At 28.6% G+C, this 72,089-nt stretch overlaps 3 protein-coding genes across 3 annotated transcripts; all 3 read right to left on the reverse strand.

Annotated features, from left to right (window-relative positions):
- Positions 1-35,775: 35,775 nt before the first annotated feature.
- Positions 35,776-36,255, reverse strand: LOC149152388 (uncharacterized). The gene has a single exon (XM_089443459.1). It carries the CDS (start codon positions 36,253-36,255, stop codon positions 35,776-35,778), a length of 480 nt encoding a protein of 159 aa, XP_089299585.1.
- Positions 36,256-36,396: 141 nt separating this feature from the next.
- Positions 36,397-36,846, reverse strand: LOC149152389 (uncharacterized). The gene has a single exon (XM_089443460.1). The coding sequence runs from the start codon at positions 36,844-36,846 to the stop codon at positions 36,397-36,399; it is 450 nt and encodes a 149-aa protein (XP_089299586.1).
- Positions 36,847-37,701: 855 nt separating this feature from the next.
- LOC149152390 (uncharacterized) lies at positions 37,702-38,754 on the reverse strand. The gene has a single exon (XM_089443461.1). It carries the CDS (start codon positions 38,752-38,754, stop codon positions 37,702-37,704), a length of 1,053 nt encoding a protein of 350 aa, XP_089299587.1.
- Between the last annotated feature and the right edge of the window lie 33,335 nt (positions 38,755-72,089).

Raw genomic sequence — 72,089 nt, forward strand, 5'->3', positions numbered from 1 at the left:
AGTATAGTGCAACGTCATAGACTACTATCATCTCTTATGTTGCCTGCTATAGTGAGACTAATGGTGTCGGGGATCAAGGGATCTGCCTCGATGCGCGCCCCCCGGTAAAGTCCTCATGAGCGACCCAACTTTGGGACCTGCCCTCATGGCATCATGATCTTCAAGGCGAAGGTGTTTCAACCCTTCCAACCCAAGTCATGGCGAGAGTGCTAGTGGGTGAGATCAAGGACTCTGTCCCACCCCTCCCATGTAATTCCATCCACCTGTACAACCCCATCACCCATATGTGGGTCATTCGGTCAAGCAACTAGTCTGTGCCTGCAACCATTAACATATCATCAGAATATAGTTAAACATATATGGCAGATTTCAAGATCGACTTAGACTTTAAAAGATAAAATAATATGAATTTTGATCAAACCAAGTGTCATCGACATGTCATATGCGAGTGCCTCTGATGGTTTCCCGCCATACTCAATAATCATCAGTAACAAGGTTTCTCAATGTTAGTCATTATCATAATAGCATCATTAACAATTCTTGGTCATTCACATCATTGTCCATTGTAAGTCTGAACTAAAGGAAGTAGGTAACATAGGGAACACATCCCTCATGGCTATCATCAATAATCATCAATGGAAACATACATATTCATTAAGCTATCAACATCGTAACATCGTAGAAATATACCTATCCATCAATTTATCATCATTATGCTTTTAGTAGAGCGCATACATATTCTTTACTACCCTCATCATAAATTCAAATAGAGACCAACTTAACTATTTAATGTTGCAATCATCAAAATACTGATAGATACGATACATAACCATTCATGCTATCATAATATCAATGGAAAGCATTCATAAACATCACAACAATGAATATCTCAATCGCTAATAATAGTGTCATGTGTCCAAATCCTCAATCTGAGGTCCTCAAAGAATAAAGTGACTAAGATAATATCATATTGAGGTCAGGAAACTAGAGTGGGCACTACAGTTTGTTTTATGTTTTATGTTTTACTATTTTGTAATACGATTTTGTAACACTATTATACTAATCATTATCATTATTTAGTTCATGTTATTAGTATATTAATAATTTTAATTGATGTCGTTACTATATTGTTTGTTTGTTTTATGTTTGACTTTATACTATTTTGTAACACTATTATACTAAACATTATCATTCTTTAGTTCATCTTATTACTATATTAATAATTACAATTCATGTTATTACTATATTGTACGTTTGTTTTACTATATTGTAAAACTATTATACTAATCAATATCATTATTTAATTCATGTTATTACTATATTGTAAGTTTGTTTTATGTTTTATGTTTTACTATTTTGTAATACTACTATACTAATCATTATCATTGTTTAATTCATGTTATTACTATATTAATAATTTTAATTTATGTTATTATTATATCAATAATTTTAATTCATGATATTACAATTTTTTTTTATGTTTTACAGTTTAGTATATTGTAAGACTATTTTGTAACACTATTATACTAATCATTATCATTATTTAATTCATGTTATTAATGTATTTTTTGTTTGTTTTATGTTTTATGTTTTACTGTTTTGTAAAACTATTTTGTAAAAATATTATACTAAACATTAACATTATTTAACTCATGTTATTACTATATTGTTTGTTTGTTTTATGTTTTATGCTTTACTATATTGTAACACTATTTTGTAACACTATTGTACTAATCATTATTATTATTTAATTCATGTTATTACTATATTAATAATTTTAATTCTGGTTATTACTATATTGTTTGTTTCCTTTATGTTTTATGTTTTACTACAATGTAACACTATTATACTAATCAATATAATTATTTAATTCATGTTATTACTGTCTTGTTCATTTGTTTTAAATTTTATGTTTTACTATTTTTGTAACAATATTATACTAACCATTATCATTATTTATTTAATGTTATTACTATATTAATAATTTTAATTCGTGTTATTACAATATTGTTTATTTGTTTTATGTTTTACTATATTGTAACACTATTTTGCAACACTATTATACTAATCATTATCATTATATAACTCATGTTATTACTATATTATTAATTTTAATTCATGTTATTACTATATTCCTTGTTTGTTTTATTCTTTTTCTAACACTATTCTGTAACACTATTATACTAATCATTATCATTATTTAATTCATGTTATTATTATATTGTTTGTTTGTTTTATGTTTTATTTTTTACTATTTTATAACACTATTTTGTAACACTATTATACTAATCTTATCATTATTTAATTCATGTTATTACTATTATTTTTTTTCGTTTTATGTTTTATGTTTTACTATATTGTAACACTATTATAATAATAATTGTAATTATTTAATTCATGTTATTAATATATTGTTTGTTTGTTTTATGTTTTATGTTTTACTATTTTGTAACACTATTATACTAATCATTATCATTATTTAGTTCATGTTATTAGTATATTAATAATTTTAATTGATGTAGTTACTATATTGTTTGTTTGTTTTATGTTTTACTTTATACTATTTTGTAACACTATTATACTAAACGTTATCATTCTTTAGTTCATGTTATTACTATATGAATAATTATAATTCATGTTATAACTATATTGTAAGTTTGTTTTATGTTTTATGTTTTACTATTTTGTAATAGTAATATACTAATCATTATCATTATTTAATTCATGTTATTAGCATATTGTTTGTTTGTTTTATGTTATACTATTTTGCAACAGTATTTTGTAACACTACTATACTAATCATTATCATCATTTAATTCATGTTATTACTATATTGTTTGTTTGTGTTATGTTTTATGTTTTACTATTTTATAACACTATTTTGTAATAGTATTATACTAATCATTTTAATTATTTAATTCATGTTATTACTATATTAATAATTTTAATTCATGTTATTACTATATTGTTTGTTTGCTTTATGTTTTATATTTTACAATTTTATAACACCATTTGTTAGCAGTATTTTGTAGCACTATGATACTCATCATGATCATTATTTAATTCATGTTATTACTATATTAATAATTTTAATTTATGTTATTATCATATGAGTCATTTTAATTCATGATATTACAATTTTTGTTTAAGTTTTACAGTTTAGTATATTGTAAGACTATTTTGTAACACTATTATACTAATCATTATTATTATTTAATTCATGTTATTACTATATGAATAACTTTAATTCTGGTTATTACTATATTGTTTGTTTCCTTTATGTTTTATGTTTTACTATAATGTAACACTATTATACTAATCAATATAATTATTTAATTCATGTTATTACTGTCTTGTTCATTTGTTTTATATTTTATGTTTTACTATTTTGTAACAATATTATACTAATCATTATCATTATTTATTTCATGTTATTACTATATTAATAATTTTAATTCATGTTATTACAATATTGTTTATTTGTTTTATGTTTTACTATATTGTAACACTATTTTGCAACACTATTATACTAATCATTATCATTATTTAACTCATGTTATTACTATATTAATAGTTTTAATTCATGTTATTACTACATTCCTTGTTTGTTTTATTCTTTTTCTAACACTATTTTGTAACACTATTATACTAATCATTATCATTATTTAATTCATGTTATTATTATATTTTTTTTTTGTTTTATGTTTTACTATATTGTAACACTATTATAATAATAATTATAATTATTTAATTCATGTTATTAATATATTGTTTGTTTGTTTTATGTTTTATCTTTCACTATTTTGTAACACTATTATACTAATCATTATCATTATTTAGTTCATGTTATTAGTATATTAATAATTTTAATTGATGTCGTTACTATATTGTTTGTTTGTTTTATGTTTTATTATTTTGTAACACTATTTTACTAATCATTATCATTATTTATTTCATGTTATTACTATATTAATAATTCTAATTCATGTTATTACTATATTGTTTGTTCGTTTTATGTTTTATGTTTTACAATACTGGAGCACTATTATACTAATCAATATCATTATTTAATTCATGTTATTACTATATTTTTTATTTGTTTTATATTTTGTGTTTAAATATTCTGTAACATTATTATACTAATCATTATCATTATTTATTTCATGTTATTACTATATTGATATTTTTAATTCATGTTATTACTATATTAATAATTTTAATTCATGTTAATACTATATTGTTTGTTTGGTCTATTTTTTATGTTTTACTAATTTGTAATAGTATTATATTAATCATTTTCATTATTTAATTCATGTTATTACTATACTGTTTGTTCGTTTTATGTTTTACGTTTGACTACATTGTAACACTATTTCGTAACATTATTATACTAATCATTATACTTATTTAATTCATGTTATTACTATATTAATAATTTTAATTCATGTTATTACTATATGGTTTGTTTGTTTTCTGTTTTATGTTTTACTATTTTGTAACACTATTATACTAATGATTGTCATTATTTAGTCAATGTTTTTTTTTTCTCAATCTGTCTACTTCTATTATTATATAAAAAGATTCAAAATGTTACAGCAAGGCCGTAGCCTTGAAAATCTTGCCATGAGATTGACAATTAGCACAGTTGAACACCTTCCAAAAATGGTGGACTTCCATCTGTTACATCTTCTCCTAAGACTCTAAATATTGCGAAACAGACAAGCTGATACAAACAACTATTACACTGGTTTGCAGCGCTGAACAAGGACAAATAGACATAGATCCAAACAGTCGACACAGAGACATATAGACACATACTATGACCTGACACAGGCACAATTTCGAGTTCCAAAAATAGAGTAATGCGCCTACTTCTTAGGCTACCGAGAGCAGAGTGTCATCCGAGATCAGTTGTCATCCGTAGCATAGGGTTCCTCCACTACCCTGCACCCAAATTGCAAAGAGTCTTCCGAGTCTGAGCGAAGGACCACCGAGCCAGTTGGGACTCCCGGAGTAGGCTTGCTTGGACCATCAGGGGCAGCTTGAGTCGCCAAGGAGGAACTTCCCGTGACCGGGCGTTAAGTGTCAATTCGAGGCACTATCCCTTGTTCTGGCGCAATTGCCTGATGAGCTGCTGCTTGGTCACTGAAATTTGCACAATTTTCAATAGTAACAGAGACTAAGAAAGTGGAATTGGCAAGAGTGCAGGGGATACGATAGCGGACTGTTGGATGTGCTGCATGCTCACATTCAACCAGCCTTCCACGCCCGTGACCTCTGCCTCTTCCAGCTCTGGAAACTTGAGGGCAATTTTGCTTAGGTGCCACCTGAACCAAGGAGGAGGGAGAGATGGGGGCAGACCTCTTTGAGGTGGCGCGTCAATGGGAGCCTCCGCGTGTGCTACCCATTCTTGGACGCTCTCTCGGCATTGCAGTATACAGTGTATTGACCAGCGCACAAATACACGGAGGGGAGCAACTAACCAGAACGTGAGCTCGTTGAACTGGAGCTAAATTCCTGTGAAACACTCTCGAGTCCGAGACGGAGATGGACTTGGGCACAGAGAGTGAATGCCCCTGAGCTACCAACAGGACCGTAGAGGAGTGCGAAGTGGCAGCAGAGGGATGCGAAGAGGCCACCGAGGAATGCCAAGAAACCACAGAGGAATGCGAGGAGGCCGCAGGAGCACAAACATTTTGAAGCGCCATTGCACAATTTACCAGGAGGTAGATGGAGGAGAAAATGAACCACATTAATAACCCTGCGTGAGACCAACTCACTTGATCTGCACGGTTCCTCGTGGCGTGCATGGGCTGACACCTGCCCATGTGAAGCGCCACCTTCGTACCCTTACGCTGATTGAACACCCGCATCCGGGACATTATTTAGTCAATGTTACTACTATATTAATTATTTATTTCATGTTATTACTATATTGTTTATTTTTTTTATGTTTTACTATATTGTAGCACTATTTTGGAATGCCATTATGCTAATCGTCGTTATTTAATTCATGTTATTACTATATTGTTTGATTGTTTTATATTTTATGTTTAACTATTTGTAACAGTATTTTGTAACACTATTATACTAATCATTAACATTATTTATTACATCTTATTACTATATCAAAAATTTAATCCATGTTATTACTGTATTGTTTGTTTTATGTTTTATGTTTTACTATTATGTAACATTGTTATACTAATCATTATCATTATTTAATTCATGTTATTACTATATAAATAATTTTAATTCATTTCTTACAATATTGTTTGTTTGTTTTATGTTTTACTATATTGTAGCACTATTCTATAACACTATTATTCTAATCAATATAATTATTTAATTCATGTTATTAATATATTAACAATTTTAATCCATGTTATTACTATATTGTTTGTTTGTTTTATGTTTTATGTTTTACTATTTTGTAACACTATTATACTAATCATTATCATTATTTAATTCATGTTGTTACTATATTAATAATTTTAATTCATGTTATTACTATATTGTTTGTTTGTTTTATATTTTATGTTTTACTATTTTGCAACAGTATTTTGTAACACTACTATACCAATCATTATCAATATTCAATTCATGTTATTACTATACTAATAATTTTAATTCATGTTATTATTATATTGTGTGTTTGTTTTATGTTTTATGTTTTACTATATTGTAACACTATTGTAGTAATCATTAACATTGTTTAATTCATTTTATTAATTTTAATTCATGTTATTACTATATTAATAATTTCACTTCATGTTATTACTATATTGTTTGTTTGTTTTATGTTTTATAATTTATTATATTGTAACACTATTATACTAATCATTATCATTATTTAATTCATGTTATAACTATATTGTTTGTTTGTTTTATATTTTATGTTTTACTATTTTGTAAAACTATTTTTTAAGACTATTATACTAATCATAAGCATTACTTAATTCATGTTATTACTATATTGTCTATTTGTCTTATGTTTTATGTTTTACTATATTGTAGCACTGTTTTGTAACACTATTATATTAATCATTATAATTATTTAATTCATGTTATTACTATATTGTTTGTTTGTTTTATGTTTTATGTTTTATGTTTTACTATTTTGTAACACTATCATATTAACCAATATCATGATTTGATTCATCTTATTACTATATTGTTTGTTTGTTCAATGTTTTATGTTTTACTATTTTGTAACACTATTATACTAATACTTATAATTATTTAATTCATGTTATTAGTAACTTAATAATTTTAATTCATGTTACTATTGTATTGTTTGTTTGTTTTATGTTTTATGTTTTACTATATTGTAACAATAATTTGTAACAGTATTATACTAATCATTATAATTATTTAATTCATGTTATTACTATATTGTTTCTTTGTTTTATGTTTTATGTTTTACTATATTGTAGCACTATTTTGTAACATTATTATAATAATCAATATCATTATTTAATTCATGTTATTACTATATTAATAATTTTAAGCCATGTTATTATGATATTGTTTGTTTGTTTTATGTTTTATTTTTTACTATTTTATAACACTATTTTGTAACATTATTATACTAATCTTATCATTATTTCATTCATGTTATTACTATATAAATAATTTTAATTCACGTTTTTACTATATTGTCTGTTTGTTTTATGTTTTATGTTTTACTATATTGTAACACTATTATACTAATCACTATCATTGTTTAATTCATGTTACTACTATATTGTAACACTATTATCACTATATTGTTTGTTTGTTTTATGTTTTAAGTTTTACTATTTTGTAACAGTATTATACTAATCATTATAATTATTTAATTAATTTTATTACTATATTATTTGTTTGTTTTATGTTTTATATTTTACAATTTTGTAACACTATTTTGTAGCACTATTTTGTAACACTATTATACTCATCATTATCATTATTTAATTCTTGTTATTAATATATTAATAATTTTATTTCATTTTATCACTATATTGTATTTTTTATGTTTTATGTTTTACAATATTGGAACACTATTTTGAAACATTATTATCCTAATCATTATCATTATGTAATTCATGTTATTACTATATTGTTCGTTTGTTTTATGTTTTATGTTTTACTATTTTGTAGCACTAATATACTAATAATTATCATTACTTAATTCTTGTTATTAGCATATTGTTTGTTTGTTTTATGTTTCATGTTTTACTATTTTGCAACACTATTTTGTAACACTACTATACTAATCATAATCATTATTTAATTCATGTTATTACTATATTGTTTGTTTGTTTTATGTTTTACGTTTTACTATTTTGTAACACTATTATACTAATCAATATCATTATTTAATCCATGTTATTACTATATTGTTTGTTTGTTTTATATTTTATGTTTTACTATTTTGTAACATCATTTTGTAACACTATTATACTAATCATTATCATTATTTAATTCATGTTATTACTATATTGTTTGTTTGTTTTATGTTTTACATTTTACTATATTTTAAAATTATTTTGTAACACTATTATACTAAGCATTATCATTATTTAATTCATGTTATAGCTATATTGTTTATTTGTTTTATGTTTTCTGTTTTACTATTTTGTAAAACTATTTTGTAACACTATTATACCAATCATTAATATTATTTAATTCATGTTATTAATATATTAATAATTTTAAGCCATGTTATTACGATATTGTTTGTTTGTTTTATGTTTTATTTTTTACTATTTTCTAACACTATTATACTAATCTTATCATTATTTAATTCATGTTATTACTATATTAATAATTTTAATTCATGTTATTACTATATCGTCTATTTGCTTTATGTTTTCTGTTTTAGGTTTTACTATATTGTAACACTATTATACAAATCATTACAATTATTTAATTCGTGTTATTACTATATTAATAATTTGAATTCATGTTCTTACTATATTGTTTGTTTGTTTTATGTTTTACTATATTGTAGCACTATTTTGTAACACTATTATACTAATCATTATAGTTATTTATTTCATGTTATTACTATATTGTTTGTTTATTTTATGTTTTATTATTTTGTAACGCTATTATACTATTCAATATCATTATTTAATTCATGTTATTACTATATTGTTTATTTCTTTTATATTTTATTTTTTACTATTTTATAACAATATTATACTAATCATTATCATTATTTATTTCTTGTTATTACTATATTAATAATTTATTTCATGTTATTACTATATTCTTTGTTTGTTTTATTCTTTTTCTAACACTATTTTGTAACACTATTATACTAAATTCATGTTATTACTATATTGTTTGTTTGTTTTATATTTTATGTTTTACTATTTTGTAACAGTATTATACTAATCATTATAATTATTTAATTCATGTTATTACTATATTGTTTTTTTGTTTTATGTTTTATATTTTACAATTTTGTAACACTATTTTGTAGCACTATTTTGTAACACCATTTTGTAACACTATTATACTAATCATTATCATTATTTAATTAATGTTATTACTATATTGTTTGTTTGTTTTATGTTTTACTATATTGTAACACTATTATACTAATCATTATCATCATTTAATTCATGTTATAGCTATATTGTTTATTTGTTTTATGTTTTATGTTTTACTATTTTGTAAAACTATTTTGTAACACTATTATACCAATCATTAATATTATTTAATTCATGTTATTAATATATTAATAATTTTAAGCCATGTTATTACGATATTGTTTGTTTGTTTTATTTTTTACTATTTTCTAATACTATTATACTAATCTTATCATTATTTAATTCATGTTATTACTATATCGTCTATATGTTTTCTATTTTAGGTTTTACTATATTGTAACACTATTATACAAATCATTACAATTATTTAATTCGTGTTATTACTATATTAATAATTTATTTCATGTTATTACTATATTCTTTGTTTGTTTTATTCTTTTTCTAACACTATTCTGTAAAACTATTATACTAATCATTATCATTATTTAATTCATGTTATTACTATATTGTTTGTTTGTTTTATGTTTTATTTTTTACTATTTTATAACACTATTTTGTAACACTATTGTACTAATATTATGTTAATTAATTCATGTTATTACTATATTGTTTGTTTGTTTTATGTTTTATGTTTTACTATTTTGTAAAACTATTATACTAAGCATTATCATTATTTAGTTAATGTGATTAGTATATTAATAATTTTAATTCATGTCGCTACTATATTGTTTGCTTGTTTTATGTTTTACTATTTTATATCACTATTATACTAATCATTATCATTATTTATTTCATGTTATTACTATATTGTTTGTTTGTTTTATGTTTTACTATATTGTAACTGTATTATACTCATCATTATCATTAATTAATTCATGTTATTACTATCTTGTTTGTTTATTTTATGTTTCATGTTTTACTATATTGTAAGTCTATTTTGTAACACTTTTAAACTAATCATTATAACTATTTAATTCATGTGATTACTATATTAATAATTTTAATTCATGTTATTAGTATGTTGTGTGTTTGTTTTATGTTTTATTTTTTACTATTTTGTAACACTATTATACTAAATTCATGTTATTACTATATTGTTTGCTTGTTTTATATTTTATGTTTTACTATTTTTAACACTATGTTGTAACACTATTATACTAATAATTATGATTATTTAATGAATGTTATTACTATATTTTTTGTTTTTTTTATGTTTTATGTTTTACTATATTGGAACATTATTTTTTTAACACTATTATACTAATCATTATAATTATTTGATTCATGTTATTACTATATTGTTTGATTGTTTTATGTTTTATGTTTTACTATTTTGTAACACTATTATGCTAATCATTATCATTATTTGGTTCATGTTATTGCTATATTGTTTGTTTGTTTTATGTTTTTTGTAACCCTATTTTGTAACACTATTATGCTAATGATTATCATTATTTAATTCATGTTATTACTATATTGTTTGTTTGTTTTATGTTTTGTGTTTTACTATTTTGTAACACTATGATACTAATCATTGACATAATTTAATTCATGTTATTACTATATTAGATATTTTAATTCATTTTATTCCTATATATTTTTTTTTGTTTTGTGTTTTACGTTTTACTATATCGTAACAGTATTTTGTAACACTATTATACTAATCATTATCATTATTTAATTCATATTATCATTATTTAATTCATGTTATTACTATATTGTTGTTTGTTTTATGTTTCATGTTTTAATATATTGTAACACTATTATACCAATCATTATAATTATTTAATTCATGTTATTACTATATTGCTTGTTTGTTTTATGTTTTATGTTTTACTACTATAATGTAGCACTATTTTGTAACACTATTATACTAAGCAATATCATTATTTAATTCATGTCATTACTATATTGTTCGTTTGTTTAATATTTTATGTTTTACTATTTTGTAACACTATTATACTAATCATTATCATTATTCATTTCATGTTATTAATATATTAATAATTTTAATTCATGTTATTACTATATTGTTTGTTTTATGTTTTATGTTTTACTATTTTGTAACACTATTATACTAATCATTATCATTAGTTAATTCATGTTATTACTACATTAATAATTTTAATTCATGTTATTACTATATTAATAATTTCAATTCATGTTATTACTATATTGTTTGCTTGTTTTATGTTTTACTATATTGTAACACTATTATACTAATCATTATCTTTATTTAATTCATGTTATAACTATATTGTTTATTTGTTTTGTGTTTTATGTTTTACTATTTTGTAAAACTATTTTGTAACGCTATTATACCAATCATTAACATTATTTAATTCATGTTATTAATATATTAATAATTTTAAGCCATGTTATTATGATATTGTTTGTTTGCTTTTTGTTTTATTTTTTACTATTTTATAATACTATTATACTAATCTTATCATTGTTTCATTCATGTTATTACTATATTGTCTATATGTTTAATCCATGTTTTATGTTTTACTATATTGTATGTTTTACTATATTGTAGCACTATTTTGTAACACTATTATACTAATCATTATCATTATTTAATTCATGTTATTACTATATTGTTAATTTGTTTTATAATTTAGTTTTTACTATTTTATAACAATATTATACTAATCATTATCATTATTTATCTCATGTTATTACTATATTAATAACATTAATTCATGTCATCACTATATTGTTTGTCTGTTTCATGTTTTATTTTTTACTATTTTATAACACTATTTTGTAACATTATTATACTAATCTTATCATTATTTCATTCATGTTATTACTATATTGTTTGTTTGTTTTATGTTTTACTATATTGTAACACTATTATACTAATCATTATCATTATTTAATTCAGGTTATAACTATATTGTTTATTTGTTTTATGTTTTATGTTTTACTATTTTGTAAAACTATTTTGTAACACTATTATACCAATCATTAACATTATTTAATTCATGTTATTAATATATTAATAATTTTAAGCCATGTTATTATGAAATTGTTTGTTTTCTTTTTGTTTTATTTTTTACTATTTTATAACACTATTATACTAATCTTATCGTCATTTAATTCATGTTATTAATATATTAATAATTTTAATTCATGTTATTACGATATTGTCTATTTTTTTTTGTTTTATGTTTTACTATATTGTAACACCATTATACTAATCATTATAATTATTTAATTCATGTCATTACTATATTAATAATTTCAATTCATCTTCTTACTATAATGTAACACTATTAAACTAATCAATATAATTATTTAATTCATGTTATTACTGTCTTGTTCATTTGTTTTATATTTTATGTTTTACTATATTTGTAGCAATATTATACTAACCATTATCATTATTTATTTCATGTTATTACTATATTAATAATTTTAATTCATGTTATTACAATATTGTTTATTTGTTTTATGTTTTACTATATTGTAACACTATTTTAACTCATGTTATTAATATATTAATAATTTTAATTCATGTTATTACTATATTCCTTGTTTGTTTTATTCTTTTTCTAACACTATTCTGTAACACTATTATACTAATCATTATCATTATTTAATTCAGGTTATTATTATATTGTTTGTTTGTTTTATGTTTTATTTTTTACTTTTTTTACTATTTGTAACACTATTATACTAATCTTATGATTATTCAATTCATGTTATTACTATATATTTTTTTTGTTTTATGTTTTATGTTTTACTATATTGTATCACTATTATAATAATAATTATAATTATTTAATTCATGTTATTAATATATTGTTTGTTTGTTTTATGTTTTATGTTTTACTATTTTGTAACACTATTATACTAATCATTATGATTATTTAGTTCAAGTTATTAGTATATTAATAATTTTGATTGATGTCATTACTATATTGTTTGTTTGTTTTATGTTTTACTTTATGCTATTTTGTAACACTATTATATAAACATTATCATTCTTTAGTTCATGTTATTACTATATGAATAATTATAATTCATGTTATTACTATATTGTACGTTTGTTTTACTATATTGTAACACTATTATACTAATCAATATCATTATTTAATTCATGTTATTACTATATTGTAATTTTGTTTTATGTTTTATGTTTTACTATTTTGTAACACTACTATACTAATCATTATCATCATTTAATTCATGTTATTACTATATTGTTTGTTTGTGTTATGTTTTATGTTTTAACACTATTTTGTAACAGTATTATACTAATCATTTTAATTATTTAATTCATGTTATTACTATATTAATAATTTAATTTCATGTTATTACTATATTGTTTGTTTGCTTTATGTTTTATATTTTACAATTTTGTAACACCATTTGTTAGCAGTATTTTGTAACACTATGATACTCATCATGATCATTATTTAATTCATGTTATTACTATATTAATAATTTTAATTTATGTTATTATCATATCAATAATTTTAATTCATGATATTACAATTTTTTTTTTATGTTTTACAGTTTAGTATATTGTAAGACTATTTTTTAACACTATTATACTAATCATTATCATTATTTAATTCATGTTAATAATGTATTTTTTTTGTTTGTTTTAAGTTTTATGTTTTACTGTTTTGTAAAACTATTATACTAAACATTAACATTATTTAACTCATGTTTTTACTACATTGTTTGTTTGTTTTATGTTTTATGTTTTACTATATTATAACACTATTTTGTAACACTATTATACTAATCATTATTATTATTTAATTCATGTTATTACTATATTAATAATTTTAATTATGGTTATTACTATATTGTTTGTTACCTTTATGTTTTATGTTTTACTATAATGTAACACTATTATACTAATCAATATAATTATTTAATTCATGTTATTACTGTCTTGTTCATTTGTTTTATATTTTATGTTTTACTATTTTGTAACAATATTATACTAATCATTATCATTATTTATTTCATGTTATTACTATATTAATAATTTTAATTCATGTTATTACAATATTGTTTATTTGTTTTATGTTTTACTATATTGTAACACTATTTTGCAACACTATTATACTAATCATTATCATTATTTAACTCATGTTATTACTATATTAATAGTTTTAATTCATGTTATTACTACATTCCTTGTTTGTTTTATTTTTTTCTAACACTATTATACTAATCATTATCATTATTTAATTCATGTTATTACTGTATTTTTTGTTTTGTTTTATGTTTTATGTTTTACTATATTGTAACACTATTATAATAATAATTATAATTATTTAATTCATGTTATTAATATATTGTTTGTTTGTTTTATGTTTTATGTTTCACTATTTTGTAATATGATTTTGTAACACTATTATACTAATCATTATCATTATTTATTTCATGTTATTACTATATTAATAATTCTAATTCATGTTATTACTATATTGTTTGTTTGTTTTATGTTTTATGTTTTACAATACTGTAGCACTATTATACTAATCAATATCATTATTTAATTCATGTTATTACTATATTGTTTATTTGTTTTATATTTTGTGTTTAAATATTCTGTAACATTATTATACTAATCATTATCATTATTTATTTCATGTTATTACTATATTGATATTTTTAATTCAGGTTATTACTATATTAATAATTTTAATTCATGTTAATACTATATTGTTTGTTTGGTCTATGTTTTATGTTTTACTAGTTTGTAACAGTATTATATTAATCATTATAATTATCTAATTCGTGTTATTACTATATTAATGATTTTAATTCATGTTATTACTATATTGTTTGTTTGTTTTATGTTTTATTTTTTGTTGTTTTTCCACACTATTTTATAACACTATTATACTAATCATTTTCATTATTTAATTCATGTTATTACTATACTGTTTCCTCGTTTTATGTTTTAGGTTTGACTACATTGTAACACTATTTCGTAACATTATTATACTAATCATTATAATTATTTAATTCATGTTATTACTATATTAATAATTTTAATTCATGTTATTACTATATGGTTTGTTTGTTTTCTGTTTTATGTTTTACTATTTTGTAACACTATTATACTAATCATTGTCATTATTTACTCAATGTCTTTTTTTTCTCAATCTGTCTACTTCTATTATTATACAAAAAGATTCAAAATGTTATAGCAAGGCCGTAGCCTTGAAACTCGTGCCATGAGATTGACAATTAGCACAGCTGAACACCTTCCAAAAATGGTGGACTTCCATCTGTTACATCTTCTCCTAAGACTCTAAATATTGTGAAACAGACAAGCTGATACAAACAACTATTGCACTGGTTTGTAGCGCTGAACAAGGACAAATAGACATAGATCCAAACAGTCGACACAGAGACATATAGACACATACTATGACCTGACACAGGCACAATTGCGAGTTCCAAAAACAGAGTAATGCGCCTACTTCTTAGGCTGCCGAGAGCAGAGTGCCATCCGAGATCAGTCGTCATCTGTAGTGTAGGGTTCCTCCACTACCCTGCACCCAAATTGCAAAGAGTCTTCCGAGTCTGAGCGAAGGACCACCGAGCCGGTTGGGACTCCCGGAGCAGGCTCGCTTGGACCATCAGGGGCGGCTTGAGTCTCCAAGGAGGAACTTCCCGTGACCGGGCGGTGAGTGTCAATTGGAGGCGCTGTCCTTTGTTCTCGCGGAATTGCCTGATGAGCTGCTGCTTGGCCACTGAGATTTGCACAATTTTCAATAGCAACAGAGACTAAGAAAGTGAAATTGGCAAGAGTGCAGGGGATACGATAGCAGACTGTTGGATGCGCTGCATGCTCACATTCAACCAGCCTTCCGCGCCCGTGACCTCTACCTCTTCCAGCTCTGGAAACTTGAGGGCGATTTTGCTCAGGTGCCACCTGAACCAAGGAGGAGGGAGAGATGGGAGCAGACCTCTCTGAGGTGGCGCGTCCATGGGAGCCTCCACGTCTGCTACCCATTCTTGGACGCTCTCTCAGCATTGCAGTATACAGTGTATTGACCAGCGCACTAATACACGGACGAGAGCAACTAACCAGAACGTGAGCGCGTTGAACTAGAGCTAAATTCCTGTGAAACACTCTTGAGTCTGAGACGGAGATGGACTTGGGCACAGAGAGTGAATGCCCCTGAGCTACCAATAGGACCGCAGAGGAGTGCGAAGTGGCAGCAGAGGGATGCGAAGAGGCCGCCGAGGAATGCCAAGAAACCGTAGAGGAATGCGAGGAGGCCGCAGGAGCACAAACATTTTGAAGCGCCATTGCACAATTTACCAGGAGGTAGATGGAGGAGTAAACGAACCACATTAATAACCCTGCGTGAGACCAGCTCACTTGATCTGCACGGTTCCTCGTGGCGCGCATGGGCTGACACCTGCCCATGTGAAGCGCCACCTTCGTACCCTTACGTTGATTGAACACCCGCATCTGAGACATTATTTCGTCAATATTACTACTATATTAAATATTTTATTTCATGTTATTACTATATTGTTTGTTTGTTTTATGTTTTACTATATTGTAGCACTATTTTGGAACGCCATTATACTAATCAATATCGTTATTTAATCCATGTTATTACTGTATTGTTTGCTTTATGTTTTATGTCTTACTATTATGTAACATTGTTATACTGATCATTATCATTATTTAATTCATGTTATTACTATATAAATAATTTTAATTCATTTCTTACAATATTGTTTGTTTGTTTTATGTTTTACTATATTGTAGCACTATTCTATAACACTATTATTCTAATCAATATAATTATTTAATTCATGTTATTACTATATTAACAATTTTAATTCATGTTATTACTATATTGTTTGTTTGTTTTATGTTTTACTATTTTGTAACACTATTATACTAATCATTATCATTATTTAATTCATGTTGTTACTATATTAATAATTTTAATTCATGTTATTACTATATTGTTTGTTTGTTTTATGTTTTATGTTTTACTATTTTGCAACAGTATTTTGTAACACTATTATACCAATCATTATCAATATTCAATTCATGTTATTACTATACTAATAATTTTAATTCATGTTATTATTATGTTGTGTGTTTGTTTTATGTTTTATGTTTTACTATATTGTAACACTATTGTACTAATCATTAACATTGTTTAATTCATTTTATTAATATATTATTAATTTTCATTCACGTTATTACTATATTAATAATTTCACTTCATGTTATTACTATATTGTTTGTTTGTTTTATGTTTTATAATTTATTATATTGTAACACTATTATACTAATCATTATCATTATTTAATTCATGTTATAACTATATTGTTTTTTTGTTTTATATTTTATGTTTTACTATTTTGTAAAACTATTTTTTAAGACTATTATACTAATCATCAGCATTACTTAATTCATGTTATTACTATATTGTCTATTTGTTTTATGTTTTATGTTCTACTATATTGTAGCACTGTTTTGTAACACTATTATATTAATCATTATAATTATTTAATTCATGTTATTACTATATTGTTTGTTTGTTTTATGTTTTATGTTTTACTATTTTGTAACACTATTATACTAATAATTATAATTATTTAATTCATGTTATTACTAACTTAATAATTTTAATTCATGTTACTACTGTATTGTTTGTTTGTTTTATGTTTTATGTTTTACTATATTGTAACAATAATTTGTAACAGTATTATACTAATCATTATAATTATTTAATTCATGTTATTACTATATTGTCTCTTTGTTTTATGTTTTATGTTTTACTATATTGTAGCACTATTTTGTAACATTATTATAATAATCAATATCATTATTTAATTCATGTTATTACTATATTGTTCGTTTGTTTTTTATTTTATGTTTTGCTATTTTGTAACACCATTTTCTAACACTATTATACTAATCATTATCATTATTTATTTCATGTTATTACTATATTAGCAATTTTAATTCATGTTATTACTATATTGTTTATTTTATGTTTTATGTTTTACTATGTTGTAACACTATTATACTAATAATTATCATTATTTAATTCATGTTATTACTATATTAATAACTTTAATTCATGTTATTACTATATTGTTTGTTTTATGTTTTATGTTTTACTACTTTGTAACACTATTATACTAATCATTATCATTATTTAATTCATGTTATCACAACATTAATAATTTTAATTCATGTTTTTACTATATTGTTTGTTTGTTTTATTTTTTATGGTTTACTATTTTGTAACACTGTTATACTAATCATTATCATTATTTAATTCATGTAATTACTATATTGTTTGTTTGTTTTATGTTTTACTATTTTGTAACACTATTGTACTAATCATTAACATTATTTAATTTATTTTATTACTATATTATTAATTTTAATTCATGTTATTACTATATTATTAATTTCAATTCATGTTATTACTATATTGTTTATGTTTTATATTTTATGTTTTACTATATTGTAACACTATTATACTAATCATTAACATTATTTAATTCATGTTATTACTATATTAATAATTTTAAGCCATGTTATTACGATATTTTTTGTTTGTTTTATGTTTTATGTTTTATTTTTTACTATTTTATAACACTATTTTGTAACATTATTATACTAATCTTATCATTATTTCATTCATGTTATTACTATATAAATAATTTTAATTCACGTTTTTACTATATTGTCTGTTTGTTTTATGTTTTATGTTTTACTATATTGTAACACTATTATACTAATCAGTATCATTATTTAATTCATGTTACTACTATATTGTTTGTTTGTTTTATGTTTTATTTCAGACTATTTTGTAACACTATTATACTAAACATTATCATTCTTTAGTTCATGTTATTACTATATTAATAATTTTAATTCATGTTATTACTGTATTGTGCGTTTGTTTTATGTTTTATGTTTTACTATTTTGTAATACTACTATACTAATCATTATCATTGTTTAATTCATGTTATTAGCATATTGCTTATTTGTTTTATGTTTTACTATTTTGCAACGCTATTTTGTAACACTACTGTACTAATCATTATCATTATTTAATTCATTTTATTACTATATTATTTGTTTGTTTTATGTTTTAAGTTTTACTATTTTGTAACAGTGTTATACTAATCATTATAATTATTTAATTCATTTTATTACGATATTATTTGTTTGTTTTATGTTTTATATTTTACAATTTTGTAACACTATTTTGTACACTATTTTGTAACACTATTATTGTCACGCCTCTACTTATTAACTTTAAGCCCATAAAAAAAAATTTTGATTGCGGTAATAATAATTCTAACCATGCACATGGAACTTATATGCATTATTATCATTAACCGTGAATATACAACTTAACTGCACAGTGCATAAGATCTTATCGTGATATCTTACCATATATATGTCGAAGGGTTGTTTTGTTAACATAGTTCATATAACCTGATTATGAAATATCTGCACATGATTATATGCGGTGAGTTCTTTAATATCTTGTATCTACACATACTGGCTTCCGTGCTGGAGGTGAGAGTTGGCAAGGCCATCTCATGACACCTGGACTTACCTTAAGGCTGACTGACTTCTTCACGTGAACGGGAATGGCTCCCGTTAGGAACTTTCCCGCCCGGTTCTTTGGTAATCTCGCAATGATCAACGGAGGTTATTCGATGGCAGAGATCAACGGAGGCAGACGCTCCACGTCTCAAAAGGACTCTTTGTGTTTATAAAAGCAGACCTCCGCATACCTCGCGATTTCCTTGGTTTTACTCGGCGTTTGTTTGTCTCCGTGCCATTCTGTCTCGTCTGTGTATCAAATCCTTGGTTCCGATACAGTTTATCCTCCAGCTTGCGGTGTCTGTCATGGCGCCACCATTCCAGGGCTACCAGCTACCGAATTGGCTCAGTGAGTTTTATTGGTTAAATGTTTCAAGGTTATTCTGTGTTAAATTTCAAGTAATGTCAATTACTAGTCTTCCTTGTTTACAGGTTATGGATGGCGGTTTTGATTACGCGACCATGGTTATGATGCAGATAAAGGTTTCCTTCTTTGTACAGTGCTTGAGAAGCACTTATATACATTTCATGTTTAAGCAAACACGATTTCCTTGTCTATATAATGATATTTTACTTGCACATATGATACTCGGTTCAGTTCCTCTGTTATGTATCTGCTTGTACATATTCCATTCGGTTCGATTCCTCTGTTGGGCATTTACTTGTTTTCTATGTTTATATACATATAATAGGAACGCCGTAAGGGTTGCACCTGCATCCGAACTCGATGGGTGCATGGTCGACCCCGGCTTGAGTTCTCTGTGAATAGACCACTGTTCAAACCAGCAAGTTACCAATATTTAATAAGGTTATTCTTTTTCTAGCAGTTCTGAAGTCCTCAACAGAAATGCATGTATAGCTGGCTTTATGGACCATATACGAATGGCATGTTTTCATTTATATACATATGTCAATGGATGTTATAATACAGCTATCTTACGCCTTTCCTATGCTTATAGCAGGCTCTCATTTTATCAATGTATATTTACCACTCGATACCTCGAGGGTTTGTCATTTCTGTCAGCTTTTAAATCCTTTCATTGCTTTTATTTGAGATTCATATGTGGTTTCAAACTCTGTTCCCGGTTTACATATACAAGCTCTTATTCAATGCTTTCATGTGAAATTCGTACATGTTTATAAGCTCGATTCTGAGCCTTCATTTGAGATTTATACAATTTCATAAGCTTTGTTCTGTTTGGCCTTAACTGTTTTATTTAAGAGGAAACAGAGCGGAAAGCTCTTGCATGCATACCTGGCATTCTTGGCTCAGGTTATGATGCGAGGAAGTTAATACTACGCATCGATAGATCCTCATGCTTCTGTCTGAAGTTTATTGGATAAAATGCAGGCCTTGGTGTTTATGCCGATTACGGCACTATCAAAAATGTTTTCTTGTTTTACTAGTTTACATTTTTCTCTTCTTCATCTGAGCACTAACCCGCTCAACTCTAACTCCGTCGCCCATTCAAGCCTCTGCTGGAACCCTAACCCAAAGCCTCTCACTTTCCTCTGTCTGTCTTCAAGAAACGAGACCAGCATACGCGGTCCTGAAATTATTAGTACTTACAGAGTAAGGGTTTATTCTTCGTTTGGTTATACTGCAAGTTACAGTACCCAGAATAATATAGAACCTCTACTGTTCTTATTAAATAAATCCCGTTTACCTGGCCTATCTACTACAGGGACAGGGTATGTGTCTCGGGAATTCCTACAGAGAGTATTACAGCTCTGTCGTCTTACGAATAATGTACATTTAAATGCTAGGCAGCAATCTCATAACTATTGCCTTAAATCCCCAAGAATTGGGTTTTATAACCAAGATACAATTTCTGTTTCGCATTCAATCTTTACATACTAAGATTAGCAGAGACTTACAAGTATCCTGGTCTAAAAACCTGTAAACCGTAACAGCAGTTACTTAATAGGTTTCCGATACTTACCTGGTTTCCGTGCGTGTTGTATTTCTGGTAGCAAGCCTCCTGCAATTTCCTGTTTAAGCTCTTTAACCACCCAACCTTGAGACTTCGTCCTTCGGGACCTGAGTCTCCCCCCGAGCTCACTCTTACCGGATCCCAATCCTCAGTAAGACTGCACCAATGTCTTGACTATCTGGTCTCTACCAGACTTAGTTCAAAACCAGGCATGTTCTTCTTCTGTTCTTCTATTCCCTTCTGTCTGTCACTACAGCACAGAAGCAAGAACTTTCATTCCCCCTCCCTTCTTCCTGGAAATCTTTCCAGTTAAGGGAAGTGGATCTTTTTCAGTTCCATCAACTGTTTTCCCTTTTTATGAAACTCCATCCTCTCTTGTTAGGGTGCTCGCTGATCCATTTAACCAATGCCAAGAATTAGTTGTAACTGAAATGTAATTTAAAATTACTTTTACGCAGGTTTGAATAACTGATTGGTAATTTAAAATTACTTTACGTGGGGTAAATCACAATAGGTATATTACATACTCCCCCCCTTAACAGGAACACCGTCCTCGGTGTTCATCTTTCGTCGGAACTTTGATATTTACTCGTGGTATCACCATCTAATCCACACAAAATGTGATCCTTTCTCTTTGAAATCAACGATTTCATTCCGACAAACAACATAGTAATGATATAGTCATAAGAAATATCATTAGTTATAAGCATCAATAGTCATAATCATTCGTAATTGCAAAAATATGCAACTTCTAATCGCCACCACCTGGCCCTTATTCATTCATAATAAACAATTCTTTGTGTCAACTTACCATAACTTACCATCTTATGCTTGAAAATCATGAATACTTCCATGTAAGCCTGTTAATAAAGGTTGGACAATTCTTCACCCTTCCATGGTAAGTAGTTCCTGCAATATATGACTAACAAATTCAACCACATTAGTCACTATATTTTGAGTCAAATGAGACACTTTTGACTAGCAATTAATTGTGCAATATTAGATGCTTTCTAAATCACAATACTTTTACAAGTACTTAAAGAGCACTAACACTAATCATCAAATGATAAATCACTGCTCACGTGCACACTGAATGAATTCTCACTAAAGACATCCGTAAAGTACTTCAAGAAGTACCAAAAGAGCACCTAGCTCTCTAATCATCAAAACAGTCAATCACTGCATCAAGCAAGAATTGTCTTAGCTCCCACTAAGATGTTCACAACATGAATAACACAATAAAGGAATTAAAATTTCCATTTATTCTTATTGAGCACTAAGCTCATTTCTTATTAAATGTGCATAACATACTTTACACATCTATATGTAAAATTCCTTTTTAACATAACATATAGCTGATTAGTTAATTCCTTTAGCCATTAGTCCACAATGAACTAAAGAATTCCCAATCCATGGAAATTGGTTCTCACAACCAACTCGAGTCATTTTCACATCCAGATAGTTTCTTTGATAGAGACCTTACCAGGTCTAACATAGAATCCCACTGGCCAACCAGCTCAAGAATTCTAGGGAGAGGAGATATGGGCAGACAAGTACCATCAACCCTTCCGGGCAGGTAGCTGCCATCAACCCAACTCCGGGCAGACAAGTACCATCAACCCCTCTGGGCAGGTAATTTCCATCAACCCAACTCCGGGTAGACAAGTACCATCAACCCCTCCGGGCAGGTATTGCCATCAACCCAAGCACTTGCAGGTCCTACTCGACCGCAATTGCACTGGTCTTGCCAGTAAACGCCATCTGATCCTAACCAGACATAGCGTACACAGGAAAATTCTTTTCCTCTTATGCCATCTGATCCTAACCAGACATAGCATGAATATTTTTTCTTTTGATACTCTTTCTCAAAGTAATTTGCACAATGAACCATATGAACATTATCATTAGCACAACAGACATGCATGTATACCATGCATTTACACTTAACCCCAACATGGGTCCACAACATCAAGATTGATGGGAAACATATCCATCATACATGTTGTATGCATGCAAATTTTCCAAATAACATAATTCATGCATATCATATAACATCATTATTTCTCATTTATAATTGCATTTCACATTGCAGCAATTTATGTGATGAGTTTTCTTGTTGCCATTAAGCTACCACTACTTAATCCCATCAGCAACGTTAGTTATAAATATGCATCAGTTAACACGTATTTCATTTCCAAGAGTGTTCATGCATACAATCTTGTCATGTATAAAAGTATATGCAAATACTCATTAATGTATAAATGTCAGCAACAGTTGAGTTAATACTCTCAGCATTCCCAATTTTGCCATAGTCTGTTGTTCCAATTCAAATCATCATTAATGGAGTATTATCTTACGTTTACTATGGCTAGCTTGGGTCATGCATTGTTAGTGTAATTAAACATAATTCCTCTAACATACAAGAACACAACTCTTATGTCACAATGACTAATCTTTGTGCATACTATTGCTTATCGTATAAGCCCTTCTTTAATGTATGCAACACTTATTCCCTTCTCTAGAAGACCACCATCATTTCATACGACAAGCCACATACCTCTTTCTTAAAGGAAGTCATTTTAATCCTCATTTCTCTATCTTCAGATGTGAGGGTTTCTCAAGATTCCCTTTCCAGAAATTATGAAAGGTATCTATCTTAGGCATAAAAAACAGGATACAAAAACAAGGATTAATTATCCTTTATGTATCAAAATCAAGCAATCAACACAGCTCATCCAACAAGACAATCTCTCCAAGAGATTTATCATTTTCAAGGAAGCTAGCATGACCACTTTCTCTAAGTACACACAGACTCATAATTCCAAGGTCAAACAGCTACCAATATGCAACATGTGTGCTCCTAACACAATTACTTTACTTTAATGCACATAGTTCTTTTCATGCAACAAGTAAGGATTTTGGTTCTTGTATGAACACTATTCTAATGTGTCTTTAAAGGAAGGAACCTCTATCTCCATTTCCAAGAATTCTCATAAAATCCTTTATCTTCATACATGAAGTATGCATACTCTTAGGATGAGACTATATTTATGTATATATGTAATATACTCTTTCCTCAAGAAATTAGGGATAAATATCTATGTGCCCAGAAGCACATCCTTAGTTATCTTTTATCATGCATGTAATGCATAATCATTTTTCTAGAACTTAGAGACTAACTAGAATCATAATGCAATTAGCATATATATATATTTTCCAAGAAGCTTTTATCAAATAAAGATACATACTTTAATTCAAGAAAACTTGGCCACCTTCCATGTTATGTCCTCAGGACATTTATATGCTTCATCCTCTTTCTCAAGAAGATTCTTTGGCTATATTTAGCAAGGATTTTATTCCAAGAAAAACAACAAGAGACAAACATTTCTCTCACAAGACTCACATGTAGTCCTACTAGGAGGAACTACCTATTCTCTTACTAAGAAGCATATAAAATAACCAATTCTTTTACTGCAAGTATTATCATATTTTCTCTAGCAAGAAAACATATGAACCATCAATCTTTAACTGCATGCCTTAACCCATTTTCTTTACCAAGAAAAATCTATAAAAGAACCATTCTTTTATTGCATGCATTCAAATACTTTCTCTACTAAGAAATCATATAAAACATTCATACATGTTCTTCAAGTAAGTGAACAAGACACTTATCTTTATCCTTGGATCAACATGCATAACTAACAAGTTAAACCACCCTTACCGGAAGCAATGGCTTTACTTATGCAATTAGAAGCATAATCTCCTAAATGTCACACACGCACCAGAGTTACCACTTGATGCTAGATGCAACAACTATCATAACAGTACTATGTGTCTCTTTCCAAAATAATGACTTCAAGGAGACATTATGAAAATCATTAACATCAACACATTATGGTTATCATTTTCCAACTCCTTAAGCATGGTCAAGGAAATACTCACATGCTCATCGAGCACTATCTAGTCATCCCAAGACTTAGAGTCTTCTGCAAGATTCTAACACTCAAAGCTTGCTTTATCTGGTCATCACCAGACTAAGTGATTTTCTTTTTCCCCTCTCCGTCTGTCCCTACAGCACGGTCTTTTTCCTTCTCCTTGCTTCCTTTTCCTTTGGAAGCATCTAAGGTTGGGGAAGGCAATTAGAGTTTACTGACAGCTATTTTAACACAGGTAGTCTATTTATGTATAATTATCACATGTAATTATACCATGAATAGGTCCTAGAAATGTTACCCACTGCACATGCCTCTACAATTTACTTCACACTGGAATGCAACATGCATAAGAAATCCATCATTCCCATAGTAGAGATAAATTCAACCATCCTTACATCGAGGTTCCAATGGTTTTTATCTCTCAACAAGTAATGATAAACACATATCATGCTAATGGATTTCAGTTGATTAGAGGGTAATCATCATTAAATCTATTAAGACATAAGCATATACTCTTCATCATGCATTCTCATGGTGAATAAAATTAAGAACTCTTCTCATGAACAACTGGACTATAGCACAGAGAGAGTAAAGAATCTTCATACACACATTCCATGCATGTGACACCATCCAACCTTCACTTGTTTACGAAATGTAACAATCTTAGTCCAATTGAATTAACGCATATAAGTTCTATGGGTTAGTCATACAATACTAACCAATCTCAACTACCAATCGTCTTCATGCATCCATGACAAGACTGAATCAAAAGTTAGTTATGAAAATCAAGTCTCGCTGCTTGACTCATTGCATGTTTTCAATATCTAAAGGGGTTCTTCTAATGTTCTTTTTAAAACAATTTTTCATCCTATTCAAGGATGTTCCCCCTAATTTTATATTCATGCATTGGCTCATTAAGTTTCGTTCATTGTAATTTCAATCTAGTTCAATATATGCATTGCTGTTATTGCCATATGTGCAAATCAAAAGTTGGTAGTTGGTTGTCACTTCCTCAATGAGTGTTCAATATAGTTCTTAAGTGTAATGAGTGTTCAAATCTTTGTTTGTAAGTGCGACAAAAGTTTCATTGTCTTTTATCCTCATCAGGAATCCAACGTTATGAATGTAGTTATGCAACAACTTATTACCTGCTTCTCAAGGAAGTTATAAACATGAATCACACCCATCATGCCAAAAGTAGTGTACGTCATAAATGAATATGCGAATGATTAAACTCATACCTGAGTTAATGCCTACTGATGGCGTACCTCAATATCCTTTCCACTTACCAATTCCCAAAGGTGCCAGTATTGCAACCTTTAGCTCTGATACCAATTGTCACGCCTCTACTTATTAACTTTAAGCCCATAAAAAAAAAATTTGATTGCGGTAATAATAATTCTAACCATGCACATGGAACTTATATGCATTATTATCATTAACCGTGAATATACAACTTAACTGCACAGTGCATAAGATCTTATCGTGATATCTTACCATATATATGTCGAAGGGTTGTTTTGTTAACATAGTTCATATAACCTGATTATGAAATATCTGCACATGATTCTATGCGGTGAGTTCTTTAATATCTTGTATCTACACGTACTGGCTTCCGTGCTAGAGGTGAGAGTTGGCAAGGCCATCTCATGACACCTGGACTTACCTTAAGGCTGACTGACTTCTTCACGTGAACGGGAATGGCTCCCGTTAGGAACTTTCCCACCCGGTTCTTTGGTAATCCCGCAATGATCAACGGAGGTTATTCGATGGCAGAGATCAACGGAGGCAGACGCTCCACGTCTCAAAAGGACTCTTTGTGTTTATAAAAGTAGACCTCCGCATACCTCGCGATTTCCTTGGTTTTACTCGGCGTTTGTTTGTCTCCGCGCCATTCTGTCTCGTCTGTGTATCAAATCCTTGGTTCCGATACAGTTTATCCTCCAGCTTGCGGTGTCTGTCATGGCGCCACCATTCCAGGGCTACCAGCTACCGAATTGGCTCAGTGAGTTTTATTGGTTAAATGTTTCAAGGTTATTCTGTGTTAAATTTCAAGTAATGTCAATTACTAGTCTTCCTTGTTTACAGGTTATGGATGGCGGTTTTGATTACGCGACCATGGTTATGATGCAGATAAAGGTTTCCTTCTTTGTACAGTGCTTGAGAAGCACTTATATACATTTCATGTTTAAGCAAACACGATTTCCTTGTCTATATAATGATATTTTACTTGCACATATGATACTCGGTTCAGTTCCTCTGTTATGTATCTGCTTGTACATATTCCATTCGGTTCGATTCCTCTGTTGGGCATTTACTTGTTTTCTATGTTTATATACATATAATAGGAACGCCGTAAGGGTTGCACCTGCATCCGAACTCGATGGGTGCATGGTCGACCCCGGCTTGAGTTCTCTGTGAATAGACCACTGTTCGAACCAGCAAGTTACCAATATTTAATAAGGTTATTCTTTTTCTAGCAGTTCTGAAGTCCTCAACAGAAATGCATGTATAGCTGGCTTTATGGACCATATACGAATGGCATGTTTTCATTTATATACATATGTCAATGGATGTTATAATACAGCTATCTTACGCCTTTCCTATGCTTATAGCAGGCTCTCATTTTATCAATGTATATTTACCACTCGATACCTCGAGGGTTTGTCATTTCTGTCAGCTTTTAAATCCTTTCATTGCTTTTATTTGAGATTCATATGTGGTTTCAAACTCTGTTCCCGGTTTACATATACAAGCTCTTATTCAATGCTTTCATGTGAAATTCGTACATGTTTATAAGCTTGATTCTGAGCCTTCATTTGAGATTTATACAATTTCATAAGCTTTGTTCTGTTTGGCCTTAACTGTTTTATTTAAGAGGAAACAGAGCGGAAAGCTCTTGCATGCATACCTGGCATTCTTGGCTCAGGTTATGATGCGAGGAAGTTAATACTACGCATCGATAGATCCTCATGCTTCTGTCTGAAGTTTATTGGATAAAATGCAGGCCTTGGTGTTTATGCCGATTACGGCACTATCGAAAATGTTTTCTTGTTTTACTAGTTTACATTTTTCTCTTCTTCATCTGAGCACTAACCCGCTCAACTCTAACTCCGTCGCCCATTCAAGCCTCTGCTGGAACCCTAACCCAAAGCCTCTCACTTTCCTCTGTCTGTCTTCAAGAAACGAGACCAGCATACGCGGTCCCGAAATTATTAGTACTTACAGAGTAAGGGTTTATTCTTCGTTTGGTTATACTACAAGTTACAGTACCCAGAATAATATAGAACCTCTGCTGTTCTTATTAAATAAATCCCGTTTACCTGGCCTATCTACTACAGGGACAGGGTATGTGTCTCGGGAATTCCTACAGAGAGTATTACAGCTCTGTCGTCTTACGAATCATGTACATTTAAATGCTAGGCAGCAATCTCATAACTATTGCCTTAAATCCCCAAGAATTGGGTTTTATAACCAAGATACAATTTCTGTTTCACATTCAATCTTTACATACTAAGATTAGCAGAGACTTACAAGTATCCTGGTCTAAAAACCTGTAAACCGTAACAGCAGTTACTTAATAGGTTTCCGATACTTACCTGGTTTCCGTGCGTGTTGTATTTCTGGTAGCAAGCCTCCTGCAATTTCCTGTTTAAGCTCTTTAACCACCCAACCTTGAGACTTCGTCCTTCGGGACCTGAGTCTCCCCCGAGCTCACTCTTACCGGATCCCAATCCTCAGTAAGACTGCACCAATGTCTTGACTATCTGGTCTCTACCAGACTTAGTTCAAAACCAGGCATGTTCTTCTTCTGTTCTTCTATTCCCTTCTGTCTGTCACTACAGCACAGAAGCAAGAACTTTCATTCCCCCTCCCTTCTTCCTGGAAATCTTTCCAGTTAAGGGAAGTGGATCTTTTTCAGTTCCATCAACTGTTTTCCCTTTTTACGAAACTCCATCCTCTCTTGTTAGGGTGCTCGCTGATCCATTTAACCAATGCCAAGAATTAGTTGTAACTGAAATGTAATTTAAAATTACTTTTACGCAGGTTTGAATAACTGATTGGTAATTTAAAATTACTTTACGTGGGGTAAATCACAATAGGTATATTACAATTATACTCATCATTATCATTATTTAATTCATGTTATTAATGTATTTTTTGTTTGTTTTATGTTTTACTGTTTTGTAAAACTATTATACTAAACATTAACATTATTTAACTTATGGTATTACTATATTGTTTGTTTGCTTTATGTTTTATGTTTTACTATATTGTAACACTATTTTGTAACAATATTATACTAATCATTATCATTGTTTAATTCATGTTATTAATATCTTAATAATTTTATTTCATTTTATCACTATATTTTTTTTTTATGTTTTATGTTTTACAATATTGGAACACTATTTTGTAACATTATTATCCTAATCATTATCATAATTTAATTCATGTTATTACTATATCGTTCGTTTATTTTATGTTTTATGTTTTACTATTTTGTAACACTAATATACTGATCATTATCATTACTTAATTCTTGTTAATAGCATATTGTTTGATTGTTTTATGTTTTATGTTTTACTATTTTGCAACACTATTTTGTAACACTACTATACTAATCATAATCATTATTTAATTCATGTTATTACTATATTGTTTGTTTGTTTTATGTTTTACGTTTTACTATTTTGTAACACTATTATACTAATCAATATCATTATTTAATTCATGTTATTACTATATTGTTTGTTTGTTTTATATTTTATGTTTTACTATTTTGTAACACCATTTTGTAACACTATTATACTAATCATTATCATTATTTAATTCATGTTATTACTATATTGTTTGTTTGTTTTATGTTTTACATTTTACTATATTTTAAAATTATTTTGTAACACTATTATACTAATCATTATCATTATTTAATTCATGTTATAGCTATATTGTTTATTTGTTTTATGTTTTGTGTTTTACTATTTTGTAACACTATTATACCAATCATTAATATTATTTAATTCATGTTATTAATATATTAATAATTTTAAGCCATGTTATTACGATATTGTTTGTTTGTTTTATGTTTTATTTTTTACTATTTTCTAACACTAATATACTAATCTTATCATTATTTAATTCATGTTATTACTATATTAATAATTTTAATTCATGTTATTACTATATTAATAATTTGAATTCATGTTCTTACTATATTGTTTGTTTGTTTTATGTTTTACTATATTGTAGCACTATTTTGTAACACTATTATACAAATCATTATAATTATTTATTTCATGTTATTACTATATTTTTTGTTTGTATTAAGTTTTATTATTTTGTAACGCTATTATACTAATCAATATCATTATTTAATTCATGTTATTACTATATTAATAATTTTAATTCATGTTATTACGATATTTTTTGTTTGTTTTATTTTTTGCTATTTCGTAACACTATTTTGTAGCACTATTTTGTAACACTATTATACTAATAATTGTCATTATTTAATTCATGTTATTACTATATTGTTTATTTCTTTTATATTTTATTTTTTACTATTTTATAACACAATTTTGTAACACTATTATACTAATCTTATATTATTTAATTCATGTTATTACTATATTGTTTGTTTGTTTTATGTTTTACTATTTTGTAAAACTATTATACTAAGCATTATCATTATTTAGTTCATGTGATTAGTATATTAATAATTTTAATTCATGTCGCTACTATATTGTTTGTTTGTTTTATGTTTTACTATATTGTAGCACTATTTTGTAACACTATTATACTAATCAATATAATTATTTAATTCGTATTATTACTATATTGTTTGATTGTTTTATATTTTATGTTTTACTATTTTATATCACTATTATACTAATCATTATCATTATTTATTTCATGTTATTACTATATTGTTTGTTTGTTTTATATTTTATGTTTTACTATATTGTAACTCTATTATACTCATCATTATCATTAATTAATTCATGTTATTATTATATTGTTTGTTTATTTTATGTTTTATGTTTTACTATATTGTAAGTCTATTTTGTAACACTTTTAAACTAATCATTATAACTATTTAATTCATGTGATTACTATATTAATAATTTTAATTCATGTTATTCGTATATTGTGTGTTTGTTTTATGTTTTATTTTTTACTATTTTGTAACACTAATATACTAAATTCATGTTATTACTATATTGTTTGTTTGTTTTATATTTTACATTTTACTATTTTGTAACAGTATTATACTAATCATTATAATTATTTAATTCATGTTATTACTATATTGTTTGTTTTGTGTTTTATATTTTACAATTTTATAACACTATTTTGTAGCACTATTTTGTAACACCATTTTGTAACACTATTATACCAATCATTATCATTATTTAATTAATGTTATTACTATATTGTTTGTTTGTTTTATGTTTTCCTATATTGTAACAATGTTATACTAATCATTATCATTATTTAAATTCATGTTATTACTATATTATGCATTTGTTTAAAGTTTTATGTTTTACTATTTTTAACACTATGTTGTAACACTATTATACTAATAATTATGATTATTTAATGAATGTTATTACTATATTTTTTGTTTGTTTTATGTTTTATGTTTTACTATATTGGAACATTATTTTTTTAACACTATTATACTAATCATTATAATTATTTAATTCATGTTATTACAATATTGTTTGTTTGTTTTATGTTTTATGTTTTACTATTTTGTAACACTATTATGCTAATAATTATCACTATTTGGTTCATGTTATTGCTATATTGTTTGTTTGTTTTATGTTTTTTGTAACCCTATTTTGTAACATTATTATGCTAATGATTATCATTATTTAATTCATGTTATTACTATATTGTTTGTTTGTCTTATGTTTTGTGTTTTACTATTTTGTAACACTATTATACTAATCATTGACATTATTTAATTCATGTTATTACTATATTAGTTATTTTAATTCATTTTATTCCTATATTTTTTTTTTTGTTTTTTGTTTCATGTTTTACTATATTGTAACAGTATTTTGTAACACTATTATACTAATCAATATCATTATTTAATTCATGTTATTACTATATTGTTTGTTTTTTTATGTTTCATGTTTTACTATATTGTAACATTATTATACCAATCATTATAATTATTTAATTCATGTTGTTACTATATTGCGTGTTTGTTTTATGTTTTATGTTTTTTTTTCTCAGTAAGACTATGCTAAGTAATTATATTATGTACAAAATAACATTACATGCAGTAAAACTAGTTTCCCATGGCCATCTGTGGCACGGTGGGTTGGCAGCCGGCTTTAGCATATAGATGTGTCCAGGCTACCTCAAAACTCATCAAAATTCTCCTTTTTACTTTGACATTGCCCTCGCAAGAGTTGTGACTCAAAATACTACCCTCGCAGGGGCGACCGTGGACATGTGCAAACGCCCAGAAAATGCTTACTAACTAAAACAAAATTAGAGAAAGACCTGCAGACAAACTACAAGACCCATACAAAAGCATATATTTTATCCCAAGCATAGAAAGCGACCGAGACAGAAGACCTCAAAACAGGACCTGGACAAAAAGAAGGATGGTTGAGTCCATGCCTGCTACTCCTCTAGTTCCGCCTCAACGATCGGGACCCATCCATATTCTTCCTGGGGTTCTGCCTGTACTTCTCCCGCTCTGGACGTGGATGCCTCCTGCGTCTGAGTTTGGACGGGTGCCTTCTCAGTTGCTTCTCTTGCTTGTTCCTCAGCCCTGCCCGCCTGGTCCGCGGAGGGCAATTTGCTACTGCTCGACCTGGCATTGTCCTCCTCTGCGTCCCTGATGAAGAGGACTGAAATGTGGGCACAAAGGCTTCCCAAATTGAACACTGCGGTGCCAAACGCTGGAAGCGCTGGCGGTCCTTCACTTGGGTTGCTGGAATCCAAGAATGGAGATGCTTGCAGGTGGGGAATTCTCGTCCGTCTATAACAGTAGCAGCAGCAACAATGGTGGTGGGCATCCGCTGCTGGAGGGTGAGAGGAGCCCCCACGACCCGTTCCTTGTCTACACGGTTGCCGTTCTCTGGTTCTGGCCATATTGTCAATGGAACTGGCTGCTCGAAACAGAGCTTCCAATGCAAGGTTCCAATTCTCAGAACCTGCAGATAGTGCTTTGCTATCTCTCCCTTGCGATGCAGGTAATTCAGAGTTCTCAGCGTCTGCCAGAAGGCAGAGAATGTCCCAGCTCGTCTGCGCAGCGTGCTTGTCGTGCTAAGAATGTCGTGACTCCATCCTCTCGCCCGCCTTAAGATCATCATCTGGCCCTTGAACCTTGAGCGCCATGAATGCGCCCTGCCCTCACAGCCTACCTCCATTAATGCCATTAAGGCTTCTGAACGGGAGCCCCTTCATTTAAGTCTGCGGCGACATCCCTTAAGTTCCTCCACGGGCTAGCTCGTGGCAACACTTGCTGGCCATGTGGCCTTACATTCATTCTTGTGCGAACACCCACATCCGGGTGGCTTGCATCTTTTTGGATGAGGCAATTGAATTCCTGTGCTTGTTGGTTGTTTTGAATGATATCCATGGATCCTGAGCGGAATACCTGATCATTTTCAACCCCTACATTGGCCAGTAGGTCTGCAATCTTGTTGCCTTCTCTTCTTATGTGATTGAAAGAGATGGCTCTGTTATTTCTGAGATATTGCTCCATGATGTTTAGCCTAGCTTCTAGTCTCCAACTTGGGGCGATTTTCCTGGCTTGGGATCCATTCTGTAAGTGAGTGGCGATGTTGATGAGCAGCTGGGAATCCCCTTCCACAATCAGGGGTTGGAGATTGAGCTGTTCCGCTTGTAGGAGCCCTTGCCAGAGGCCTTCTAGCTCGGCAGAATTGTTAGTGTCCCATCCCATATTTCCAAAGTAGATTTGCAGGGGAGTGCCAGCATGGTTCCTCAGAATTCCTCCGAATCCAGCAGCTCCAGGATTGCCCTTGGAAGCCCCATCAAAGTTGAGTTTGAAAGAACTGATGGGGGGAGGTTTCCAGCAGCTGTCATCTGTGCTGTTGTTGTTGGAAGAATGCTGCTTGTGATCTTCTTGTGGCAGTTGCAGCTGCCAATTGTCGAGGATGTTTCTCTCATTGTCTGTTGAGGGGTGATCTTCCTTCGACCAAGTTCTGAGCATCATGGTTTCATGAAGATTTCCTTGAAGTCTGTGCCAAATTTCCCCAATGTGGGAGCTTATGTTTTTGAAGATGCGCTTATTGCGTTCCTTCCAGATGTTCCATAAGATTAGGCCCGGGATGATTCTCTATAAGTGGTTGAGGATCTCACAGTTGTAGGGGCTTTTTGGCCATTGCCTAAGGTTGCTGATGATGTCGTCGTTTGCTCTACATCTTATTTGGCATCTGAAGCTCACTTTTTCCCAGATCTGGTTGGCTAGGGGATAGGTAGCTAGCAGGTGCTGGAGGGTTTCTTCGTTTTGAAAGCAATTATGAAATATAGAAGGGCCTTGAAAGCCTCTTTTCCTGAGTCTATCCCAAGTGAGGATTTTTTTATGCCCTACGAGCCAGAGGAAGTAGGAAATTTTGGGCCAAGCTCCGAGATCCCACAGATTACTCCATAAGGAATCGGTCGAAGGAGGAAAATTGCTAACCAGCTTGTAGGCTTCAGCTGTGGTGTAAGTCCCCTTGGGTAGATACCCCCATCTTAGAATGTCATGGCCTTCATGATACCGAATTCTTCGCTTTCTTTATTCTTCCCCGAGGTCTTCCATCTCCTTGCTGGTGGCATTGGTAAGAATTTGATTACTGTATTTCCATTTCCTGTATCCTTGCTCCCCTTCCTGTGTCCATAAAAGATGGACTTTATCCCGTAGCTGCTCCTGTCTGTTTGGTATTAGAGTTGGAGGAAGAGCACTAGTTAGCCTGGGCAGTTGATTCCAGGTGTCAGACCAAAATCTTGCTAGTTTTCCATTCCTGATCTCCCAAAAGTTGTGCTGTTGGATTAGGTGATGGTGCTGCTTGGCGGCATTCCAGATTAAAGACCCTTTCTCCGTGGGCGTGAACCTAATGAGTTCTTCCGGAGGTCTGTGGTTAGCATACTTGGCTGTCCAGATTTTGACCCAAGGCTTTTCAGGGTTTGTGATCCATTGCCACCAGATCTTGGCATTCATGATTGCATTACTGTGCTCTGGATCCCGAAGTCCAATGCCGCCCTTGCCTTTTGGCATGCATACCGTGGACCACTTAACCAGAGCCTATTTGTGATTTGTAGCTGAGCTGCCCCAGAGAAAATCATGATGTAGGCTTCTGATTCTCTTTATAACCCACTTAGGTGCTGCAAGAACTGAAAAACGATAGAGAGGCATGGATTATAGGACTGATTTGATAAGCACTACCCGACTGGCAAGGTTAAGAGATCTATAAGTCCAGAGGTTGAGGAGGGACTCAAGCTTTTCGAGGAGGTTGCTCCAAGCGGGTAGTTTTAAGGCAGAAGCAGTAAGGGGAGCGCCTAGATATTTGGAGGGAAGCGTGGCTGCAGGGATGCCCAGAATGCGAGTGATGGCGGATTTGACCTGAGGTGGGGTATGAAAGAAAACAATCTGCGACTTGGAGGTGTTGACATGAGTTCCAGAAGCCTCAGCGAAGTCGTTGAGGAGGGATTTGAATTGAGATACTTCCTGGGCAGAGGGATAACCATAAAGCATAGTATCATCAACAAATTGTTGATGAGAGGTGGCAGGGGTGTGGTGAACCGATATGCCCTTGAGCTGATGAGAGTGGAGGGCATGTTTAATGTGTCTACCTAGACCCTCCGCCATCAGGACAAAGAGGAAGGGGGATAAGGGGTCACCTTGCCTAATACCACGAGAGGGCTTGAAAGGGCGGGAGGGGATGCCATTTATCAGGATGGAGAAGTGAGTGGAGGTGATTAGGTTCATAATCCAGCTAATCCACATGGATCCAAATCCAAAAGCTTTTAACATATGCTGAATGTAAGACCAACTGAGCTTATCGAAGGCTTTAGAGAGATCCAGTTTGAGAATCATACCTGACTACTTAGAGTGCTTGAGAGAATGGATTATCTCATGCGTGAGGAGGATGCCATCCATTATTTGTCGTCCTTCCACATACCCTGACTGTTCTGGAGATATAAGCAGAGGTAGGAGGGGCTTCAATCTGTTGGCTATGACTTTTGTTATGACTTTGTAGATGCGATTGCAGAGGGCAATGGGCCTGAACTTGTCAGGCGTGATGGAGTTCTCCTCTTTGGGTATGAGAGTGATGAAAGTGGAGTTGAGGGAGGGGAGGAGCCAGCGCATGGTCCTGGATTCCTCAACAATCTGCCACACCTCCAATTTTATCATGTCCCAAAAGGCATCGAAGAAAGTGGTAGTGAATCCATCTGGGCCTGGGGCCTTACCTTCTTTGAGCTGGGCCATTGCGTCATCTACCTCCTGAGGAAGAATGGGACTCATTAGAAGCTTGTTATGATCCTCCGATATGATTTTTGGCACATTTCTGATTATTTTTTCAATAGTCGGTTGCCTATCATTTGCTGGTTCCTGATGGACAAGTTGGAAATGGTCCAGGAGTGCTTCTTCAATTTCTGCATGCGATTCTACTTTTTCCCCTGTCTGTTTTTGGATGAAGGGGATGGAGTTGTGCATCCTTCTCTACACTGTAGTTCTGTGGAAAAATTTGGTGTTGCGCTCCCCCTCCTTCAGCCACCTGACCCTTGATTTTTGCCTCGAGTAGATTTCCTCCTGCTTCCTTCTTTCTTCAATCTGACTGTTAATAAGTCGCTCTTGGTTCAGGGTGGTCTCCGTGTGTCCCTCTGTAATTACTTTTTGTTGGAGATTCACCAACTCTTGATGCAGATCTTGTTGCGCCTTAAATATCTTTCCAAAGGTCTCCCTGTTCCATTTTTTTAGCTGATTTTTTAGGTGCCTTAGCTTCTGTTGGAATTGATACATCCACGCGCCTTCCGGAGGGAGGAAAGAGGCCCAGGTCGTTTTGACGAAATCCTTGAATGCAGGGTGAGACAGCCAGAAACTCTCGAATCGGAAGGGTCTTTTTGTCTGATCCCCGGGTCTCCTCCATTGAAGAGCTATTGGCCAGTGATCCGACCCCGAATGAGCGAGAATTTCAGCTGAGAGGTCTCCGCCAAGGTGCACTGAGTTGTCAAAGATTAGAAATCGGTCTAATTTGGAGGCGATACGGGAGTTTCCAGCTCTGCAATTGCTCCAGGTGAAGGTGCCATTGCAGAATGGCATGTCGATGAGGGAAGTTGCTTGGATGAAGTCTTTGAAGCGTGCAGCGTCCGGCTCCAATCTGTATCTTCCGCCAATCTTTTCCTCGCTATTAGTGATCATATTAAAGTCCCCTGCCATTATCCATAGTGGGTGACTTCTGTTATTGCTAAGGACTTCAATAGTGTCAAGGAGCCTGATTTTGCTACCTGTGTCTTGCGGAAAATAGACATTAGATAGATTGCCATGAATGTTAGTTCCCAGGATGTGGAAGACTGCTTGAATAAAGTGGTGAGAGGCATGAAAATCCGTGAGAGTGACCGCTTGGGAGTTCCATGCTATAGCTAGCCCTCCTGAGGCTCCCATGGCATCTACAGCAACCGAACGACAGCCTGGCCAAGCCTTGGAAAGTATATCTCCTAGGGTAGAACTGTTACACTTTGTTTCCTGGAGAAAGCACATCTGTGGCTTTTCCATTTTTATCATGTTCTTTAACATTCTTAGTTTTCCGGGGCTGTTAAGCCCTCTTAGATTCCAGGATACGAGCTTCATGGATCAACTACTGTTGGAGGGCCTGTAGTACTTCGTTAACTTTGCATATCTGCCTGAATCAACCAGGATTTTTCCTACCTCGATAGTTCGTTGGAGATCTTTCTTCCGTCCTCTCTTTTTAGAGTCTTTTGGGCGCAGGTGGCTATCCCAATGACTGCCTGGTTGTATCCCAAGTTGGTGTTGATGATAGGCCCTTGAGATAACCATTTCGAGCTTATCAAGTTGAAGCTCTGAGATGGATTCATATGCCCTTTTTTTGCATGCTGCTTCTAGCTCCAGAATGTCTAAACCGTTGAGATCTATGCTCTCCGGTTCTTCGTCCATTTGCTGCACTTGTTCGCTTTCTTCCTTGTTGATTTCTGAGTCTTGGTGAACATCCTCCTTTCCATCAACTTCCATGTTCTTGTTAGACTGCTCGGGATCTTTGCTGAGGATAGAAGGGGGAGCAGTGGGGGCAGAAGATTTGGAGGATGGATCGATGGAGGACGGGCGAGATGGAGAAGAGGGGCGCGAGGGGATGGGATCAGAGGTGAGGGGTTGGTCTTCAGAGGTTTGGGCAAGTATATCGAAGCTGTTCTTGGATGCAACATTGGAGGGTTTGTTTGGCTGGGGTTTGGGTCCATTTTGAGGCTTCTTATGCGAGCGTTTTCTATTTGTAACCTTGGTGAACCATCCTGGATTTGGTTCTCAGAGGGTGCAGGGGTATTATCTTTGATATTGAGAGGGCAGTCCCTGAAGAGATGTCCCAGAGCATGGCATCTTCTGCATCTAAAGGGAACATGCTCATAATCAAAAGGCTGGGTCCATTCTTCATCTCTGTGGGAAAGAGTGATCGACTCTGGCAGAGCTTCATTCAGGCGGATAAAAACACAGATTCGTGCGTAGGATATATACTTACGCGTTTTATTTTCTTCGGTTGTCCTGATGTATTCTCCCACTCCATTTCCAATACCCTTAAGTATTCTTTCGTCCCAATATTCATCTGGAAGGGAGTAGAGTCTGATCCAAACCGGGGCCCAAGTGACGTCTTCTTTGTCTGGGTTGAATCTTGGAATCCATTCCCTCAGATAGAGTCCTGCTGCATTGAAAAAGTAAGGCCCTCCTTCCAGGACTCTGTATTTGTCCTCTAGACAGACAAAGATTGCGGTGAAGAAGCCTTTTGGCCCCAGTTGAAGGGTAACATCTCCTTTGGGTCTCCATTTCACCGCTATCCAACCGTATAAAGCTCGTTTAGTCAGCCAGAAGCCTATGAACTTCCCAATGAGGGCGTGTTCGGTCATGTACTCTATTCTTTCATCTATGATGTCTCCAGGCAGCTCGATTCTCGGCCTTTCCTTGGCGACAGGTCGGCATGTAGAAGAGAAGACTTTTTGCCTCAGATCTGGGCTTGCATGTCCTTCTGGCTCGTGACCGTCCTTGTTTGTCTGGTGATTCTTCTCGCTGTCCTCCTTGTACTGTTGTTTCCCTTTGTCCAATATTTCCTGATTTACTGAACCATAAATGACTGTAGTTTCAGGTGGGTATTGTGTGGGGGAGGGCTCTGACGCCCCCCCTGAGGCTGATCCATTGCCTCTGCTAGGATACTGCAGCTCTGTCACGCTGCAGCGCTATTCCTGCCGGCTTGGTGCGTCTGCTGCGCAGTGCCAACGGCTCCGTTGAGGGTTTCTTGCCTAACCCTAGATCGCAACCGCAGCGCCTTCCGAAAATTGTGATTCAATTTTGAATCGTTTTATGTTTTATGTTTTACTATATTATAGCACTATTTTGTAACACTATTATACTAATCAATATCATTATTTAATTCATGTCATTACTATATTGTTCGTTTGTTTTATATTTTATGTTTTACTATTTTGTAACACCATTTTGTAACACTATTATCCTAATCATTATCATTATTTATTTCATGTTATTAATATATTCATAATTTTAATTCATGTTATTACTATATTGTTTGTTTTATGTTTTATGTTTTACTATAATGTAACACTATTTTCTAACACTTGTATACTAATAATTATAATTATTTAATTCATGTGATTACTATATTAATAATTTTAATTCATGTTGTTAGTATATTGTTTGTTTGTTTTATGTTTTAATTTATACTATTCTGTAATGCTATTATACTAAACATTATCATTCTTTAGTTCATGTTATTACTATATTAAGAATTATAATTCATGTTATTACTATATTGTACGTTTGTTTTACTATATTGTAACACTATTAAACTAATCAATATCATTATTTAATTCATGTTATTACTATATTGTAAGTTTGTTTTATGTTTTATGTTTTACTATTTTGTAATACTACTATACTATTCATTATCATTGTTTAATTCATGTGATTAGCATATTGTTTGTTTGTTTTATGTTATACTATTTTGCAACAGTATTTTGTAACACTGCTATAATAATCATTATCATTATTTAATTCATGTTATTACTATATTGTTTGTTTGTGTTATGTTTTATGTTTTACTATTTTATAACACTATTTTGTAACAGTATTATACTAATCATTTCAATTATTTAATTCATGTTATTACTATATTAATAATTTTAATTCATGTTATTACTATATTGTTTGTTTGTTTTATGTTTTATATTTTACAATTTTGTAACACCATTTGTTAGCACTATTTTGTAACACTATGATACTCATCATGATCAATATTTAATTCATGTTATTACTATATTAATAATTTTAATTTATGTTATTATTATATCAATAATTTTAATTCATGATATTACCATTTTTTTATGTTTTACAGTTTAGTATATTGTAAGACTATTTCTTAACACTATTATACTAATCAGTATCATTATTTAATTCATGTTATTAATGAATTTTTTGTTTGTTTTATGTTTCATATTTTACTGTTTTGTAAAACTATTTTGTAAAAATATTATACTAAACATTAACTTTATTTAACTCATGTTATTACTATATTTTATGTTTGTTTTATGTTTTATGTTTTACTATATTGTAACACTATTTTGTAACACTATTATACTAATCAATATAATTATTTAATTCATGTTATTACTGTCTTGTTCATTTGTTTTATATTTTATGTTTTACTATTTTTGTAACAATATTATACTAACCATTATCATTATTTATTTCATGCTATTACTATATTAATAATTTTAATTCATGTTATTACAATATTGTTTATTTGTTTTATGTTTTACTATATTGTAACACTATTATACTAATCATTATCATTATTTAACTCATGTTATTACTATATTAATAATTTTAATTCATGTTATTACTATATTTCTTGTTTGTTTTATTCTTTTTCTAACATTATTCTGTAACACTATTATACTAATCATTATCATTATTTAATTCATGTTATTATTATATTGTTTGTTTGTTTTATGTTTTATTTTTTACTATTTTATAACACTATTTTGTAACACTATTATACTAATCTTATCATTATTTAATTCATGTTATTACTATATTTTTTTTGTTTTATGTTTTATGTTTTACTATATTGTAACACTATTATAATAATAATTATAATTATTTAATTCATGTTATTAATATATTGTTTGTTTGTTTTATGTTTTATGTTTTACTATTTTGTAATACGATTTTGTAACACTATTATACTAATCATTATCATTATTTAGTTCATGTTATTAGTATATTAATAATTTTAATTGATGCCGCTATTATATTGTTTGTTTGTTTTATGTTTTACTTTATACTATTTTGAAACACTATTATACTAAACATTATCATTCTTTAGTTCATGTTATTACTATATGAATAATTATAATTCATGTTATTACTATATTGTAAGTTTGTTTTACTATATTGTAACACTATTATACTAATCAATATCATTATTTAATTCAAGTTATTACTATATTTTTGTTTGTGTTATGTTTTATGTTTTACTATTTTATAACACTATTTTGTAACCGTATTATACTAATCATTTTAATTATTTAATTCATGTTATTACTATATTAATAATTTTAATTTATGTTATTATTATATCAATAATTTTAATTCATGATATTACCATTTTTTTATGTTTTACAGTTTAGTATATTGTAAGACTATTTTGTAACACTATTATACTAATCATTATCATTTTTTAGTTCATGTTATTAATGTATTTTTTGTTTGTTTTATGTTTTACGTTTTACTGTTTTGTAAAAATATTTTGTAAAACTATTATACTAAACATTAACATTATTTAATTCATGTTATTACTATATTGTTTGTTTGTTTTATGTTTTATGTTTTACTATATTGTAACATTATTTTGTAACACTATTATATTAATCATTATTATTATTTAATTCCTGTTATTACTATATTAATAATTTTAATTCTGGTTATTACTATATTGTTTGTTTCCTTTATGTTTTATGTTTTACTATAACGTAACACTATTATACTAATCAATATAATTATTTAATTCATGTTATTACTGTCTTGTTCATTTGTTTTATATTTTATGTTTTACTATTTTCTAACAATATTATACTAATCGTTATCATTATTTATTTCATGTTATTACTATATTAATAATTTTAATTCATGTTATTAAAATATTGTTTATCTGTTTTATGTTTTACTATATTGTAACACTATATTGCAACATTATTATACTAATCATTATCATTATTTAACTCATGTTTTTACTATATTAATAGTTTTAATTCATGTTATTACTATATTCCTTGTTTGTTTTATTCTTTTTCTAACACTATTCTGTAACACTATTATAGTAATCATTATCATTATCTAATTCATGTTATTATTATATTGTTTGTTTGTTTTATGTTTTATTTTTTACTATTTTATAACACTATTTTGTAACACTATTATACTAATCTGATCATTATTTAATTCATGTTATTAATATATTGTTTGTTTGTTTTATGTTTTACTATTTTGTAATACGATTTTGTAACACTATTATACTAATCATTATCATTATTTAGTTCATGTTATTAGTATATTAATAATTTTAATTGATGTCGTTACTATATTGTTTATTTGTTTTATGTTTTACTTTATACTATTTTGTGACACTATTATACTAAACATTATCATTCTTTAGTTCATGTTATTACTATATGAATAATTATAATTCATGTTATTACTACATTGTAAGTTTGTTTTATGTTTTATGTTTTACTATTTTGTAATACTACTATACTAATCATTATCATTGTTTAATTCATGTTATTAGCATATTGTTTGTTTGTTTTATGTTATACTATTTTGCAATAGTATTTTGTAACACTACTATACTAATTATTATCATTATTTAATTCATGTTATTACTATATTGTTTGTTTGTGTTATGTTTTATGTTTTACTATTTTATAACACTATTTTGTAACAGTATTATACTAATCATTTTAATTATTTAATTCATGTTATTAGTATATTAATAATTTTAATTCATGTTATTACTATATTGTTTGTTTGTTTTATGTTTTATATTTTACAATTTTGTAACACCATTTGTTAGCACTATTTTGTAACACTATGATACTCATCATGATCATTATTTAATTCATGTTATTACTATATTAATAATTTTAATTTATGTTATTATTATATCAATAATTTTAATTCATGATATTACCATTTTTTCTTATGTTTTACAGTTTAGTATATTGTAAGACTATTTTGTAAGACTATTATACTAATCATTATCATTATTTAATTCATGTTATTAATGTATTTTTTGTTTGTTTTATGTTTTATGTTTTACTGTTTTGTAAAACTATTTTGTAAAAATATTATATTTAACATTAACATTATTTAACTCATGTTATTACTATATTGTTTGTTTGTTTTATGTTTTATGCTTTAACATATTGTAACACTATTTTGTAACACTATTATACTAATCATTATTATTATTTAATTTATGTTATTACTATATTAATAATTTTAATTCTGGTTATTACTATATTGTTTGTTTCCTTTATGTTTTATGTTTTACTATATTGTAACACTATTATAATAATAATTATAATTATTTAATTCATGTTATTAATATATTGTTTGTTTGTTTTATGTTTTATGTTTTACCATTTTGTAACACTATTATACTAATCATTATCATTATTTAGTTCAAGTTATTAGTATATTAATAATTTTAATTGATGTCGTTACTATATTGTTTGTTTGTTTTATGTTTTACTTTATGCTATTTTGTAACACTATTATACTAAACATTATCATTCTTTAGTTCATGTTATTACTATATGAATAATTATAATTCATGTTATTACTATATTGTAAGTTTTTTTTATGTTTTATGTTTTACTATTTTGTAATACTACTATACTAATCATTATCATTGTTTAATTCATGTTATTAGCGTATTTTTTGTTTGTTTTATGTTATACTATTTTGCAACAGTATTTTCTAACACTACTATACTAATCATTATCATTATTTAATTCATGTTATTACTATATTGTTTGTTTGCTTTATGTTTTATATTTTACAATTTTGTAACACCATTTGTTAGCACTATTTTGTAACACTATGATACTCATCATGATCATTATTTAATTCATGTTATTACTATATTAATAATTTTAATTTATGTTATTATCATATCAATAATTTTAATTCATGATATTACCATTTTTTTTTATGTTTTACAGTTTAGTATATTGTAAGACCATTTTGTAACACTATTATACTAATCATTATCATTATTTAATTCATGTTAATAATGTATTTTTTGTTTGTTTTATGTTTTATGTTTTACTGTTTTGTAAAACTATTTTGTAAAACTATTATACTAAACATTAGCATTATTTAATTCATGTTATTACTATATTCTTTGCTTGTTTTATGTTTTATGTTTTACTATATTGTAACATTATTTTGTAACACTATTATACTAATCATTATTATTATTTAATTCATGTTATTTCTATATTAATAATTTTAATTATGGTTATTACTATATTGTTTGTTTCCTTTATGTTTTATGTTTTACTATAATGTAACACTATTATACTAATCAATATAATTATTTAATTCATGTTATTACTGTCTTGTTCATTTGTTTTATATTTTATGTTTTACTATTTTGTAACAATATTATACTAATCATTATCATTATTTATTTCATGTTATTACTATATTTTTGTTTTGTTTTATGTTTTATGTTTTACTAAATTGTAACACTATTATAATAATAATTATAATTATTTAATTCATGTTATTAATATATTGTTTGTTTGTTTTATGTTTTATGTTTTACTATTTTGTAATACGATTTTGTAACACTATTATACTAATCATTATCATTATTTAGTTCATGTTATTAGTATATTAATAATTTTAATTGATGTCGTTACTATATTGTTTGTTTGTTTTATGTTTTATTATTTTGTAACACTATTTTACTAATCATTATCATTATTTATTTCATGTTATTACTATATTGTTTTTTTGTTTTTTGTTTTATGTTTTACAATACTGTAGCAATATTATACTAATCAATATCATTATTTATTTCATGTTATTACTATATTAATATTTTTAATTCATTTTATTACTATATTGTTTGTTTTATGTTTTACTATTCTGTAACACTCTTACAAAAATCATTATCATTATTAAATTCATGTTATTACTATATTAATAATTTTAATTCATGTTAATACTATATTGTTTGTTTGTTCTATGTTTTATGTTTTACTAATTTGTAACAATATTATACTAATCATTATAATTATCTAATTCGTGTTATTACTATATTAATGATTTTAATTCATGTTATTACTATATTGTTTGTTTGTTTTATGTTTTATTTTTTTGTTGTTTTTCCACACTATTTTATAACACTATTATACTAATCATTTTCATTATTTAATTCATGTTATTACTATACTATTTGTTCGTTTTATGTTTTATGTTTGACTACATTGTAACACTCTTTCGTAACATTCTTATACTAATCATTATAATTATTTAATTCATGTTATTACTATATTAATAATTTTAATTCATGTTATTACTATATTGTTTGTTTGTTTTCTGTTTTATGTTTTACTATTTTGTAACACTATTATACTAGTCATTGTCATTATTTAGTCAATGTTTTTTTTTTCTCAATCTGTCTACTTCTATTATTATACAAAAAGATTCGAAATGTTATAGCAAGGCCGTAGCCTTGAAAATATTGCCATGAGATTGACAATTAGCACAACTGAACACCTTCCAAAAATGGTGGACTTCCATCTGTTACATCTTCTCCTAAGACTCTAAATATTGCGAAACAGACAAGCTGATACAAACAACTATTGCACTGTTGTGCAGCGTTGAACAAGGACAAATAGACATAGATCCAAAGAGTCGACACAGAGACATATAGACACATACTATGACCTGACACAGGCAGAATTGCGAGTTCCAAAAATAGAGTAGTGCGCCTACTTCTTAGGCTGCCGAGAGTAGAGTGCCATCCAAGATCAGTCGTCATCCGTAGTGTAGGGTTCCTCCACTACCCTGCACCCAAATTGCAAAGAGTCTTCCGAGTCTGAGCGAAGGACCACCGAGCCGGTTGGGACTAGCGGAGCAGGTTCGCTTGGACCATCAGGGGCGGCTTGAGTCGCCAAGGAGGAACTTCCCGTGACCGGGCGTTGAGTGTCAATTGGAGGTGTTGTCCCTTGTTCTGGCGGAATTGCCTGATGAGCTGCTGCCTGGCCACTGAGATTTGCACAATTTTCAATAGTAATAGAGACTAAGAAAGTGGAATTGGCAAGAGTGTAGGGGATACGATAGCAGACTGTTGGATGTGCTGCATGCTCACATTCAACCAGCCTTCCACGCCCGTGATCTCTGCCTCTTCTAGCTCTGGAAACTTGAGGGCGATTTTGATCAGGTGCCACCTCAACCGAGGAGGAGGGAGAGATGGGGGCAGACCTCTGTGAGGTGGCGCGTCCACGGGAGCCTCCGCGTCTGCTACCCATTCTTGGACGCTCTCTCGGCATTGCAGTATACAGTGGATTGACCAGCACACAAATACAAGGAGGGGAGCAACTAACCAGAACGTGAACTTGTTGAACTGGAGCTAAATTCCTGTGAAACACTCTCGAGTCTGAGACGGAGATGGACTTGGGCACAGAGAGTGAGTGCCCCTGAGCTACCAACAGGACCGCAGAGGAGTGCGAAGTGGCAGTAGAGGGATGCGAAGAGGCCACCGAGGAATGCCAAGAAACCGCAAAGGAATGCGAGGAGGCCGCGGGAGCACAAACATTATGAAGCGCCATTGCACAATTTACCAGGAGGTAGATGGAGGAGTAAACGAACCACATTAATAACCCTGCGTGACACCAGCTCACTTGATCTGCACGGTTCCTCGTGGCGCGCATGGGCTGACACCTGCCCATGTGAAGCGCCACCTTCATACCCTTACGCTGATTGAACACCCGCATCCGGGACATTATTTAGTCAATGTTACTACTATATTAATAATTTTATTTCATGTTATTACTATATTGTTTGTTTGTTTTATGTTTTACTATATTGTAGCACTATTTTGGAACACCATTATACTAATCAATATCGTTATTTAATTCATGTTATTACTATATTGTTTGATTATTTTATATTTTATGTTTAACTATTTGTAACAGTATTTTGTAACACTATTATACTAATCATTAACATTATTTATTACATGTTATTACTATATCAAAAATTTAATCCATGTTATTACTGTATTGTTTGTTTTATGTTTTATGTTTTACTATTATGTAACAATGTTATACTGATCATTATCATTATTTAATTCATGTTATTACTATATAAATAATTTTAATTCATTTCTTACAATATTGTTTGTTTGTTTTATGTTTTACTATATTGTAGCACTATTCTATAACACTATTATTCTAATCAATATAATTATTTAATTCATGTTATTACTATATTGTTTGTTTGTTTTATGTTTTATGTTTTACTATTTTGCAACAGTATTTTGTAACATTATTATACCAATCATTATCAATATTCAATTCATGTTATTACTATACTAATAATTTTAATTCATGTTATTATTATATTGTGTGTTTGTTTTATGTTTTATGTTTTACTATATTGTAACACTATTGTACTAATCATTAACATTGTTTAATTCATTTTATTACTATATTATTAATTTTAATTCATGTTATTACTATATTACTAATTTCACTTCATGTTATTACTATATTGTTTGTTTGTTTTATGTTTTATAATTTATTATATTGTAACACTATTATACTAATCATTATCATTATTTAATTCATGTTATAACTATATTGTTTGTTTGTTTTATATTTTATGTTTTACTATTTTGTAAAACTATTTTTTAAGACTATTATACTAATCATCAACATTACTTAATTCATGTTATTACTATATTGTCTATTTGTTTTATGTTTTATGTTTTACTATATTGTAGCACTGTTTTGTAACACTATTATATTAATCATTATAATTATTTAATTCATGTTATTACTATATTTTTTGTTTGTTTTATGTTTTATGTTTTACTATTTTGTAACACTATCATATTAATCAATATCATGATTTGATTCATCTTATTACTATATTGTTTGTTTGTTCAATGTTTTATGTTTTACTATTTTGTAACACTATTATACTAATAATTATCATTATTTAATTCATGTTATTACTAACTTAATAATTTTAATTCATGTTACTACTCTATTGTTTGTTTGTTTTGTGTTTTATGTTTTACTATATTGTAGCACTATTTTGTAACATTATTATAATAATCAATATCATTATTTAATTCATGTTATTGCTATATTGTTCGTTTGTTTTTTATTTTATGTTTTGCTATTTTGTAACACCATTTTCTAACACTATTATACTAATCATTATCATTATTTATTTCATGTTATTAATATATTAGTAATTTTAATTCATGTTATTACTATATTATTAATTTTAATTCATGTTATTACTATATTAATAATTTCAATTCATGTTGTTACTATATTGTTTGATTGTTTTATGTTTTATGTTTTACTATATTGCAACACTATTTTGTAACACTATTATACTAATCATTAACATTATTGAATTCATGTTATTACTATATTGTTTGTTTGTTTTATGTTCTATGTTTTACTATATTGTAGCACTATTTTTGTTACACTATTATACTAATCATTATAATTATTTGATTCATGTTATTACTATATTGTTTGTTTGCTTTATGTTTTACGTTTTACTGTTTTGCAACACTATTATAGTAATCAATATCATTATTTAATTCATATTATTACGATATTAATAATTTTAATTCATGTTATTACGATATTGTTTTTTTGGTTTACGCTTTATGTTCTACTATTTTCTAACACTATTTTATAGCACTATTTTGCAACACTATTTTGTAACATTATTTTGTAACGCTATTATACTAATCATTATCATTATTTAATTCATATTATTTCTATATGAATAATTTTAATTCATGTTATTACTATGTTGTAACACTATTATACTAATAATTATCATTATTTAATTCATGTTATTACTATATTAATAATTTTAATTCATGTTATTACTATATTAATAACTTTAATTCATGTTACTACTATATTGTTTATTTGTTCTATGTTTTATGTTTTACTAATTTGTAACACTAGTTTGTAACACTATTATATTACTCATTATCATTATTTAATTCATGTTATTACTATATTGTTTGTTTTATGTTTTATGTTTTACTACTTTGTAACACTATTATAATAATCATTATCATTATTTAATTCATGTTATTACAACATTAATAATTTTAATTCATGTTTTTACTATATTGTTTGTTTGTTTTATTTTTTATGTTTTATTATTTTGTAACACTGTTATACTAATCATTATCATTATTTAATTCATGTAATTACAATATTGTTTTATGTTTTATGTTTTATGTTTTACTATTTTGTAACACTATTATACGAATCATTATCATTATTCAATTCATGTTATTACTATATTAATAATTTTAATTCATGTTATTACTATATTGTTTGTTTGTTTTATGTTTTACTATTTTGTAATACTATTGTACTAATCATTAAAATTATTTATTTTATTTTATGTTTTACTATATTGTAACACTATTATACTAATCATTATCATTATTTAATTCATGTTACTACTATATTGTTTGTTTGTTTTATGTTTTATTTTAGACTATTTTGTAACACTATTATACTAAACATTATCATTCTTTAGTTCATGTTATTACTATATTAATAATTTTAATTTATGTTATTACTATATTGTTTGTTTTTTTATGTTTTTTGTTTTACTATATTGTAACACTATTATACTAATCAATATCATTATTTAATTCATGTTATTACTGTATTGTACGTTTGTTTTACGTTTTATGTTTTACGATTTTGTAATACTACTATACTAATCATTATCATTGTTTAATTCATGTTATTAGCATATTCCTTGTTTGTTTTATGATTTATGTTTTACTATTTTGCAATGCTATTTTGTAATACAACTGTACTAATCATTATCATTATTTAATTCATGTTATTACTATATTGTTTGTTTGTTTTATGTTTTAAGTTTTACTATTTTGTAACAGTATTATACTAATCATTATAATTATTTAATTCATTTCATTACTATATTATTTGTTTGTTTTATGTTTTATATTTTACAATTTTGTAGCACTATTTTGTAACGCTATTATACTCATCATTATCATTATTTAATTCATGTTATTAATGTATTTTTTGTTTGTTTTATGTTTTACTATTTTGTAAAACTATTATACTAAACATTAACATTATTTAACTTATGGTATTACTATATTGTTTGTTTGTTTTATGTTTTATGTTTTACTATATTGTAACACTATTTTGTAACACTATTATACAAATCATTATCATTATTTAATTCATGTTATTAATATATTAATAATTTTATTTCATTTTATCACTATATTGTTTTTTTTTATGTTTTATGTTTTACAATATTGGAACACTATTTTGTAACATTATTATCCTAATCATTATAATTATTTAATTCATGTTATTACTATATTGTTCGTTTGTTTTATGTTTTATGTTTTACTATTTTGTAACACTAATATACTAATCATTATCATTACTTAATTCTTGTTATTAGCATATTGTTTGTTTGTTTTGTGTTTTATGTTTTACTATTTTGCAACACTATTTTGTAACACTACTATACTAATCATAATCATTATTTAATTCATTTTATTACTATATTGTTTGTTTGTTTTATGTTTTACGTTTTACTATTTTGTAACACTATTATACTAATCAATATCATTATTTAATTCATGTTATTACTATATTGTTTGTTTGTTTTATATTTTATGTTTTACTATTTTGTAACACTATTATACTAATCATTATCATTATTTAATTCATGTTATTACTATATTGTTTGTTTGTTTTATGTTTTACATTTTACTATATTTTAAAATTATTTTGTAACACTATTATACTAATCATTATCATTATTTAATTCATGTTATAGCTATATTGTTTATTTGTTTTTTGTTTTTTGTTTTACTATTTTGTAACACTATTATACCAATCATTAATATTATTTAATTCATGTTATTAATATATTAATAATTTTAGCCATGTTATTACGATATTGTTTGTTTGTTTTATGTTTTATTTTTTACTATTTTCTAACACTATTATACTAATCTTATCATTATTCAATTCATGTTATTACTATATTCATAATTTTAATTCATGTTATTACTATATTAATAATTTGAATTCATGTTCTTACTATATTGTTTGTTTGTTTTATGTTTTACTATATTGTAGCACTATTTTGTAACACTATTATACTAATCATTATAATTATTTATTTCATGTTATTACTATATTGTTTGTTTATTTTATGTTTTATTATTTTGTAACGCTATTATACTAATCAATATCATTATTTAATTCATGTTATTAATATATTAATAATTTTAATTCATGTTATTACGATATTTTTTGTTTGTTTTATTTTTTGCTATTTCGTAACACAATTTTGTAGCACTATTTTGTAACACTATTATACTAATAATTGTCATTATTTAATTCATGTTATTACTATATTGTTTATTTGTTTTATATTTTATTTTTTACTATTTTATAACAATATTATACTAATCATTATCATTATTTATTTCATGTTATTACTATATTCTTTGTTTGTTTTATTCTTTTTCTAACACTATTCTGTAAAACTATTATACTAATCATTATCATTATTTAATTCATGTTATTACTATATTGTTTGTTTGTTTTATGTTTTATTTTTACTATTTTGTAAAACCATTATACCAAGCATTATCATTATTTAGTTCATGTGATTAGTATATTAATAATTTTAATTCATGTCGTTACTATATTGTTTGTTTGTTTTATGTTTTACTATATTGTAGCACTATTTTGTAACACTATTATACTAATCAATATAATTATTTAATTCATGTTATTAATATATTGTTTGTTTGTTTTATGTTTTATGTTTTATGTTTTACTATTTTGTAATACGATTTTGTAACACTATTATACTAATCATTATCATTATTTAGTTCATGTTATTAGTATATTAATAATTTTAATTGATGCCGCTATTATATTGTTTGTTTGTTTTATGTTTTACTTTATACTATTTTGAAACACTATTATACTAAACATTATCATTCTTTAGTTCATGTTATTACTATATGAATAATTATAATTCATGTTATTACTATATTGTAAGTTTGTTTTACTATATTGTAACACTATTATACTAATCAATATCATTATTTAATTCAAGTTATTACTATATTGTTTGTTTGTGTTATGTTTTATGTTTTACTATTTTATAACACTATTTTGTAACCGTATTATACTAATCATTTTAATTATTTAATTCATGTTATTACTATATTAATAATTTTAATTTATGTTATTACTATATCAATAATTTTAATTCATGATATTACCATTTTTTTATGTTTTACAGTTTAGTATATTGTAAGACTATTTTGTAACACTATTATACTAATCATTATCATTTTTTAGTTCATGTTATTAATGTATTTTTTGTTTGTTTTATGTTTTACGTTTTACTGTTTTGTAAAAATATTTTGTAAAACTATTATACTAAACATTAACATTATTTAATTCATGTTATTACTATATTGTTTGTTTGTTTTATGTTTTATGTTTTACTATATTGTAACATTATTTTGTAACACTATTATATTAATCATTATTATTATTTAATTCCTGTTATTACTATATTAAGAATTTTAATTCTGGTTATTACTATATTGTTTGTTTCCTTTATGTTTTATGTTTTACTATAACGTAACACTATTATACTAATCAATATAATTATTTAATTCATGTTATTACTGTCTTGTTCATTTGTTTTATATTTTATGTTTTACTATTATCTAACAATATTATACTAATCGTTATCATTATTTATTTCATGTTATTACTATATTAATAATTTTAATTCATGTTATTAAAATATTGTTTATCTGTTTTATGTTTTACTATATTGTAACACTATATTGCAACACTATTATACTAATCATTATCATTATTTAACTCATGTTATTACTATATTAATAGTTTTAATTCATGTTATTACTGTATTCCTTGTTTGTTTTATTCTTTTTCTAACACTATTCTGTAACACTATTATAGTAATCATTATCATTATCTAATTCATGTTATTATTATATTGTTTGTTTGTTTTATGTTTTATTTTTTACTATTTTATAACACTATTTTGTAACACTATTATACTAATCTGATCATTATTTAATTCATGTTATTAATATATTGTTTGTTTGTTTTATGTTTTATGTTTTACTATTTTGTAATACGATTTTGTAACACTATTATACTAATCATTATCATTATTTAGTTCATGTTATTAGTATATTAATAATTTTAATTGATGTCGTTACTATATTGTTTATTTGTTTTATGTTTTACTTTATACTATTTTGTGACACTATTATACTAAACATTATCATTCTTTAGTTCATGTTATTACTATATGAATAATTATAATTCATGTTATTACTACATTGTAAGTTTGTTTTATGTTTTATGTTTTACTATTTTGTAATACTACTATACTAATCATTATCATTGTTTAATTCATGTTATTAGCATATTGTTTGTTTGTTTTATGTTATACTATTTTGCAATAGTATTTTGTAACACTACTATACTAATTATTATCATTATTTAATTCATGTTATTACTATATTGTTTGTTTGTGTTATGTTTTATGTTTTAATATTTTATAACACTATTTTGTAACAGTATTATACTAATAATTTTAATTATTTAATTCATGTTATTAGTATATTAATAATTTTAATTCATGTTATTACTATATTGTTTGTTTGTTTTATGTTTTATATTTTACAATTTTGTAACACCATTTGTTAGCACTATTTTGTAACACTATGATACTCATCATGATCATTATTTAATTCATGTTATTACTATATTAATAATTTTAATTTATGTTATTATTATATCAATAATTTTAATTCATGATATTACCATTTTTTCTTATGTTTTACAGTTTAGTATATTGTAAGACTATTTTGTAAGACTATTATACTAATCATTATCATTATTTAATTCATGTTATTAATGTATTTTTTGTTTGTTTTATGTTTTATGTTTTACTGTTTTGTAAAACTATTTTGTAAAAATGTTATACTAAACATTAACATTATTTAACTCATGTTATTACTATATTGTTTGTTTGTTTTATGCTTTATGCTTTAAGATATTGTAACACTATTTTGTAACACTATTATACTAATCATTATTATTATTTAATTTATGTTATTACTATATTAATAATTTTAATTCTGGTTATTACTATATTGTTTGTTTCCTTTATGTTTTATGTTTTATGTTTTACTATATTGTAACACTATTATAATAATAATTATAATTATTTAATTCATGTTATTAATATATTGTTTGTTTGTTTTATGTTTTATGTTTTACCATTTTGTAACACTATTATACTAATCATTATCATTATTTAGTTCAAGTTATTAGTATATTAATAATTTTAATTGATGTCGTTACTATATTGTTTGTTTGTTTTATGTTTTACTTTATGCTATTTTGTAACACTATTATACTAAACATTATCATTCTTTAGTTCATGTTATTACTATATGAATAATTATAATTCATGTTATTACTATATTGTACATTTTTTTTATGTTTTATGTTTTACTATTTTGTAATACTACTATACTAATCATTATCATTGTTTAATTCATGTTATTAGCATATTTTTTGTTTGTTTTATGTTATACTATTTTGCAACAGTATTTTCTAACACTACTATACTAATCATTATCATTATTTAATTCATGTTATTACTATATTAATAATTTTAATTCATGTTATTACTATATTGTTTGTTTGCTTTATGTTTTATATTTTACAATTTTGTAACACCATTTGTTAGCACTATTTTGTAACACTATGATACTCATCATGATCATTATTTAATTCATGTTATTACTATATTAATAATTTTAATTTATGTTATTATCATATCAATAATTTTAATTCATGATATTACCATTTTTTTTTATGTTTTACAGTTTAGTATATTGTAAGACCATTTTGTAACACTATTATACTAATCATTATCATTATTTAATTCATGTTAATAATGTATTTTTTGTTTGTTTTATGTTTTATGTTTTACTGTTTTGTAAAACTATTTTGTAAAACTATTATACTAAACATTAACATTATTTAACTCATGTTATTACTATATTCTTTGCTTGTTTTATGTTTTATGTTTTACTATATTGTAACATTATTTTGTAACACTATTATACTAATCATTATTATTATTTAATTCATGTTATTTCTATATTAATAATTTTAATTATGGTTATTACTATATTGTTTGTTTCCTTTATGTTTTATGTTTTATGTTTTACTATAATGTAACACTATTATACTAATCAATATAATTATTTAATTCATGTTATTACTGTCTTGTTCATTTGTTTTATATTTTATGTTTTACTATTTTGTAACAATATTATACTAATCATTATCATTATTTATTTCATGTTATTACTATATTAATAATTTTAATTCATGTTATTACAATATTGTTTATTTGTTTTATGTTTTACTATATTGCAACACTATTTTGCAACACTATTATACTAATCATTATCATTATTTAACTCATGTTATTACTATATTAATAGTTTTAATTCATCTTATTACTACATTCCTTGTTTGTTTTATTCTTTTTCTAACACTATTCTGTAACACTATTATACTAATCATTATCATTATTTAATTCATGTTATTATTATATTGTTTGTTTGTTTTATATTTTATTTTTTACTATTTTATAACACTATTTTGTAACACTATTATACTAATCTTATCATTATTTAATTCATGTTATTACTATATTTTTGTTTTGTTTTATGTTTTATGTTTTACTATATTGTAACACTATTATAATAATAATTATAATTATTTAATTCATGTTATTAATATATTGTTTGTTTGTTTTATGTTTTATGTTTTACTATTTTGTAATACGATTTTGTAACACTATTATACTAATCATTATCATTATTTAGTTCATGTTATTAGTATATTAATAATTTCAATTGATGTCGTTACTATATTGTTTTATGTTTTATTATTTTGTAACACTATTTTACTAATCATTATCATTATTTATTTCATGTTATTACTATATTGTTTTTTTGTTTTTTGTTTTATGTTTTACAATACTGTAGCAATATTATACTAATCAATATCATTATTTATTTCATGTTATTACTATATTAATATTTTTAATTCATGTTATTACTATATTGTTTGTTTTATGTTTTACTATTCTGTAACACTCTTACAAAAATCATTATCATTATTAAATTCATGTTATTACTATATTAATAATTTTAATTCATGTTAATACTATATTGTTTGTTTGTTCTATGTTTTATGTTTTACTAATTTGTAACAATATTATACTAATCATTATAATTATCTAATTCATGTTATTACTATATTAATGATTTTAATTCATGTTATTACTATATTGTTTGTTTGTTTTATGTTTTATTTTTTTGTTGTTTTTCCACACTATTTTATAACACTATTATACTAATCATTTTCATTATTTAATTCATGTTATTACTATACTATTTGTTCGTTTTATGTTTTATGTTTGACTACATTGTAACACTCTTTCATAACATTCTTTTTTTTCCCGTGGAAAAATCCGTAAACATTTCATTAAATATGAAAGATTTACATAAGTAGATGCTTTCGCATATGCCATTTGTTCACATATGTCTCTGTACATTTTTCAAAAAGAAAGCATGAGTATGCTGTAGATTTTTCACTGTAACTCTGCTGTGGAGTTCATAGAGTTGATGCCTTGTGGCATCCTTCTGTTACAAAAAATTTATACAAAAAACAGTTTTGTATTCTGCTGTAATCTTAGTGCTGTTGAAAAATTAGGTTGCATGTAGACCCACAGTAGGATATTGCAGGTCTATAAATGGGCGATGATAAAACTTTTGCTCCTGTTTGTCCAAAATATCTGTTATCTCCCAGTGTCCTTGTTCCATCAGCGTGGCCTCTTTGGAAAGTTTGTCAGCATCCTGGTTGTGTTCCCTGTAGACGTGAGTCACGGTGATGTGGTCAAAAACCTCTTTGAACTGAAGAACTTCATCAAGTATGATATTGAGTGTGTGCCTGTGACATGTAGAGATATTATTAAACCAATCTATGATGATCTGTGAGTCCCCAAATATGTTGATGCTGGTGCATTGATGGCTTAATGCAAAATGTAGCAGGTGTCTCAGAGATATGAGTTCAGCGTAGTTGTTTGTGGCCGCCCCCAGTCCTGCTTTGATGTAGTATGAATGGTTTCCAGATAGATGTAGAATGAATCCACCCCCGCTGCTATGCACATTTGCTGCTCCGTCGAAGAACGCCTAAGGGGTGTCCTGATTAAAGAGAGGAGGAGGGTTTTGCCTGCGGGCTTTTGGAGGAGGCGGTTCCGGAAGTTCGTTATAGGCATGTATGATGCCTACTTCAATAAGGGGCCAGTGAATGTCCTTCTCCTCGAAAATCATTTTGTTTCTGGCTTTCCAGATGGTCCAGTTTACTATGATGGGTAAGCATGCGGCCTTCATGCCTTTATGGCTGTTATCCCAGTCTATCCATGCACTGATTAGATCAGTACCATTCCAATCCCCCGCGTGATGAGTATATGGTTTTATGTTGTTCCATACTTGCTGTACAGAATGACATCGCATGAACAGGTGTTCTGTGGTTTCACTGTCAGCTTTACATAAAACACATCTCGTCGGTCCGAAAAGTGCTCTCCGCATCAAATGTTCTCCCGTAGGTACTTTGTTCCAGAGAATACACCATGAAAAGAGTTTTGAACGGGGGGAGGCCGATAACTTCCAGATGTTATGCCACCATCGCTCAAGAACTTCCGGTTTTCTGTGTATGATGAGCTTGATATATCCTTCCTTTGGGGTGTAACACCCACTGTCTGCCAAGTGCCATATAAGCTCATCCTGTCCTTCGATGATACGGACGTGTGACTCCGTTAGTGCCGCGCAGAACTCACCCCAAGTGGTATGCCATCTCTGAGGGAGGTTGAGTTGATTGGCAGTCTTCCAGGCCTGATGGAGTATGTCTGATTGCTCTGGATCCGCAATCTGTGTAAATACTCTGATGCCATTGGCGGAGAGATGTTCCACCAGTTCGTGGGGGAGCAGGTGTCTTCCCCCACATCCACTCCAGGGGTCTAATCCAATACGGGCTCTGCTTCCATTTCTAATCCTCCAGACCAAGTTGTTTCTGATCAGCGGGAGTGAGTGAAGGAGAGCTTTCCAGATTGAAGATATCCCAGATTTGTTCCAAGTTGGGAGTCTAGCCCAATCCATAATGTTGAGGGGCCAGATGTACTTGTGATAGGCAATGTTTGACCATAAGCTGTTTGAGGTTAGCAGCGCCCATCCCATTTTGGTTGCCAAAGCGCATGCAAATGATGGGAGGTCTTTTAGTCCCCAGCCCCCCCATTTCTTGGGCAGGGTGATCTTGTTCCATCCAACCCAGGCAAAAGTACGCTTATCCTTGTTACCAGCCCATAAGTATTTGGAGCAGAGATGCTGAAGTTTTGATAGGATATTTCGAGGTATCCAAGCGAGAGCCATCCAGAAAGCTGGCGTGGCTTCCAGAACATATTTGATTAGTGTTAATCTTCCTGCTCTTGATAGATATCTGTAGCACCAGCATGATATCCTTTTCTCCACTTTGGTAATCAGCCACGCCCAGTCCGCAATCTTTTGTGTGGTGGGTTTTAACCAGTAGCCCAGGTATTTGAGACCCCTATCCAAAGGCTGAATAGAAAAGGGAAATGCTTGTCTTGCTGCGTATGATTCATTTACAGATGTGCCCACCAAAGTGATAGATGATTTTCTCTGATTGATCTCCATTCCAGTGGCCTGTGCAAATAGCTTAAGGATCCTGTTGAATGTTGAGGTGTCCTGGATACTGCCATCGAGAAGAATAAGGACATCATCAACGAACAACAGGTGAGTGAGAAAGCATTCCGCTGTTATCTTGAGTCCCCTGATAGAGCCATCCCTTTTTGCAGAGATGATGAGACGGCTTAAGGCTTCCATGATCAGTAGAAAAAGGAGTGGGGATAGAGGGCAGCCCTGTCTAAGCCCTCTCTCGGAGTGGAAGAAATGGGAGGCTGCTCCATTTATCAGTATGCTGAAAGTGGGAGATGTAATGCAAGCCATGATCCAATTGATGAGGGAGTGAGGAAAACCCAGATGAATGAGAATCATCTTGATATAAAGCCAGCTAACCCTGTCAAATGCCTTTGATAGATCGATCTTCAGGAGTATACTTTTAAGGTGCTTGGACCATATAGAGTGGATGGCTTCCTGGGCCGATCCAATGGCTTCGTGTATTTGTCTGTCCTCTAAGAAGGCAAATTGCTGAGGAGCAATATGCTTGGATAGGATGGGCCGGATCCTATTGGCGATGATTTTAGATATGATTTTGTAGAGAACATTACACAGGGAGATGGGCCTGAAATGATCAAAGGATGTAGGGGTGTCTGATTTGGGGATGAGTGCTATGAAGGTGGAATTTATAGCATGATAGATCTGTCCCGAAATTCTGCTCTCCTCTACCACCTTTAATATATCTCCTCCAAGGATGTCAAAGAATGCAATATAGAACTCAATGGTCCATCCGTCAGGCCCCGGGCTCTTTTCCTTCTGAAACCACTTGATTGTACTTTCAAGTTCTTCCATGGAGACAGGTTCAATAAGCGCTTCAGAGTCTTCATTGTTTACAAACCTGGGGAAGTGTGTAGCCACATTGATAATTTCAGCAAGGTTAGTGCCAGCAGGGCTCTTGTAGATCCTTCTAAAGTGTGATGTACCATGCTGGGAGAGTTTATTAAATGTGTCTGCCACACCACCTTCCGGGAGAGGGAGGTTCCAGATGGTGTTAGCCACTTTCCTTCCCTTGGCAAAGTTATGAAAGAATCTCGAATTTTCATCCCCCGCTTTTAACCACAGGGCCCTGCTCCTCAGTCTAATTGATTCCTCTTTGTGCTTAAGTATATTTTGCCTTTGCATCTCCAATTCAACGAGACGAGTCTTGTTGTCCATGGTGTTAAACCCTATGCTCCTCTCATCCAGAAGGGATTTTATTTCATCTTCAACCTTGATGAGCAGTTCTTCCTCCCTAGCCTTTTTTGCCTTGGCCCAATCGATCACTATGTGCTTTAGCTCCGTCAGATTTTTTACAAAACCCCTAGCCATCGAAGATTCTCTGTCAATAGGATGAGCATGCCAAAAGTCCGAGACTACTTTGGAGAAGCTAGGGTCCTGGAGCCAGAGATGATTGAATTTAAAGGGAGCTTTTGGCTTGGGGATGGGTCCCTTGATCTCCATAAGGATTGGAGAGTGATCAGATATGCCCCCGGATCCAACCCACTGCTTGTATAGGTGTAGGTGGTGGATCAGCTGACCCTTCATTAGGAAGCGATCAAGTCTGCGAGCCAGGGCTGCAGTTCCAACCCTCCTATTCCTCCAAGTGGGGAGGGGGTTCTGCATGGGGATATCAATGAGATCGTGCTGCTCCAGAAGATTCCTCATATAGGCAGTGATGGAGTCTACTTGTGCCCGGGATCCCCAAGACTCTCGAAACCCAAGGGAAAAATTTAGATCACCTCCCAGGATGATGCGATCTAGAGACATCAGATTTCTGCTGAGAAGCTTCCACCAGAAGCTTTCCCTCTGTTGGCAAGGTCCATATATATTGATGATACGGAGGGAGAGCCCTAGGTCCAAAGAGAAGATGTCAACCCCCATAAAACCAAGACCACCCCAGGAAGCATCTAATCTGATGTTATGTGGATTGTATCCTATCGCCAATCCACCCGATCTACCATTTGCGTCCATGGCAATGAAATTCCATCTAGGCGAAATAAGATTCAGAGTAGAGGTGATGATATCTGCCGGACCGAGGGTTTCTTGGAGGAGAATTACATCAGGATTTTCGACCTCAAAAAGTCGTTTGAGAGCTAGTTTTTTGGGGGGACTAGCCACTCCCCTGCAATTGAATGAAAGGCACTTCATGGGGGACCCCTCTTTGGGGGGTTTGCAGCTCTAAGGACCCCGTCTATGGTGGACTGTTTGCCTGATGCGACTTCGGCACCCGCTCGTCTGATGGCTTTATTAAGATCAGATTTTCTCCCTCTGGTGGAGGGGGTGACCGCACCCAGGGGTATAATGCCCAGCCCTGTCTGAGGGTCAGAGGGGTCTGGCTGAGAGTTCCGAGGGCGGAGTGAGTAAGGATGGGGGGGAATTTTGTTAGCAAAGGGCAAAGCAGTGGGTGACGGAGGAGGGGATGTAATGAGCGGGAGGGAGGGAGAGGCAATTGAAGGAATTAGAGGAGGCGGTGGAATAATGCATTGTGCCATAGAACAAGAAAAAGATGATGCAGATGTATATGGATGAGTTAACGAGATAGGGGGAGGGGATGATAATGAACCCGAGGCTTTTGCGTCTGCAGCAGCGGCCCGAGCCCGAGTCATCGGCGGCGATGGCATATCCCTTGTGATCTGCTCTGTGTTGTCCGGTGCTCCTTTGTATGCGTTAAATCCCTGCTGCGGCTGAGAGATGAATGGTGAGGCCCCTCTTGATGCAATGGGTGAAGATTTCTGTGAGCTGTCCGGCCGCTTGATCTGTGGGCAATCCTTATAGAGATGCCCCACTTGGTGGAACTTGTTGCATCGGAAGGGAACTCCCTCATAATCCAAGATCTGTATGCGCCTGTGCTTGCCCCATTGTAGGGTGATTTTCTCCTCCAATCCTTCTCTGGTGTCAAGATGTACCAGTATACGAGCCACTGTCTTCTTTCGAGTGTCGATGTAGGATCGATCATGATCCAAGTATGTCCCAAGAGCATTTCCGATCCTTTTGAATGATTCATCACTCCAGTATTGTAGGGGGAGCCCGGGTAATCGAACCTAGAGAGGTCCTGCTGCAATTTGTTCTCGCTCGGGATCGAATAATGGACTCCATCGCTTTAGGAGTACAGGTGCGGATTCTATGTGCCAGTATCTTTCAAGGACCGTGTTCGTGTGCTCTTCATTTGCAAATTGTAGAGAGAACCACCCTCGTGGTAGGACCTCAACCTCTGGTACCTGTGTGAGAAGGACTCCCCAGATTTCTTTCACCCAATGCATCAGTCTTTCCACCGTGTATGATCGCCCCCGCACATGCCCTACCAACACGGTGCGCGCCAGAGCCAAGGTTGCTTCAAAGTCTGGAGAGTTTCCGTAAATAACTGTGATATCCTTCGTCGTAGCCCTAATACACCTGTATTTCTGCTTCTTCGTGCGTAGAGCCGACTGGTGCTCTGCAAGCGGGTTTGATTCCCCGGCCGAAGGGAGCCCAGATGGTTTAAGGTGGATAACCGGGGTACCAAAAGCACCAAAGGGCTTTGCTCCAATATCCAAAAGTGTCTTGGACACATTGGCCCTCGGAGCCTCCAGATCAGGCAGGGGATCAGGCGGCGGGGAAGGGATCTGTTCCAATGTGTAAGTATCAGGCGGTTTTGAGGCGAGGAGGAAAGCAGTGCCGGAGGAGAGAGGCGGAGCTACCAAGCTAAAGGACGGTGAGGGATCCGGTAAGGTAATGATCGGAGAGTGGTCCTGAGTATCTGGTGCTAGAGAAAATTGAGGATCGAAACCCGGGTTAGCAGAATTTGGGTTTTGGAATATATACTGACCTTCTAACGGATCCTCGGAAAAATCCACGAGGTCCGTTTCTCGATGACCCTCCATGCCGGGCAGTGACCTGTAACCTCCCTCCATGCCGGGCAGCGACCTGAAACGACTCTTTCGTAACATTCTTATACTAATCATTATAATTATTTAATTCATGTTATTACTATATTGTTTGTTTGTTTTCTGTTTTATGTTTTACTATTTTGTAACACTATTATACTAGTCATTGTCATTATTTAGTCAATGTTTTTTTTTTCCTCAATCTGTCTACTTCTATTATTATACAAAAATATTCGAAATGTTATAGCAAGGCCGTAGCCTTGAAAATATTGCCATGAGATTGACAATTAGCACAACTGAACACCTTCCAAAAATGGTGGACTTCCATCTGTTACATCTTCTCCTAAGACTCTAAATATTGCGAAACAGACAAGCTGATACAAACAACTATTGCACTGTTGTGCAGCGTTGAACAAGGACAAATAGACATAGATCCAAAGAGTCGACACAGAGACATATAGACACATACTATGACTTGACACAGGCAGAATTGCGAGTTCCAAAAATAGAGTAGTGCGCCTACTTCTTAGGTTGCCGAGAGTAGAGTGCCATCCAAGATCAGTCGTCATCTGTAGTGTAGGGTTCCTTCACTACCCTGCACCCAAATTGCAAAGAGTCTTCCGAGTCTGAGCGAAGGACCACCGAGCCGGTTGGGACTAGTGGAGCAGGTTCGCTTGGACCATCAGGGGCGGCTTGAGTCGCCAAGGAGGAACTTCCCGTGACCGGGTGTTGAGTGTCAATTGGAGGTGTTGTCCCTTGTTCTGGCGGAATTGCCTGATGAGCTGCTGCCTGGCCACTGAGATTTGCACAATTTTCAATAGTAATAGAGACTAAGAAAGTGGAATTGGCAAGAGTGTAGGGGATACGATAGCAGACTGTTGGATGTGCTGCATGCTCACATTCAACCAGCCTTCCACGCCCGTGATCTCTGCCTCTTCTAGCTCTTGAAACTTGAGGGCGATTTTGATCAGGTGCCACCTCAACCGAGGAGGAGGGAGAGATGGGGGCAGACCTCTGTGAGGTGGTGCGTCCACGGGAGCCTCCGTGTCTGCTACCCATTCTTGGACGCTCTCTCGGCATTGCAGTATACAGTGGATTGACCAGCACACAAATACAAGGAGGGGAGCAACTAACTAGAACGTGAACTTGTTGAACTGGAGCTAAATTCCTGTGAAACACTCTCGAGTCCGAGACGGAGATGGACTTGGGCACAGAGAGTGAGTGCCCTTGAGCTACCAACAGGACCGCAGAGGAGTGCGAAGTGGCAGTAGAGGGATGCGAAGAGGCCACCGAGGAATGCCAAGAAACCGCAGAGGAATGCGAGGAGGTCGTGGGAGCACAAACATTATGAAGCGCCATTGCACAATTTACCAGGAGGTAGATGGAGGAGTAAACGAACCACATTAATAACCCTGCGTGACACCAGCTCACTTGATCTGCACGGTTCCTCGTGGTGCGCATGGGCTGACACCTGCCCATGTGAAGCGCCACCTTCATACCCTTACGCTGATTGAACACCCGCATCCGGGACATTATTTAGTGAATGTTACTACTATATTAATAATATTTATTTACATGTTATTACTATATTGTTATTTTGATTATTTTTTATTACTATATTGTTTGATTATTTTATATTTTATGTTTAACTATTTGTAACAGTATTTTGTAACACTATTATACTAATCATTAACATTATTTATTACATGTTATTACTATATCAAAAATTTAATCCATGTTATTACTGTATTGTTTGTTTTATGTTTTATGTTTTACTATTATGTAACAATGTTATACTGATCATTATCATTATTTAATTCATGTTATTACTATATAAATAATTTTAATTCATTTCTTACAATATTGTTTGTTTGTTTTATGTTTTACTATATTGTAGCACTATTCTATAACACTATTATTCTAATCAATATAATTATTTAATTCATGTTATTACTATATTGTTTGTTTGTTTTATGTTTTATGTTTTACTATTTTGCAACAGTATTTTGTAACATTATTATACCAATCATTATCAATATTCAATTCATGTTATTACTATACTAATAATTTTAATTCATGTTATTATTATATTGTGTGTTTGTTTTATGTTTTATGTTTTACTATATTGTAACACTATTGTACTAATCATTAACATTGTTTAATTCATTTTATTACTATATTATTAATTTTAATTCATGTTATTACTATATTACTAATTTCACTTCATGTTATTACTATATTGTTTGTTTGTTTTATGTTTTATAATTTATTATATTGTAACACTATTATACTAATCATTATCATTATTTAATTCATGTTATAACTATATTGTTTGTTTGTTTTATATTTTATGTTTTACTATTTTGTAAAACTATTTTTTAAGACTATTATACTAATCATCAACATTACTTAATTCATGTTATTACTATATTGTCTATTTGTTTTATGTTTTATGTTTTACTATATTGTAGCACTGTTTTGTAACACTATTATATTAATCATTATAATTATTTAATTCATGTTATTACTATATTGTTTGTTTGTTTTATGTTTTATGTTTTACTATTTTGTAACACTATCATATTAATCAATATCATGATTTGATTCATCTTATTACTATATTGTTTGTTTGTTCAATGTTTTATGTTTTACTATTTTGTAACACTATTATACTAATAATTATCATTATTTAATTCATGTTATTACTAACTTAATAATTTTAATTCATGTTACTACTCTATTGTTTGTTTGTTTTGTGTTTTGTGTTTTGTGTTTTACTATATTGTAGCACTATTTTGTAACATTATTATAATAATCAATATCATTATTTAATTCATGTTATTGCTATATTGTTCGTTTTTTTTTTATTTTATGTTTTGCTATTTTGTAACACCATTTTCTAACACTATTATACTAATCATTATCATTATTTATTTCATGTTATTACTATATTAGTAATTTTAATTCATGTTATTACTATATTGTTTATTTTATGTTTTACTATCTTGTAACACTATTGTACTAATCATTAAAATTATTTAATTCATTTTATTACTATATTATTAATTTTAATTCATGTTATTACTATATTAATAATTTCACTTCATGTTGTTACTATATTGTTTGATTGTTTTATGTTTTATGTTTTACTATATTGCAACACTATTTTGTAACACTATTATACTAATCATTAACATTATTGAATTCATGTTATTACTATATTGTTTGTTTGTTTTATGTTCTATGTTTTACTATATTGTAGCACTATTTTTGTTACACTATTATACTAATCATTATAATTATTTGATTCATGTTATTACTATATTGTTTGTTTGTTTTATGTTTTACGTTTTACTGTTTTGCAACACTATTATAGTAATCAATATCATTATTAAATTCATATTATTACGATATTAATAATTTTAATTCATGTTATTACGATATTGTTTTTTTGGTTTACGCTTTATGTTCTACTATTTTGTAACACTATTTTATAGCACTATTTTGCAACACTATTTTGTAACATCATTTTGTAACGCTATTATACTAATCATTATCATTATTTAATTCATATTATTTCTATATGAATAATTTTAATTCATGTTATTACTATGTTGTAACACTATTATACTAATAATTATCATTATTTAATTCATGTTATTACTATATTGTTTGTTTTATGTTTTACTACTTTGTAACACTATTATAATAATCATTATCATTATTTAATTCATGTTATTACAACATTAATAATTTTAATTCATGTTTTTACTATATTGTTTGTTTGTTTTATTTTTTATGTTTTATTATTTTGTAACACTGTTATAGTAATCATTATCATTATTTAATTCATGTAATTACAATATTGTTTTTTGTTTTATGTTTTATGTTTTACTATTTTGTAACACTATTATACGAATCATTATCATTATTCAATTCATGTTATTACTATATTAATAATTTTAATTCATGTTATTACTATATTGTTTGTTTGTTTTATGTTTTACTATTTTGTAATACTATTGTACTAATCATTAAAATTATTTATTTTATTTTATGTTTTACTATATTGTAACACTATTAGACTAATCATTATCATTATTTAATTCATGTTACTACTATATTGTTTGTTTGTTTTATGTTTTATTTTAGACTATCTTGTAACACTATTATACTAAACATTATCATTCTTTAGTTCATGTTATTACTATATTAATAATTTTAATTTATGTTATTACTATATTGTTTGTTTTTTTATGTTTTTTGTTTTACTATATTGTAACACTATTATACTAATCAATATCATTATTTAATTCATGTTATTACTGTATTGTACGTTTGTTTTACGTTTTATGTTTTACGATTTTGTAATACTACTATACTAATCATTATCATTGTTTAATTCATGTTATTAGCATATTCCTTGTTTGTTTTATGATTTATGTTTTACTATTTTGCAATGCTATTTTGTAATACAACTGTACTAATCATTATCATTATTTAATTCATGTTATTATTATATTGTTTGCTTGTTTTATGTTTTATGTTTTAAGTTTTACTATTTTGTAATAGTATTATACTAATCATTATCATTATTTAATTCATGTTATTAATATATTAATAATTTTATTTCATTTTATCACTATATTGTTTTTTTTATGTTTTATGTTTTACAATATTGGAACACTATTTTGTAACATTATTATCCTAATCATTATAATTATTTAATTCATGTTATTACTATATTTTTCGTTTGTTTTATGTTTTATGTTTTACTATTTTGTAACACTAATATACTAATCATTATCATTACTTAAATCTTGTTATTAGCATATTGATTGTTTGTTTTGTGTTTTATGTTTTACTATTTTGCAACACTATTTTGTAACACTACTATACTAATCATAATCATTATTTAATTCATTTTATTACTATATTGTTTGTTTGTTTTATGTTTTACGTTTTAATATTTTGTAACACTATTATACTAATCAATATCATTATTTAATTCATGTTATTACTATATTGTTTGTTTGTTTTATATTTTATGTTTTACTATTTTGTAACACGGTTTGTAACACTATTATACTAATCATTATCATTATTTAATTCATGTTATTACTATATTGTTTGTTTGTTTTATGTTTTACATTTTACTATATTTTAAAATTATTTTGTAACACTATTATACTAATCATTATCATTATTTAATTCATGTTATAGCTATATTGTTTATTTGTTTTATGTTTTTTGTTTTACTATTTTGTAACACTATTATACCAATCATTAATATTATTTAATTCATGTTATTAATATATTAATAATTTTAAGCCATGTTATTACGATATTGTTTGTTTGTTTTATGTTTTATTTTTTACTATTTTCTAACACTATTATACTAATCTTATCATTATTCAATTCATGTTATTACTATATTCATAATTTTAATTCATGTTATTACTATATTAATAATTTGAATTCATGTTCTTACTATATTGTTTGTTTGTTTTATGTTTTACTATATTGTAGCACTATTTTGTAACACTATTATACTAATCATTATAATTATTTATTTCATGTTATTACTATATTGTTTGTTTATTTTATGTTTTATTATTTTGTAACGCTATTATACTAATCAATATCATTATTTAATTCATGTTATTAATATATTAATAATTTTAATTCATGTTATTACGATATTTTTTGTTTGTTTTATTTTTTGCTATTTCGTAACACTATTTTGTAGCACTATTTTGTAACACTATTATACTAATAATTGTCATTATTTAATTCATGTTATTACTATATTGTTTATTTGTTTTATATTTTATTTTTTACTATTTTATAACAATATTATACTAATCATTATCATTATTTATTTCATGTTATTACTATATTCTTTGTTTGTTTTATTCTTTTTCTAACACTATTCTGTAAAACTATTATACTAATCATTATCATTATTTAATTCATGTTATTACTATATTGTTTGTTTGTTTTATGTTTTATTTTTTACAATTTTATAACACTATTTTGTAACACTATTATACTAATCTTATGTTATTTAATTCATGTTATTACTATATTGTTTGTTTGTTTTATGTTTTATTTTTACTATTTTGTAAAACCATTATACCAAGCATTATCATTATTTAGTTCATGTGATTAGTATATTAATAATTTTAATTCATGTCGTTACTATATTGTTTGTTTGTTTTATGTTTTACTATATTGTAGCACTATTTTGTAACACTATTATACTAATCAATATAATTATTTAATTCATATTATTACTATATTGTTCGATTGTTTTATATTTTATGTTTTACTATTTTATATCACTATTATACTAATCATTATCATTATTTATTTCGTGTTATTACTATATTGTTTGTTTGTTTTATGTTTTATGTTTTACTATATTGTAACACTATTATACTCATCATTATCATTAATTAATTCATGTTATTACTATATTGTTTGTTTATTTTATGTTTTATGTTTCACTATATTGTAAGTCTATTTTGTAACACTTTTAAACTAATCATTATAACTATTTAATTCATGTGATTACTATATTAATAATTTTAATTCATGTTATTAGTATATTGTGTGTTTGTTTTATGTTTTATTTTTTACTATTTTGTAACACTATTATACTAAATTCATGTTATTACTATATTGTTTGTTTGTTTTATATTTTATGTTTTACTATTTTGTAACAGTATTATACTAATCATTATAATTATTTAATTCATGTTATTACTATATTGTTTGTTTGTTTTATGTTTTATATTTTACAATTTTGTAACACTATTTTGTAGCACTATTTTGTAACAACATTTTGTAACACTATTATACTAATCATTATCATTATCTAATTAATGTTATTACTATATTGTTTGTTTCTTTTATGTTTTACTATATTGTAACAATATTATACTAATCATTATCATTATTTAAATTCATGTTATTACTATATTATGCGTTTGTTTAAAGTTTTATGTTTTACTATTTTTAACACTATGTTGTAACACTATTATACTAATAATTATGATTATTTAATGAATGTTATTACTATATTTTTTGTTTGTTTTATGTTTTATGTTTTACTATATTGGAACATTATTTTTTTAACACTATTATTCTAATCATTATAATTATTTAATTCATGTTATTACTATATTGTTTGTTTGTTTTATGTTTTATGTTTTACTATTTTGTAACACTATTATGCTAATCATTATCATTATTTGGTTCATGTTATTGCTATATTGTTTGTTTGTTTTATGTTTTTTGTAACCCTATTTTGTAACACTATTATGCTAATGATTATCATTATTTAATTCATGTTACTACTATATTGTTTGTTTGTTTTATGTTTTGTGTTTTACTATTTTGTAACACTATGATACTAATCATTGACATTATTTAATTCATGTTATTACTATATTAGTTATTTTAATTCATTTTATTCCTATATATATTTTTTTGTTTTGTGTTTTACGTTTTACTATATCGTAACAGTATTTTGTAACACTATTATACTAATCATTATCATTATTTAATTCATGTTATTACTATATTTTTTGTTTGTTTTATGTTTCATGTTTTACTATATTGTAACACTATTTTGTAACACTATTATACCAATCATTATAATTATTTAATTCATGTTATTACTATATTGCTTGTTTGTTTTATGTTTTATGTTTTACTATATTGTAGCACTATTTTATAACACTATTATACTAATCAATATCATT

Source organism: Pinus tabuliformis, chromosome 9 (assembly GCF_031772625.1).
Source record: "Pinus tabuliformis cultivar Carrire ecotype Pingquan chromosome 9, CPIR1, whole genome shotgun sequence".
Taxonomy (NCBI): Eukaryota; Viridiplantae; Streptophyta; class Pinopsida; order Pinales; family Pinaceae; genus Pinus; species Pinus tabuliformis.

What these genes read in the sequence shown, in the direction of transcription:
- LOC149152388 (XM_089443459.1), bottom strand. Translation starts at nt 36,255, where the DNA reads ATGCCAAAAGGCAAGGGCGGCATTGGACTTCGGGATCCAGAGCACAGT.
- LOC149152389 (XM_089443460.1), bottom strand. Translation starts at nt 36,846, where the DNA reads ATGGCGGAGGGTCTAGGTAGACACATTAAACATGCCCTCCACTCTCAT.
- LOC149152390 (XM_089443461.1), bottom strand. Translation starts at nt 38,754, where the DNA reads ATGGAAAAGCCACAGATGTGCTTTCTCCAGGAAACAAAGTGTAACAGT.